Source organism: Notamacropus eugenii, chromosome 4 (assembly GCF_028372415.1).
Source record: "Notamacropus eugenii isolate mMacEug1 chromosome 4, mMacEug1.pri_v2, whole genome shotgun sequence".
NCBI lineage: Eukaryota > Metazoa > Chordata > Mammalia > Diprotodontia > Macropodidae > Notamacropus > Notamacropus eugenii.
In genome coordinates, this window is record NC_092875.1 from 295,467,899 (window position 1) to 295,539,987 (window position 72,089).

Below are 72,089 nucleotides of genomic sequence, written 5' to 3' on the forward strand. Positions count from 1 at the left end.
TCTTGCAGAAGGTGGTACTTCAGTTAAGGCTTGAAGGAAGCCAGGGAAAGCAAGAGGTAAAGAAGGAACAGGATATTGCAAAACAGTGTGACTTTGCTTATCTTAGAAGCAGGAAATCTGAAAGGCAATAGGTCTCCTTTTCCCCTCTGACTGATAGTCTGTTTTGATTTTTGGTTGCCATTCTATGCCTCTACTCTTGGCCGCTCTGTCTTTGATCCAGTTGGAGTCCTTATCCCTTACATGAATCTACACTATTTAACATTGATTATATATACCTTTCACATATATAGAAAGTCTCTATTCATCCAAGGGTTATAACAAATATTTATGAGGATGTAGAGGTAGAAAAGTAGATGTCTGACAGCTGGATACAAAAAATATATGATGCAGATCATTACAAAATTGTCAGTTTACTTTTGCAAATCAGACTTTTTACAAGGGATAGCATAAAAACCTGTCAGGGATGACTCCACTCTCCAATCTCACAAATTTCTCTTTTCTGACTTTTCTTGTGATTTTTGTTTGTTTTACTGGTTGCAACCTATCTTTGAGCTCCCTCTACTGGTGGATGCCTTTTCTGCACTTTCCTTTTCAAACAGCTAGTCTTCAGAGAGGACCTTTCTTAGTAAGAGATAAAGGTCTCAGTTTAATGAAGTGTAAAAAGAAGTATCATTCAAAGGATTCTTTTCAACTCCCACACCTTCTGCCATGAACCGTATTTATACTTGGTTTTCTAGACCAGTTTCCCCAATAACAGCATCTCTTGTCATCTCACATAGAATTATGTGAAGAGCTATATATTACAACAACTCACATTTCTGTAAAACTTTGAGGTTTAGAGAACATTTTTCTCATAATAACTCTGCAATGCAGATTCTGGAAGCTCTATTAACCCCATTTTACAGATGGGGAAATTGTTGCTCAATGAGGTCGAAAAATTGTCTGAGAAGTATGTTTTACATGATTGCACATATATGACCTGTAATCAAATTGCTTGCCATTTTAAGGAAGGAGGAGGGAGAAAACTTGGAACTCAAAAAAATAAATGTTAAAAATTTTCTTTACAAAAAAATTGTCTTTACATGCAATTGGAAAAAATAAAATACTATTTAAAAAAAGAAAATAAAATTGTCCCTGATTATGAGGTTAACAAGTACAGAGTTAGTATATGAACCCATATTACTTGACTCCAAGACCAGAGTTCTCCATTTAGGTTGGCTCTATATGGCTACAATGGAATTGGGGTGGTTGGAGTGTAGCTTTTAGCTGGTATGGAAATGTAAGAGGTACCAGAATTTCTGGGTTACTATTTTGTGGCATACCTGAGAGATAAGTTACGTGTGGCCCATCTGTTGGAATACTATTTTACAGTGTGATATAGCCACACACCAAGAGATGTGTATAATTTTGAATGACCATAGAAATGCTGCTACTTGTGGAAAGTATTTTAATAGCATTGTATTGCTTGGCAATTTTTCTAAACCAATATATTGAAACTCAAGAAACAGAAGTCACTAAATAGAAAAAAGAAAAACAAAATCTTTGTGTATTTCAGATCATATGGTAACTTTTTGAGGAGATTAACACTTATACACTTTAAAGAATCATTTCTTTAGTTGTTGATTTTAGGATGGATCTGTGATTTCATTTCATTCCCTTCATGGAGAAGATTGTTGAGAAAATTGCCTTTACTGATGCAGAACTGTACAATTTCTGGAATAGAACCTTAGAGAACTGAATGAGTCATCGAGGATAAGTGACATGCTCAGCACCATATAGTTCTTGGCAGCAGTGGGATTTGAACTCAGTTCCTCCTGACTCCAAGAACGGTTCTTTATCTACTACGTGACGTTGTCTAAAGGCAGATAACTAAAAGTAATAAAGCATAAAAGTGAGTGTTGTTTTAGTTCAAGGGAACCAGAAGGTCAAAATTCTTAAAAATCTAAAGACAATAATTCAAATTTCTGTGAAGATTCAACTCTTGGTTTTGTGAAAGTAAAGTCTCATAGACTAAAAGAATAATAGACTCTCATCTTGAAGGGACCTTATCAGGAACCCTGTCTCAAGCATGAGCCTCCTCTCCAGCATCCCTGACAAGTGGTCATCCAGACTCAGAGAACTTTCAGTGATTAGGGACACACTACCCCCATGAGAAAGCTTATTCTATTTTTCAATAATTTAATTTAATTACAAGATTTCCTTACATTGAGGTGGACACTGTAAATTCTGCCTACTGACCACAGTTTTCTTCTGTAGAATCAAGAATAAGTCTATTGTCTTTTCCATATGACAACCCTTCCTATACATGAAGACAGCTAGAGTGTTTCCTCTGTGTCTTCTCTTCTTCTGGCTAAATACTTTCAGTTCTTTCAGTCAATCCTTATATGATCATGTTTTGTCCCTCTTGATCATGCTGGTTCCCCTCCTCCAGTCATGATGCAATTGTTGATGTTCCTTTTAAGCTGTTGCATTCAGAGCTGAATTATTATAATTTTGATTATTTTTGTTACCATTCTGAACTTTGACTACACCATTCTCAACCTCTTGCATTTCTATAAATCAGACTTATTTGAGTGGACAACCATATTATGCTATGGTCTCATTTTGAACTTTTGCCCCACTAAAACTCTCAGGTCTTTTTCTAGGGAAGAATCTCCCTCATCCTGTACTCATGCAAACAATTTTTACATGGCAAGTCTAATACTTTATATTTATTCTTAATTAATGTAACCATGTTCTATTTGGCTCCTACAGATTCTGCATCATTATTGAGCACTATAGAGAGATCCAAGTTCAATCTTTGCCCTTTGATTTAATTGACAATTGTAACTTTTAACAAGTTAAGTCTTCTTATATTGACCTTTTAAGGAACCAATCATGCAATTTGATCTGAAAGACATTTTCTTGGAACTTGCAGTTTACCAACGATTCTTTTGCTATTTTTCTGGCCTTTTGACATTCAACTTTCTGGGTGTCATTCATATAGTAATATTTCACCTCTAATACCTTTGGCAAAGTCAGTGTTGTGCTGCAGAGAACTGACGACAGCAGAAGCCTGCTCAGGGAGCCAAAGGCAACATATCTTGACTGTATTCAGAGCATGTTGTATTTCGAAAGCATAAATCAGGGAGGATGAGGTGATTTCTATGTAAGAAACTGACATGAAGGGCAAGGCTCAATTTATATTTTGTGTCTGTGTCTACTGCATGTGTGTATGCATGTTTGTGCATATGTTTATGTAGGAAAATGGAACTTCAATTTCAACCAATGGAACAGAATTTCAGCTTAAGTGTATTATAAAATAACACAGTATTATCCTATTAGAAGTACAAGGGCAGTAACTTTTTTTCTTGTAGATAATTTCTTGGTCCACTAGAAGAAGTGACTAATCTGGACTTTCTTCTCTGAATATAAAATATTATTCACTCAATCAGCTCACAGTAAAAAATATTAACTTCTTATTCTCTCTTTCTAATAACAGCCCTAGCAAACAATACAAATTTTCACTATCACTATTTCTAGGCACGTAGTGTCATTACCTAAATGTCAAGATCTTTGTTGGGCTCTTCAAAGAGATGCTTGAAATGGATGCTTATCGATTGGCCAAAAGTATGAAAATTCAATATGATGAAACATTTGACCAAAGACTTGTGGAAACATGGTGCCAAGAGCCTACTTTCAAGTCATGGGGTCAAAAGGTTGCTCTTACTTTGGAGAAGATTACTTACTCCTTTTAAAAGGGGTGTCCCTACTAGAAAAAGCCTCTTAAGACCATTTTTTGGGGGCACTTAGGTAATTCCAATCCTCAACTAGGATCTAACATAAAACCTGAGGGCTGAAAGCCTGGTTGTAGTATAGAATCATAGTGTTTGAGAATTAGAAGTAAGTTTGGAGATGGTCTAATGGGGTGGGGAACCTGTGGCCTCAACAAGTTCCTTTGATAAAAGGATTTGTTCTGTGAAACTTGGACTCAGTCAAAAAGCCACACTCAGGCACCTGGAAGGTCACATGTGGCCTGGAGGTCATAGGTTCTCCATCCCTGAATCTGACACACTTCATTTTACAGATGAGAGAACTAAGGCCCAGGAGCGATAAGTGAGAAAGGGCAGAGTTAGGATCAATGGATGGAAGTTACAAAGAGACAAATTTAGGCTTAATATAAGGACAAAATTCAAAGGTAGATCTAGAAGTAGAAGAGATTGTTTCAAGAGGTAGCAGGGCCTCAAACAGAGTCTTTATGACCACTTTCTAGGTAGGCTATAGAAAGGATTGTTGGTTGAGTATCATCTGGATGAATCCTGAGGTTCCATCAGGACAGCTAGGTGGTTGTATGTAAGGAGGATTTTGTTATTCTTTTTAGAGCTGAGTTTCTCAGGATCCATGGCCTTGGCAATGTCTAGTTTCTAGATATTAGATAATGACTCCCAAAATAGCCACAAGGATTCTAGTTAGTAATTCCTAGAATCATAGTGATAGACAGTCCTACTGAGGCTGTTACATGATGAGATAAGGGGTGACATAATATAATACTCACTACTCTTGTGCAGAATGACGATATTGCTAAAGTTAATCTGTGAGCTTAATGTTGGCACGATGCCTTCTTAGCTGCCATATAAAGCAAGTAGTCACTGGTCAGTGAGTGGGGAAAACCATAGGGGAATCTGTGTGTGCGCCTTGACTGACCCCCATCAAGGCTTGAGGGGAGTTACAGGAGTAATTGTAATTACAGGACAGTAACTACAGGACAAGCTGTGCCTGTCTCGATTGAACCAATTTAGGGGTAGTTGCCACTACCTTCTTGCCAGCCCCTGCAAAAAGGATGATTAGGGAATGCTGTAGGAGTTAGTGCTCCTATTATCAGCAACTCCCTTGTGAGAAGATTAGGCTAGAATAAAGTAAAATTTAACCCCTCCATATCTGTTTTCCTGTCCTGTCTGTCTGACCAGATCAAATAGTGAACCTGTTAGAGGCTGGAGACCAAAAACTCCAGTACCTCCTGTGTGTTATCTGTTAACCAGTGGCATTAAAACAACACTTTTATTATTTGCTGGAAGCTATTTATGGACCAAAAACCTGTGGTGCATCACAACTACTCAGTGCTGATGGAGCCACATTGATTAGTGACAAGGACATGATCCTAGAGAGATGGACTGAGCACTTCCAGAGTGTTCTCAACAGACCATCATCAATCATTGCTGAGGCCATACTGTTTACCTCAGGTTGAAGTAAATCCCTCCTTAGCTGAACTTCCAACTGATGAAGAGGTTTTGAAGGCCATTAGGCTCCTTTTATGTGGCAAGGCACCTGGTGCTGATTCTATTCCAGCTGAGATTTACAGGGTAGGGGGACCATTGCTCATACAAAAGCTGACTGAAATTTTCCAGGTTATATGGCAAGAGGAGGTTATCCCCCAGGAGTTCAAGGATGCCTCCATTGTCCATCTCTATAAGAGTAAAGGGAATAGATTGTCCTGTGACAATCACAGGGGGATCTCTCTCTTAGTCATTGCTGGCAAAATTCTCGTTAGAACCCTCCTTAATAGGCTGATCTTTCCCCTGGAAGATGGTCATATACCTGAGAGCCAGTGTGGCTTCAGAAAGGGTCAAGGAACAAGGATATAGTGTTTGCTGCTTGATAACTCCAGGAGAAATGCCAGGAGTAGAACAGAGGTCTGTACACAATGTTTGTAGATCTGACCAAGGCCTTTGACACTGTTAGTCATGAGGGTTTATGGAAATTTCATCAAAATTTGATTGCCAGGAGAGGTTCATCAATATTGTATGTCAATTTTATGATGGCATATGTTCCCGGATTCTGGATAATGGACAATGCTCTCGTGCCTTCTCAGTCACCAGTGGAGTGAAACAGGGCTGTGTGCTTGCTCCCATGCTTTTTAGCATGATGTTTTCAACCATGTTGACAAATGCTTTTTTTTTGGATTATAACTGTTTTTATTTATTACAAGCTGAATTATAACTTTTTGTTTATTAATAAGTTTCAACACCATGAAGAAATTTCCATACATAAAAACATGCAAAAATTATAGAACTGTATATTAAACTATGAATTCTACCTCATACCACTTGCTTTAAATATATAATTCTGTATTTTCATTTCAAAACAGGTCTGTCTGTCATGTCAGTTGTTGAATTTCCCTTGTGTGAATTTACACAAACTATTACAATGGATCTGTAAGACTAAATTTTTCTGTTATCACATTATTATAACTCCCCCCACCTTTCATTAACCTCCCTTTCTTCCTCCCAATTAAGAACACAAAAAGAGGGGTGGGGTAAAATAGAGTGGAGAGTTGAAACAGTTAAGTCTTCAAAGTGGCCATGTCTAAAAACGTATGCTTCTTTTTCCATCTTGTGTCCATTCCTTGTCTGAAGGAGGGTAATATCCATAGAGTATTTTCAAGTTTTTCTGGAGACTTGATTGTTCAGAGTTTCAAAAGTTGTTTCTCTTTGCATTGTTGTGCTGTTTAAAATTCTTCTGATTCTGCTTTATTTCCCTTTGCATCAGGTCATGCTACCCAGGATTCCATGACATCACCTCTCTTTTCCTTTCTAGATTTCTCTGAACTCATGTGTTTGTATTCCAAACTTCCTATTCAGCTCAGGTCTTTCCATCAAAAATTCTTCAAAATCTTCTATTGTGTTAAATGTCAATTTTTTCCCATATTGGATTATGCCAAGTTTTTCAGGGTAGCTTATTCTTGGTTGTAAGCCCATCTCTTTTGCCTTTCTGAATATTGAATTCCAAGATTTCTTCTCATGTATCACACACATCTTGTGTGATCCTCACTGTAATTCCTTGGTATTTGAACTGCTTTATTCTGGATTCTTCTAATATTTTCTCTTTGACATGAGAGTTCTGAATTTTGATTATGGCATTCCTGGGAGGTTTTATTTGGGGATTTATTAGAGGAGGTGACGTATGGATTCTTTCTGTATTTATTTTGCTTCCTGGTTCTAATAAATCTGGGTAAAAAAAAGAGAAAAAAATTCTCTTTTATGACTTCTTGAAATATGGTGTCCAAACTTTTTACTATATTTACTTATTTACTTTATTTTACATTACTTTACTTTATTTACTTATTTACTTTATCAATGTTTTGATAATTTTTATATTATCTCTTCTTGACTAGTTTTACTAGTCAGTTGTTTTTGTTAGCAGATATATTACATTTTCTTCTTCAAGTTTTTTAATCTTTTCGTTTTGTTCTAATATTTCTTGCTGTCTTATGGAGTCATTGATTTCTGTTTGATCTATTCTTGTTTTCAAGGATTCCACTTCTTGTATAATGTCTACCATTTTCTCTTCTAAGTTATCTGTTCTACTTCCAATTTTTTCTTCCAGGTCTTTTATTTCATTTTTAATCTCTTCCTTCATTTCTTCTAGTAATTCATGTAGTCCTTGTGGAAAATCCATTTTCTCCTTTGAATCTATGTTTAGAATTGTTATGGAATGGCTTTCTTCTTTTGAAGGATCTCTAGATGTGATATTGGTTAATGTTTTCATCTTTAATGTATTTACCTCTTCAGGTTTAGTTTCTGAACTGAGGTTTGTGGTAGGGCTATGCTCGATAAGCCATCTATGCTAAGTTTTGGGGTGGCTTTACTAACCAGGCCGGGTCTTAACATCCTCAGTTCCCTGGGTTCTTGCACTGACTTCCACATCCTGGGATTAGGCCTCTTTGGATTTTTGAGATTTAGAGCTGAAACGTCAACATTCTAGTACTTCCAAGCTCTCCATTCCAGGGATTTTGCAAAGGAAAAAGTGCTTTTGCAGGGTACAGTCTACATGAACCCCTGGTTAGACTGGGAAATGTAGAGCCTAGTTTTGTTCCCAGGACCTTGTTTTCTAACGCCTGCATTTTCTTTCTTTTATTTGTTTGTTTATTTATTTATGCAGGTCACAGGTAAAAGAAGTCACTGACTTTTTGTTTCTCAGCTCACAGAAGACTTTGTGGATTGCTGGAGTAGATATGCAGAAGGTAGGTGGTCTGCCTTGAGTATCAAAATCCAGACAGCTGACCCTAGATGCTAACTAGTTGGAAATGTTGGAGAAGGAATTCTTGTCCAGAAATGAGATGGCTTAGAAGACCTCTTTGAACTATGAGACTCTTTAACTACTCAAAAAGAATGACCTCATATAAGTTCCTCTTCTCTCTGATGTCACAGGAAGAATTCCTATTTCCAAATTCAGTTCCCTCAAGGAGTAAGAACAGTGATTTTTCTGGGATGAGGAAATGGAGAAACTATCGCAAGACTTTTTAAAGCTGAAATTTACCTCACTGCTGGACAAATGCTTTCAATGAGGATGAACACAACATTAAGGTCAGCTATCGTACTGATAGGAAGTTCTTCAATTTGAAAAGGCTACAAGCCAAGACCAAAGTGGAGGGAGTGGTGGTGCATGATTATCTGTTTGCAGATGATTGTGCACTCAGTGCAGCTTCCGAAGCTGAGATGCAGCAAAGTATGGATCAGTTCTCTGCTGCTTCTGCTAATTTTGGCCTAATAATTAACACCAAGAAAACACAGGTGTTCCATCATCCACCACCACACCATCCATATGTGGAACCATTGGTTACACCAAATGGAGAAGTTTTGAATGCTGTGGATAAGTTCACTTCCCTTGGTAGTGTACTTTCCAGGGATGTACACATTGACAATGAGGTTGATGCACACATTGCCAGAGCTAGTTCAGTATTTGGGAGACCCCAAAGAAAATTTGAGAGAGAAGGGGCATTAGACTGACTACCAAACTGAAAGTCTACAGAGCTATTGAGCTGACCTCATTGTTATATGCTTGTGCCATGCCAAGAAACTGAACATCTTCCATTTGAACTGTCTTAGGAAGATTCTGAGGATCACCTGGCAGGATAAGGTACCAGACACTGAAGTCCTTGCTGGAGCTGAACTGCCAAGAATTCAAACTGTGCTTCAGAGAGCGCAGCTCTAATGGGCTGGCCACATTGTTCGAATGCAGAATGTATGCTTCCCAAAAAGACTATTTTATGGAGAATTCACATGGGGCAGGCAATCACATGGTGGCCAGAAGAAGGGATACAAGGACACTCTAAAGGTCTCTCTCAAGAACTTTGGATTTGACTGTGCAACATGGGAGACATTGGCACAGGACCACTCAGCATGGCATGCCCACATCAGAAAGGGTACTGTGCTCTATGAGCAAAGCAGAATTGAGACAGCAAAAAGTAAATGCAAGATGCACAAATTTGGGATATCCACCCCAAATATTTACACGGATTATCTGTGCCCAACTTTGGAGCTTGTATTATTAGTATAATTATACTGATATATATCAGTATAATTATACTTGATTAGTCACAGTCAGACCCACTGAAATTTCACTTTATCATGGTGATGTCATTTTGGTCCTCTTCGAAGATTAAGGACAACAACCAACCAACCAACCAGTAGATAGAATGCTGGGCCCAGAGTCAGGAAGACTCGTCATTAAAAAAAAAATTTAGATTTGAGTACTAAAACTTAAATACATATTAAGAAAAGAAAAAGAAACTTAACCAATTTAAATAGTAAAACAAATATAAAATAAGAAAAGAAAAAAACATCATGTTCACAGCAGAATGTGAAAGAATTCAAAGAAATATATGGCAATAAATTTCTGTTTCAAGAAAACTCATATATTAAGTACTATGCATTATGGTGAAAGCTGTCCATCTTCTCTTTGCTTCCTTGTAGATTTTCTTTTGTTCTCAGCTGTATACTTTTTACTTTGTTATTTTTCCCCCTTTCTCCTCCCAGAGGCTACAATGAAGTGTGGATATGTTTATATATAGATATTGATATGCACACACATATGTGTATATATGTATAAACATACACTTTCCCTAAGAGATTCTACTCTTAATGTTTGATTTTTTGTTTGTGCATATCTCTTGTTCCTTATCCCTCCTGACTCCTCTACTTTACTTCTGTCCACTACCTTGACTTTTCATTACTTTACCTACCCCCCAACAATCCCTTTTGTATCCTCACATTCCCATTAATTTAAACACCCTTCTATAGCCCCCTTTAACCTATTCCCTTACCCTCCTCTCTAAAAATTTCTCCCGTATTCTCTTCCCCCATTCTATCCCCTTAGTGTTTTTTATCTTTCTAAATTTAGAAGACTTTTGTGCTCTTCTAGACCTATATGTATTGTTCTCTCTTGAAGCCATTCCTGATGAAAGTAGGTTTTCAGAGATGACAGCCCTTCTCCCATCTCATTCCTCTATGTTAGTTCTTCCTCTCACACTTCATTTGTGTAAAATAATTACTCTACTTAGCTGTTCCTGAATGGTTTTACTTTTTGAAGTAATATTATGCTCAGGTCTACCCCAATCTTTTTTATGAACTACCCAGTTACTATTAACAATGTTACATATGTTTTACATTTTATATACCAAACAGTCTATGCCTATTGAGTCCCTTGTAATTAGTCTTTGATATGTAGCTTATATTTCTTTTGGCTCTTATATGTCAAATCTTCTATTAAGTTCAAGTTTTTTTTTTCTTTTAAACAAAGTCCTGAATGTCTGACAATTCATCAAATGTCCATTTTTTTTTTTATTCAGGATTATGCTTAGCTTTGCTAAGTATGAGATTTTTGGCCAGAGTCCCAGCTCTTTTGCTCTTTGATATTTAGTATTCTAGGACCTGCCTTCATTTAGTACTGCTACTGCTAGGTCTTCACATGATTCTCATTGTGGCACTGCTATATGTAAATTGTTTTTTTCTGTGGCTTGAAATATTTTATCCCTGAGCTGGAGGTTTTCGGATTTGACTACAATATTCCTGTGGATTTTCCTCGTAGGATCTCTTTCAGGTGATGGTTGGTGGGATTTTTTTTTTTTCTATTTCTACTTTCCTCTCTTGTTCTAATGCTTCAGGACAATTTTCTTTAATTATTTCTTGTATTATTGTACCAAGATTCTTTTCTTGGTCATAGCTTTCTGGTTAGTTTCATTATTCTGATGTTTTGCCTTCTTGATCTGTTCTCCAGATCAGTTGTTTTTCTTATAAGGTATTTTGTATTCTCTTCCATTTTTTCATTCTTTGTATTTGGAATTATTATATTATTTCTTGATCTTGTGTGGGACAGAAGACCACCCAAATAATGCCAGAGTCAGGGTTCGAGTACAGCAAGGGCTTTTTATTCTTTTTCTGAGAAAAGGGTACAGTCTCTGGTGCTCAAGCAGCAATAGTGGGGGAAGTGTACTCCCCCTGGCCACAAGAAGCAGATTTTCATAGCCCTAAGCAAGTCTCCTAACCCCCCCCCCCCCCTTCTTATCTGTTTCCTCATTTGCTGAGTACTTGGGACAAACAATCTCATCACCACAGCTACTTTCCAATAGCACCACCCAGGCTGATGTGAATTTTGGGAAATGGAAACTTACCTGAGGGCTACTGAGACTTAAGATGAGATGTAGAAACTTAAAAAAAAGAGGAAAGTCCTTCTAGTCTTCAACTGAGGAAACTACACTATAAGCCATCTCCTACAATTTCTTCTAACTTCACTGGCTTTCCCTTGCCCAGTTCTGATTTTCAAGGAATCCCTTTCTTCCTTGAGATTCTGGATCTCCTTTCCTTGGTAGATGTCTTTTTCATAATCTTCCTGTTTTTCTTGCATTATTTTTTTTTAAAGTTTTTCTTCCATCTCTCTCATTTGATTTTTAAAGTCTTTTAAAAATTCTTCTATGAATTCTTTTTGGGCAGGTGACCATTTGACATCACTCTTTGGGGTAGGAGAGGATTTCTTTGCTTCACTATTTCCTCTGAATATGAACTCTGGTCTTCTCAATTTCCATAGTAACACTCTATGGTTGGATTCTTTCTCCTTTGCTTGTGCACTTTTTTTTTTGGTAATAGCTTAATTTTTATAATCATTTCTAGTCCTAGAGTATGGGGGATGATGCCTCTGGCTTCAGATCCTCCTTCAATTCTCCTCTCTGACCTTGAACCCAAATGAAGACCTCTAGTTTCCTGTAAGTGCCCTCAGCTAGTGTAGCATTCCTGTCCCACTGCTTCTTCACTCACTGGGTATGCGCTGGTTCCTTCTCACCCCTGGCCTTGTCTCCATAGCACATCTGGGTCTGATGTTCTTTCCAGCAGAGTTTCCATTAATCTTCCCTGGCTCAGATGTCCAACTCCCTCACTGTCCCAAGGTAAAAGTTCCTGTGACTGGGGCTGAGGCAGCCTCTCAACCCAGCTAACACTAGGGCTTGCAGCTTGTTTAAGTGTTCCCTAACCTGGACGTCTTTACTCTTCACAGGAATGAAACCTATTCCCAGGATTTTTCTTCAGATCTTCAGTTGTCCCAGGAAGACCCTTGTTCTGCCCCTTTTCTTATTGCTGTTTTATATCTTTTATGGAGGAAAATCTTGAGAGTTTCAAATTTTCTGACCTACTCCTCCATCCTCCCAATCCTCTCAGGAAGACTCATCTTTCTACATTTCACATCTGACCTCAGGCATTTACTAGTTGTGTGACTGGGCAAGACACTTAATCCTGTCTACCTCAGTTTTTTCATTTGTAAAAGGGCAAATCACGTCAATTTTCTTTGCCAAGCAAATTCCAAATAAGGTCACTAAGAGTCAGACATGACTGAAGCAATGCAACAATTTAATATTAGATTAGTATAATTCTTCATGGAAATTTATCTGAGCATAGCAGGTTCCTCAGGCCACACTTGAGGACCTAGAAGGTCACGTGTGCCCTTGAAGTCATGGGTTTCCCATCTCTGGTGTAGAGATTATCACCATTTGGATAATTTTGAAGGTGCCTTTTTTCCTTTTTTGATAAGTAAACTTATAATCAAATAGGAATTTTGGGAAAAAAGTCATACAATACTCATTATAAAATGCTTAATTCAAAAGGTAGAAACAGGGATCTGCTGGTAAATATTTGACAACTGGGACTCTGGAAAAAAAGGTGACTCAGGATATGCTTTTAATTTTAATCTGCATTAACATTTTCTCTACCACTTTAAGTCAAGCAACAAAATAATAAATCAAGCCCTTGTAACAGTTTCTGATTTTCCAGGTATAAATGCTTCACTCTGAAAATTTATCAACTAACTCTCATGAACCCTCCTTGCATGCCCTTCCTTAGATAAATTTATAATCATATTTTGTGGGTACTCCTTTCATGGCACAGATCTACTCTTTCTCATTCCACAAGATTTTTGTATGCGTATCTATAAATTCTTTATAGAATTCACCTAATACATTAGAGGTCTTCATTATCACTCAGGCTGCCTATGTATTGTCTCTCATCCTTCATACATTATAGAGCAGCCTACTTTTTCAGTCATATATATATCATTTTTACCCCTCTTTTCAAATGCAAGTCATCACTAATGATATGTTTCAGTCTACTCATCTACTATTCATCTTTCTACCACCCTCTGGGTCATTTGCAATTTAGATTCTTTGAGAAATCATTGGTGTGATATATGCATGAATGTATGTCACAGACCAAGCAGACAGAAAGAGAAAGTAGATAATGGATTTTTAAGAACACTTACAATCCTAGGACGACTCTATCTGGAGTCAGAGGGCTTAGATTCAAATTCCACTTCTGATTGTGTAACATCTGTGTGATCTTAGACAAGCAAGACTTTACGAACCTGTCTGTAAAATGAAGAGATTGGACTAAATGACCTCTGATAAAATTTAGCCTTAATACTTTAGGTATATGAGATAAAGACATTTTTGCAACTTATCTGGTAAGTGAATAACACTTTTTTCTGTGGTGAGTTGCAGAACTAGAGAGCTCTGTAAGTGAAGAAAGTTTTGAAAAGTGAAGTAATGAAAACTGATGTTTTACAAAATTTTTTCAAAGAGTTGATGTCTGGAAAGTTAAACTTCAGAATAAGCTAGAGGTTCCAATGAAATCTAAGGACACCAAACTGCTCTATTCAAAGTACTATTAGCAAGGGAAGATTTAAAAGGAATTGTACTGATGATTGCTGGATAGGAATATAGTAGCAGAGATTTGGTTAGGGAGAAATACTCCATTCTTATTTTGTTTCTGATTTCTTTTAGACTAGAATAAAAAGAAAAAAATATTAAACAGAAGAAAAACCTAGTATAAATAAAGAGAGGGTAAGGAAGTTCTTTGCCACATTCAATTTGTTTGGAGCTTTGTCCTAATGAACTTGGAAAAACCTGGATGCAATTGCTGAACCATGATTGTTGATCTTTAAAAGAATAAATGATTTTTGGATAATAAGAGATGTGCCATGGAAATGCAAATGGAAAAATGTTCTCCTCTTTTTCCAAATGGAGAAATTTATGGATATGTCATACTATATATTGATGAGCTTGTCCCTGATTCTTGATAAAATTTTAGAATAAAATGATAGAGGGATGATTTATGAACATTTATTAAGTAAAAAAAATGATCATTAACAACTACTACTGATTCACTAAGGGCAAGTCATGCCAAGCTGATGTCCCTCCCTACTTTAACCAGGTTATATGGCTGGGAGATCAGATGAAGGGGAATACTTTTTTATACAGTGCACCAGGATTTCTATAAATCCCACAAAGCATCATGATATGATTTTGGACAATGTAGAGAGATGTGAACTAGATATTTAGATTAATTCATAATTGATCCAAAATGTATTGGTTAATGAATCTTTTTTGTTCTGGACGGAGGTCTCAGGGTTATAAAGTTGTGTCCATGAAACAGTATATTCAACATTTTTATAAACTGAGTAATGAAAATGTTTATACTTAAACAATTTTCAGGTAACATGAATATTAGGGGGCTTGGAATATGAAACAATAACATACTGAATGGCAGACTTATGGTCCAAAAAAGACTAGGATGATGAGCAGAGCCTAACAAGATTAAATTTAGTGGTAATATTTGACTTAAAAATCACCTGTACAATGATAAGATAGAGAAGACAAGATAGAAGACAGATAGCTCATATGAAAAAGACTTACAGGTCTTAGTAGACTATAACCTTAATATGAATCAATAGTACTATGAGAGAGCTTCCCAAAGCTAAGGCAACCTTAGGTTTTGTAGGAAAAGTGAGAGTGCAAAGCATGGAGGATTATATCCTTATACTGGCTGTATGCCATTTGGACTATTTCATCTGGTATAGGGATTATTTTTTAACATGTACAAACTAAAGTGAATCCAGAAGAGAATGAAAAGATTCATGAGAGAAATATTAAATTATACCAGATAAAGACTAGTTGAAGGAACTAAGATTTTTGTATAGCTTGGAGAAAAAGTAGACTTTTTTTCCTTGGGTGGATAGGGTTTGGGAGACATAAAAGTTATTTTCAAATGATGGAAAGGTTGCTGTGTGGAAAGATTGACAATTGTTCTGTTTAAACCTGGAGCCCCAAACTAGTGCCAACAGTTAGAGTTGTAATGAGGTAGATTTTGATCCTACGCAGCATGTCCCCAAAATCTTAGTATAGTTTTAAGCTTTAATCACTTCAAAAGCATAAATATTACAAATTTACAAAACATTATTTGAAATTTAATTATTTAAATTTCTTTTACATTTACTTGTTTTTGTAGACTTTGAATAATAAGTTTTTAATTTTAATTCTAAATAGGTAGGGTATGTTTTTATTATGCATTGTATGTACTGTAGTTTCTAGATATTTCGGTTTCAGACCTGTGAATCAATAGGGAAGATATTCATCCTTGCCACTTCTGTCATCTGGTCTATCTCCATTAGACTTTTTCTTGCAGACTCACATGAAATCATGTATGACTCCCAATCTCATTCTTAGGATGATTTTAAGTCTAAGATTACAAATGTAATCAAGACACTAAGTAGCATCTAACAAAAGTTTTTATAAAGTTTAAAAATCGATGAGAATAATAGGTATCACAAGATTGTAATGTTGAATTTTAATAAAAAACATCAATACTTAATTTTTAAAAAAATATTTATTCACCTTTCAATTTTTTGTAAGTTTATAGCTTAAACTTGAAATTATTAAAAATTAAAAATGCAACGAGACTTTTGGGACACCCTGTATAAATGATAATCCATGTTATTCAAATCCAACAGGAGCTGTACCACTTCTCTAATGCCTTAGTCTTCCTAGCTTTGCTACTTTATAATACTGATTAATAATATCTATTTTCAGCCTAATATAAAGCATGAACACAGCTAGAACCACCAATGTCTTTAACAAACTCATTAGGCTTTCTTGGCAAGGATGAATAGAGGGTACTTTCTTTTATGAACAGTCATTGCCAGATTTATTCTGCAATCTGTAGAAGTAAGGGTAAACAGAGATGAAAACAGAGTAATGCCAATCAAAGAATACTGCCTCGAATATCTATAACTATGTCCAAAGTTTAGGGCAACATGCAAGAGAAATTAAAGTTTCTAATGCAAGGAGGCAAATTTTAATCAGCTAACATTTATTAAGCACTTATTATGTGCTAAGTGCTGGTAATACATATACAAGTAGGAAGAAAGATCGTATCTGCCATTAAGAAGCATATATTCTAATAAAGGAAAACAACATAAACAAATGAAAGGAAAGTGGGTGCACAAAGGTATCCTTGAGAAATCTATAGTAGAAGAATGAGTCTTGGCTGGTCTTTGTGCCCTCCTTAAATAGAGGTTCTAAGAAAAGTTATCCAGTCAGAGGGAGAGGCACAAGGGGGAGAAGGTACTTTAAATGTGGGAATTCCTGGGCAGGGGCAAGGTTTCAGAATGAAGAATTGAGTCTGATGAGGCTTCAGGATGGGAAGGAGACTTGGATGACCTGAGTACTAACCTTAAATAAAGGTTCTTGTTGAGAACATTTGGATGAAGGACAGTGGAAGGGGAAACAAGTGATTTTAGTTATTGAAGTATGCTGAAGTATCATTTTCAAAGGTGCAAAGAGTGGTCTGGACCTGCATAGACTTCTCTTTTTTTTTTCTTTCTGAAGGCAATGTAATATCACATAGTTTAGGATGGTGGTAGATCCCATGAGAAAGAAGAGAACAGAAGAGAACCTACCAAGAGGGGAGAGGTGGCAGTACCTCTCCTAGTCATGTGGAGCAGCAGCATATGTGACATCATTGCTGGTTCCTCCTCCTCAACCTCTTGTCTCCGTGGAGAAAGAAAAGCTAGCAGCTCTCAAGAAGCAAGGTAAAAGACTTTTTAAAAGAATGTTTCAAATTTGTCATGGGAAATTTGGAGAAAGTGGCTGGTAGTCAGTCCTCATCCCTTTCCCCTGCCTTACTTCAGCTAGATATGATGGATACCTGTTTCTAAACATGTTCTTTTATTCTGTTAATGATTGTATTTAACTGATACAATCTTTCTCATAAACACTTGTGGTTGACCCTGTCCTGGGCATTTTCTTAAATTCCTTTTTTAAAGTGCAAAGGTATAGGTAGCTCTAGGAGCCATGCAAGATGTTGTTACCTTTCTTACTGCAAGGCCAAGATCTCAACACTCTTCCCCTCACTTCCCAAACTATCTGTCATTCGAATTTCTTCTCTCTAGCTGGAGACATAAGCACAAGTCATTCATATATTCAATAATTATACAATATTTATTTTGCCCTCTGGTTCTAGACTATCAGGGAGTTTTCCTTGATAATTTCATGAAAGATGATGTCTAGGCTCTTTTTTTGATCATGGCTTTCAGGCAGTCCAATAATTTTTAAATCGTCTCTCCTGTATCTATTTTCCAGGTGAGTTGTTTTTCCATGGAGATATTTCATATTGTCTTCTATTTCTTCTTTCCTTTGGTTTTGTTTTATAATTTCTTGATTTTTCATAGTCATTAGCTTCCATCTGCTCCATTCTAATCTTTAAAGAATTATTTTCTTCAGTGAGATTTTGGACCTCCTTTTCAATCTGGTCAATTCTGCTTTTAAAGCATTCTTCTCCCGTTGGCTTTTTAGATCTTTTTTGTCATTTGGGTTAGTCTATTTTTTACAGTGTTATTTTCTTCAGCATTTTTTTTGAGTCCCCTTTAGCAAGCAGTTGAGTCATTTTTCATGATTTTCTTGCATCACTCTCATTTCTCTTCTGAATTTTTCCTCTATTTCTCCTATTTGATTTTCAGAATCCTTTTTGAGTTCTTCCATGGCCTGAGACCAATTCATATTTTTTTTGGAGGCTTTGGATGTAGGAGCTTTGATTTTGTTGTGTTCTGTTTGCATATTTTGGTCTTCCTTGTCACCAAAGTAAGATTCTACAGTCTGATTCTTTTTCTCATTTTTATTCATTTCCCCAGCCATTTACTTAACTTTTGAGCTCTTTGTCAAGGTAGTTCTCTGCTTCCAGTGGGGATGGGGGGGGGGGGTGTACTATCAGTCACTCAATCCCACCACAATCTGTGGGCCAAGAGCTTCAGAAACAGCAGTTTCAGCTGCCACTGTCCCTGTTGCTGCAGCTGCTGCAGGCTCCCCTGCCCCCTCTGCTGCCCTGTAGCTGGGTCTGGACCACTCTAGTTTCTCACACAGGTCTGACAGGTTTTTTCCCCTGACCTTCCAAATTGTCCTTGGCATTTTGGGGTTGTGAAGTCTGGAAACCAACTCAGGTGCTAGAGATTCAGTCCCCTTCTTCCCCCAAGGCTTGCTCTGGTTTTGTCTGTGCCAGCGTGGCCTACACTGGACTGCACTCTGCTCCCACACTGGACTGTACTTCCATACTGGGCTGTGCTATGCTCCCACTCCTGTGTGATAGACACTTCCTATAGAATTTCCAGACACTCTTGGTCTGGAGATTTGCTTCACTCTTCCATTCTGTGGATTCTTCAGCTCCAGAATTTGTCTTGAGTCATTTTTTTTTTTTTACAGGTATTTGGCTGGGTTTAGGGGGAGAGCTATAGCAAGTCTATGTTTTTATTCTGCCATCTTGGCTCTGCCTCCCCACCCCCCCATCACAGTTTTAAAAAGAAATTTTTAGGTGCAAGAAAGGTGAAGAACCTTGAGCCCATGTCATTTAAAGTACAGTTGGGCCTGTTTATTCTGGAGAAGAAAAAACTCAAGCAAGACACGATAACTATCTGTATTCACTGTTTGTAGGGCTGTCACAAGGAAGAGAGATTGAGTTTATTCCATTGGGCTTAAGAGAGAAGGATAGGAGCAATAGGGAAAGTTGAAAAGATGCCAATTTAGGCCTGATATTAGGATAAAAACACCCCAGGCTTCCTGTAACTTGAGCTGTTCACAGTGGAATAAATTGTCTCACCAGAAGGTAGGCTCCCAGTCCTCAGAATTCTTCAGAGTCTGGATGGCCAGTTCTCAGCTACGTTATAGTGGGGATTGCTTTGTATGTTGGAATCAATGGCCCACTGAGATAACTTCCAACTTTCAAGTTTTGTGACTGTGTCATGCTTTTAACTCTTTGTTCATGCCATCCTCCAGTCTTAGGCTGTTCCTACACCCTCAACTCTTGTCTGTTGAAATTTCCTTCTTTTCAAACCTCTTCTTAGCTTTGAAGCCTTGAAGCCTTCTGCTATCTTCCAGCTGGTCTTAGTCTCTAAGGATCTCTCCTAATACCTTCTTTGAACCTCATCTATACTGTAATCCCATTCTAATTTATGTTCTACTTCGTTGTGGCCCTAGTTTTTCCCTATATAAAAAGTCAGAAGCTTTATCTTATTTCATCTTTGTCCCCTATGACACATAGCATCTGGTCTAGTAGGGACTAAATACATGTTTGCTGTCTTTACCTGAAGTAAACATGGAGGCTTTAAAGGATCAGTTAAACAGTTTCTGGTCATAGTGTTCGGGTGATTTCCAATGACATGAAGATTAATTAATGAGCATTTGTATTTCCTCTCTGCCTATCAGTGCTGTGTGCAAGGTCCTGGTGTAAGAGAATTCCAGGTTAATATTCATTCACCATGTGGTGCTGATATTTAATCACTGGAAAGTTCCATATTCTACTTGCCAGGTGGTAAGGACTCTGTGGCTCAAGCTCAGCAACAGCTACTTTCTTGTCAAAAGCTCCTGAGCCATCCGCAGTTCTCTTGGGTGTATCTGTATTAGAAATATAGAAAGCGTCATGCGAGGGCCAGTTTAAACTGGCTCAAAGGGCTGATTGTTAAATTTTCAATGTGAATACCATACCTCAGAAGTCGCCAGACACTACAAATCAGGGCTTGATTTATTGTTTTGTTGGTTGTCGACTTAAAGTGATGGAGAAAATGTTGATAGTGTAGATTAAACTTAAAAGTATGTCATGTATACGTTTTGTTCCCCTGAAGGGCCAGTTGTTAAACATTTCTCAGCACACTTCTGGTTAGTGGGATCCTGGCAGTCAGTGGTCAAGAATCCTAAGAGAGATAAATGACTCCATAGCTTAATTCCCTCAGATCTTGTATTTTGGCCTACTCAGCAGCCTTCTTTAAGAGCTTTCAAGAGTAAATAAATATTATTTAGCTAAGAAGCAGATGGTGTAGTACTTGTGTATTTGTGCCAAGTGCAGTACACCATCATGTACCATTTCTTGAGCCTCTATAATAAAATAGATTTATTCTGTACCAGCTGTAATTTCTGGGAGGTCTTTCTTCAAAAGTCAAAGTAGAATAGTGCTAGTACAGGTTCCATCATTCCATAGCTGTGTGACTTGAAGCTTATTGTCAAAAGGTTGGCCAAGAGGAAATACTTTTTGTTTTTTAAAGAAATGGCAACCCTTGAAGAATATCCTCTTTACGAGATATGTTGAAGGGTTATTATCCACATCAGTAAAGTGAATATTTATATAAATGAAAGCATATGGAAGAAGAAACAACCCAGAGTCTCAGTTTTCTCACATGCCAAATGCAGATAAATAATACTTCTTGTGCCTTCATCACAGGGTGGTGGAAATGCTCAAATGAGACAAAGGCCAGGAAAATATTTTGATCGCTTTAAAGTTCAATGCAAATTCAAAGGATTTCCACACATATAAAACACTTGGATAAAAAAAATTAGATCTCCCAAAGGTGTGAGTGAGAGCAACAGTTTCCAGATCTGGAAAAACAAAAAGAAAAAACAAAAGGTTACAGTCTCTGAGTGTGCCAGGCACAAATAACTTAGCTGTCATTTTAGAGGCAGCTAAGGGCTACAGTTGAGAGAACACTGGACCTGGAGTTAGGAAGATCTGAGTTCAAATGAAGCTTTAGATACTTACTAGATATATGACTATGACCATGTCACTTACCTTCTATTTACCTTAGTTTATTCAACCGTAGAATGGGGATAATAATAGCACCTACCTGTCTGTGTCATGAGGATCACATAAGATAATACTTGTAAAGTGCTTTACAAATCTTTAAGATATAGATGTGAGCTATGTTATTATCTGAGAATCCTTTGGAAGCCAAACATTCCAACATTGCTAGATAGCAATATGGTGCTGTTAGGAGGGGATTAGAGACTAGAAAGCTTTTCTGGGGAATTGGAATAATGGACTCTATCTATACAGTATGTCTCATTTGAGCATTTTCACCATATCTATACAGTCTACATCTATACATTGAAAGCTGTAGCAGACAATGCATTTGCTCTATTTTTGAAACTTTCCCAGTGGAGGATTCCCAGGAAGTTGAATCACCTTCTTTTGTTCAGGGAACTGGTCTCTGAGCCTCATATACTTTTATTTCCATAAAACGAGGAGCCAATTTTTCCTCCCAGGATACCTTGTCAGGCAAACCAAAGCAAAGAATGTTTTTCAATTTGCAGGTGGAAAAGCTGAATTATTCAGAATTCCAGAGTTAAACAATAAGTTAGTGGGAAGGGAAGGAATAGACTTCATTTCCTGAGCCTTGGTCCAATGCCTCATGTGCCAAAATGGAGTTGATCTCCTGTGCTGTGGAAAGTGTTTCAGCTCTCTAGTCCTTATTTTTTCCTCAGTCAGCAAACTTAAAACAAACCCTATAACCATAAGATAAATTTATGATTTAAAATCTAATTTCTAACTAAATTTTGTGTTCCTGAGTAGCTTTATATTCACTAAAAATGAACTCCCAGAAAACTGGTTTGTTTGTTGTTGTTGTTTTTATTTTTTGTGGGAGGAGATGTTATTTATTCCCATTATATAACAGATTATTCATATTCAGGCCATTTGAGGAGAGAAGAACTAGGATATTTATCATAGAGAATATAAGACTAAAGTGGGGTGGGAGTGACAACTATTTTCAAATATTTGTTATAATTAGGGATTAGGAAAATAGATTCAGAATTAGAAGGGAATTGCTAGAGGCATGTAGTTCATCTCTTTCATTTTACAAGATGAGCAAATTGATGCCAAGAGAAGTTGTGACTTGCCCAAGGTCACGCAGGTAGTGAATAGCAGGTATAGGACTCCAGTTGCCCTCTTTGGGTCTAGAAGGACACATAAGTGTGGAAGAAAGGCATAGTTCAGATCAACCTAAGAAAAAAAAAGCTTCCTATGAATTAAAGCTATCTTTAAAAGGTTGCTTTTTAATGTAGTGAGCTTCATGTCACTGAAGCTTAAGCTAGATGTCTACTTGACAAGAATTATACAGGAGGGTTCATGATTCAGGTAAGGGCTAGGTGACCTGTGAGGACCCTCTGTAATTCCATGCTTCTGGGACTTCTGAAATTCATTGGCTATTGCCTAAACTTCCTACACAGTTTTTGTGGCTTAACTCCTGACTTTTAAGGATCAGGCCAGGGCTGGGTGACAGAGCAAGATGTGAGGGATTAGATTTTGGTTTGTTTTGGATGGTACTGAAGGGTTGATAGCATCAAAGGAAAGAGCCATCTGGATGTTAGTACAGTCTTATCCCAGACTTGAAACCTTTGGGATATTTTCCTACTCCTGACATTGCACAGACCCTGCCTTTTGAGCTAATAAAGTCTGATGTAAGTACAGCATATGGTGCAATAGTTGGACTAGACTGTTAGGTTTTAGTTTAGTAGAATCATAGTGTTAGAACTGGAAGGACTCTTTGAGGTCATGCAATCCCATCTCCTAAATTTTACGTATGAGGAAACTGAGACCAAGGGAGGTTAAATGACTCACTGAAGTTCATCCAGAAAGTTTGTGGCAGATCTGGTATGAGAATCCAAGTTTCTTGATACTTGGACCAATGTTTCTCACAATACACCATGTTCCTCCTCTGGAATTTAATGCACATCTTGTACTAATGTTTTGTTTTAAGAGAAACAATCCTTTCACGTGAAGATGGAAAGTAGATATGTTGACGCTGTTTTCTAGCATAGGCTATAGCCACCTATTCCTTTGATATCCTGAAGCATCTGTGATTTCATCAGTAACGCACCCATGGAAATCACACTATTTTACAAGTGCCTGTAGCCAAACAATATTTATTACTTCTTGGTGGGATGCTCATAACAACAATTGATATTTATATATTTTTATGTGACTCTTTATATGACTCTACTCCAGTAATAAAGGCATTATTATCACCCCTATTTCGCAGAAGTCTCAGAGAGGTGGTTACTTGAGTGTGGTCTCATGACTTGGAAGGACCAAAAAAAAAGATTTGAACACAGGTCTTCCTGATTTCGAGTTCAGTTTTGTATTCATTATACTGATACTTCTTCTACAAATTGTAGAAAGTATTTGAAATCTATACTCACTGATAACCCATGACAAACTTGAACATGAGGATCTTCTGATACTAAGAGGCACAATCTCTACTTTATAACAATATGAATTAGGGGATAGAGGAGAGGTAGCTGAGAAACCAGTATTTTCTTACAACACATGTTAAAAATTCAATTTTAATTTTAGCTGGAACATAACTTATACATAATTATCAAAACAAACTTAAAGGTAGAACAATTTAAAGGGTATCTCTAAGAAATGTCAAATGCATTTTTTAAAAAGCATGTTAAAACACACACAGAAACACACAACTATTTCCTTCATGGCCATGATTTGATATTAGATGCCAAATTATTTTTGCTGCCAAATTTCAACCCAAGCAAATTTTAACCTGAGTCAAATCCCAAGGAAAGCAATGGAACTACTGGTAGAGCACAAGCAGCATTGGGGAGTCCTGTTTTATTGAAATGATAAATACCTTTAGCTTGAGTATAAAAGTAAAACAAACATACACACACACACCCACACACCCACACACCCACCCACCCACACCCACACACACACACACACATACACCTCCACACATACCCACACACCTCCCCAATTTGTCCTTGCAATGCCTTGGTCCTCTTTGGGCTCATACTTTTGCACTTCCAATCCTCATACTACAAATATTGGTTTGCATCAAAGTTATACCTTTGCAATTTTTTTTTTAGGACAGTAAAATGCTTGAAGAAGGAGTTCACGTTTGCACTCATTCAATCAAAATATTGTGGTGATCATGAAGGGAGAGGGGTGGTTTATTGCTTCAGTCAGCGATTTAAAATTTCTAATTGACTTTGAATGTACTTCTATGGCAGATCATTATCGAACAGAATTTTTCTTTTTTACTTTTTATTAGTAATTAACTCCTGGTATTCTAAATGATGAGGGGAACTAGGTGGTGGCACTTTGGATAGAGCACTGGACCAGGAATCAGGAAGACCTGAGTTTTCAAGTCCTAGTCTTAGACACTTACTAGCTCTGGGCAAATCACTTACCTTTGCTTTCCTCAGTTTTCTCATCTATAAAATAAGCTGGAGAAAGAAATAACAAACTACTCCAGTTACTTTGCCAAGAAAACTTCAAATGGGGTCACGAATAGTTGGACATAACTGAACAACAACAATTCTAAATTCTGAACAGCCACAATTCTAAATACTGAACAACCACAATTCTAAATACTGAATGCTGTATGCACTGGGCTTGCACCTTAGATAAATGCAAAGTAGGGAGCTAGGAGATGGAAGTTCTTGCACAAGGAAGTGAGCAGAAGCAAGTTGGGTTGGCTAATGTTTTTCCCCTTGGGATTCAGCAAAGGGAGTCATAGAGACAATGAGAGGTGTGATTTCCAGAGGGAAAAAGAACCCTGCTAAACTCCGACTCCTTAATCAAATAGGGTACTGTGCCTGGTTTCTAAATTGTGATGAATCTCATAGGAAAATAAGAACTCTCCAGAAACCATCTTTCCAAAGAATGAACATAAGGAATAAATATCAATAAGGCCAAAGCTAAAATGGGAGGGAAAGCAGATTAATGTGATGAAATGCTCAAAAGAGACATTAAGAAAACAGTTTTCGTTTACAGAAAGGTCCTGACAATAACAAAACAGAATGAGAAGTTGGAAATATAACTGTAGACCGTAGGCAAAAGGGCAGTGATTTGGTGAGAAATTTTCCATAGCCCAGAGAACTGCTTGCGCTCAGCAGTAAAACTGATCCCCTTGGCTTTACTAATTAAATAATCCAGGAAGAGGGGATGCTTTAATCACTCTGTCTGCTCAGGCTCACTCATTTAGATGGACCCCAACACAGAAATTTTAAAGCTCTCAGCTAAAGGGAAATTGGTTTGTGACAGAATATTTCCTCAAGCCAATTCATTGGACTCCTTTATATTTGTTACAAACATTCATAATTTGGTCATGTGGCTGGGTGCCCATGGAACTGGCCCATTTGGTGGGATGTTTATGGCAGATATTTGAATGACAGCAAATGGAAGCCTAAAAGCATTTTCCTGTGTTTAACAAGCAACATCAGGTCACTGTTAAAATAACGAACACCAACAGTAAATTTTAATTCCTTTAAATTTCTCCTTTCCTTCCCTGAAATTGTAGACTTACAAAAGATGTTATGTGTACATGGCAGAAAATGATTTTTTTTTGATAGATCAATGAGCAATTAGTTGGATTGCTACATAGTTATCTTGATTTAATTCTTTTTTTTTTTTAATATTTTTATTTTGTAATGTTTAACAATCACTGCCATACAATTGCGATTTTATCCCTCCCCACCTACTCCCCACTACCCCCCTCCCTCCCCACGACTGCATACAATTCTGTATAGATTCTACATATACTTTCCTATTGAGTATATTTTCACTATAGTCATGCTATGTAGTCAGACTAAGATAAATGAAAGAAATCGTATAACAAATCAGAACATGATACACAAACACATACACATACACGAACATGATCTGCTACAATATGTGAGTGACTTCCATATTTCTCTCTCTGAGTGTGGCAGGCATTTTGCCTTGAGATCCTCCATAGGGATTTTTTTTTTTTTTTTGGTAAGAAGTTCTTGTGTTATTACAAAAATCTAAGTCTACCAGAAAAAACTCTCACACACTGTGGTTGTTGCTGTGCATAAAGTTCTCCTGGTTCTGCTCCTTTCACTCAGCATCAGGTCATATAAGTCCTTCCAGGCCTCTCTGAAGTCTTCTTGTTCATCATTTCTTATGGCACAATAGTACTCCATTACATTCATATACCATAATTTATTCAGCCATTCCCCAATTGATGGACATCCCCTTGACTTCCAGTTTTTGGCAACTACATAGAGTGCTGCTATAAATATTTTTGTACATGTGGGACCCTTTCCCATTTTTATGATCTCTTGGGGATATAGTCGTAGTAGTGATATTGCTGGGTCAAAGGGTATGCACATTTTTGTAGCCCTTTGGGCATAGTTCCAAATTGCTCTCCAGAATGGTTGGATGCGCTCGCAGCTCCACCAACAATGAATTAGTGTTCCAACTTTCCCACATCCTCTCCAGCATTTATCATTTTCTTGTTCTGTCATGTTTGCCAATCTTATAGGTGTGATGTGGTACCTCAGAGTTGTTTTGATTTGCATCTCTCTAACCAATAGTGATTTAGAGCATTTTTTCATATGATTATAGATATCTTTAATTTCTTCCTCTGAAAATTGCCTGTTCATATCCTTTGACCATTTATCAATTGGGGAATGACTTGTATGATTATACATTTGGATCAGTTCTCTATAAATTCTAGAAATGAGGCCTTTATCCCCGAGCTTAGCTGTAAAAATTCTTTCCCAATTTACTACATCCCTCCGGATTTTGGTTGCATTGGGTTTGGTTGTGCAAAAACTTCTCAGTTTAATGTAATCAAAGTTATCCATTTTGCATTTCATAATGCATTCTATCTCTCCTTTAGTAAAGAATTCTTCCCTTCTCCATAGATCTGATAAATACACTATTCCTTGCTTCTCCAGTTTATTCATGGTATCAATCTTTATACCTAAACCATGTACCCATTTGGACTTTATTCTTGCGTACGGTGTCAGGTATGGGTCTATGCCTAATTTCCACCACACTGTTATCCAGTTTTCCCAGCAATTTTTGTCAAACAATGAGTTCTTATCCCAGAAGCTGGGGTCCTTGGGTTTATCAAACAGAAGGTTGCTATATTCCTTGCCTACTGCATCTTGAGTGCCAAGTCTATTCCACTTGTCTACCTCTCTGTTTCTTAGCCAATACCAAGTGGTTTTGATAATTGCTGCTTTATAGTACAGTTTGAGGTCTGGTAGCGCTAGGCCACCTTCCCAAGCATTTCTTTTCATTAGTCCCTTTGATATTCTGGACCTTTTGTTTTTCCAAATGAATTTTGATATTATTTTGTCCAGCTCTAGAAAGTAATTGTCTGATAGTTTAATTGGTATGGCACTAAATAAGTATATTAATTTGGGTAGAATTGTCATTTTTATTATATTATCACGGCCTATCCATGAGCAACTAATGTTTTTCCACTTACTTAAATCTGACTTTATTTGTGCAAAAAGTGTCTTGTAATTGTGTTCATATAATCCCTGGGTTTGTTTTGGCAGGTAGACTCCTAAGTATTTTATACTGTCTACCCTAACTTTAAATGGGATTTCTCTTTCTATCTCTTGCTGTTGGACTTTGTTGCTAATATATAGGAATGCAGAAGATTTGTGTGGGTTTATTTTGTACCCTGCAACTTTGCCAAAGTTGTTTATTAATTCTAGTAATTTTTTACTTGAATCTCTTGGATTCTCTAGGTAAATCATCATATCATCTGCAAAGAGTGATAACTTAGTTTCTTCTTTGGCTATTTTAATTCCTTGGATATCTTTATCTTGTCTAATTGCTACAGCTAACATTTCTAGTACCATATTAAATAATAGTGGTGATAATGGACAACCTTGTTTCACCCCTGATCTTATTGGGAATGCATCTAGCTTATCCCCATTGCATATAATGCTTGCTGAAGGTTTTAGATAGATACTGCTTATTATTTTATGGAAAGTTCCCTTTATTCCTACATTCTCCAATGTTTTTAGTAGGAATGGATGTTGTATTTTGTCAAAAGCTTTTTCTGCATCTATTGAGATAATCATGTGGTTTTTGTTAGCTTTGTTGTTGATGTGATCGATAATGCTAATAGTTTTCCTAATATTGAACCAGCCCTGTAGTCCTGGTATGAATCCTACCTGATCATAATGTATTAATCTCGTGATAAGATGCTGTATTCGTTTTGCTAGAATCTTATTTAAAATTTTTGCATCTATATTCATTAGGGAGATTTAATTCTTTATAGAATAAAAAGATTGTATATTCAGATCTAGAGCAGACTACAAGGTCATCTTGTCTAACCCCATCAATTGACAGATGAAGAAACTGAGGATCCAGGGTGTTAAATGACTTGGCTGATATCACAGTATGTTAGAAGCAGGATCCAAACTGATGTCCTCTGATCCTAAATTCAGTGATTTTTTTCGTGGCACCAAATTGTCTCCCAACTTCATATGATTACAAGTTCAAAGGATGTCATATTAAAACACCTCCAAAATAGATTTATCTCTGCTATCTTTCTTTTTTTTAAAATCATTCAATTCAATTTCAATTTATCATTCATTCATGCATTCAATCAATCAATATTTATAAAGTGCTTATTATGTGCCAGTAACTGTTATTATGAATTGATTGGACCATAGGTAATTTCACAAAAATATCAGTGTTAAATCCAAATGAAATTCTGCAGATTTTAGGAGAGTATGAGTTTTCAATAAATTTTAGATGATAGAAATGATAAGAAGCATGGTCTACTGTACTGAATAATAATTATAATTATATAATCAAATAATAAGTTCTTATGATTTTAGGTTATAAATCCCTGGAAGGGGTGATGAATACTTTATATTTGCATCATCGCACCTAATATGCTACCTTACAAACAGAAGTCTTAGATTTAAAGCTGGAAGGGACCTCAGAGTCATCTAGTCTAATTCCATCATTTGACAGACCAAGAAACTAAAGCATAGAGATTAAGTGACTTACCCAAGGTTATACAGCTAATAAGTGGCAGTGGTGGGCTTCTAACCCACATTCTCTTACTTCAAATCTAGCATTCCTTCTACTGTACCACAAGATTGGAATTATTATTATGACTACTTTTACTAATAGTAATAATAATATTAGTCAAAAGAAAATGTCGAAAAACCTAAGTTTTGCCAGGTCCTGGTGATGCTCATTATTTGTTGAGCAGAACTTGATATCATTGTACTTAGCACAGTGTTATGCACAGAGCAGGCATTAAGCCCATGATAAGGAATGAGATATTTAAATTTAATTTCTGGGGTCACAATTCCATGATTACAAAATCAAATTACAGTTGAGGATAAAAGATTTTTTCTCAACTAACAATTACTTGTGTCTATATCAACTTGTAGCATGTAAGATCAATTAATAGAAAACATTTGGGTGACTTTGGAGCAGATCCTAATCTTTCTGGATCTCCACAGCTATCCTCTCTCCAACTCCCATTGTTTCTGTATTAATATGCACATAAGTATGTATAGAGTTTGATAGTCATAATGTCCTGAAATACCCTAGAGAAGGAGCATTCCTATTGGACCTTACTTTTCCCCTTAGGAAAAGGGCCAATGGGAATGCTCCATCAGGGTGTTCTAGTACACTCAACCTATGCTCTATGCATGCTTATGAATATATATGCAAGAAAAAGCACATGTTTGGTATTCAAAATACTTCCTGTGGAACAGATGGTATTTTGGGTGCTTTAACAGATCTTGGAAGTACCTGAAAGGAAGCCAGAAGCTCTTGAGGAGTGTTGGAAATGATCCATCTGCAACTGGACCATAACAAACTGATCAACGAATGCCAAAACCCAGCAAAAATCCCCCACCATTCCCTACTGTGACCTAGAGAGGGGTTCCAATTTCTAGAATGAAGCGAGATGAATGAAACATTTAACATTTTATTCATCTTGGAGATACAGTGTTAGAGAGAGATCTTATTTCAAACCAAGAAGAAAATAAAAGCTAAGGATTCATTTTTATTTCATAAAAGCAATAGTTTAAAAAAATTGATCTAGATGTAGTGCCATCTTATCTTTGGAAACACATTTTGTTCTCTCTTTCTCTCTGTCTCTCACTGGTTTCTCTATCTTACCTAGAAGTTCAATGGTCATTCACAAGTCTAATTTCATTGCTGATAGGCATTGGAAGTTTTGATCTACTCCATTTCCAACCTGAGCAGGTTATCCCCTCAACCAGCTTGAAGAACTACTCTTGGAGAAACACCATATTGGTTGGTTTAGTGTAGACACCCATTTGGGAGCTCAGAATTACTAAGCTTTAGTGATCCACTGACCTCAGCCTCCCCAGTATCAGGGGAGTCACAGGATTATGCCGCCATGTCTGGGCTTGGAAGAACTTGTAAGCAGTCATGAGCTCCAAACTTAGAAACAAAGAGGAAAAACTTGATTTCAACTCTGAGCCCATTTTTTCTATTAGAAGTTATCTAAAATTTTATGAATATTGCTATAATGATCAGGTGCTCCTGAAAATATCTTTGAATTCATTTTTAAGGATCTCTTAGGAATGGTAGTAAAATGAACTTATTTTCTGGAAAACAAAGATCATAATTTCCCATGTAAGGGAAGCATAGAAACAAAGAATATCATAGTTAGAAGAGACCTCAGTAACCATGTAACCCAACCAATACCTGAAAAGTAATCTTTATGTGCCATTATTCTAACTGTACACATGGAGCTAATTCAGAAATGACTCTGTAAGCAACTAGTTGATTCCATGCTGTTATCATTCATTTTTTTTTTTGCGTATGGTTTTGACTTTTTTTCTTAAAAAAATATTGGATAGATATAGTTTTGAATGGTCCATAAGCCTCTTCTGCTTTATTCTCTTAAACTATGTGTTTTCAACCTTTTTTGGTCATTCTCCCCTATCATATTTTTTTTGCATTGCAATTATAAATAAACAAAAGATACATGATTTCATTTTGGTGATGAACTTCTAGGAAAGTATTTCTTTTCACGGGCACAGATAACTGCAGTATAAGCCTGTTTTAAGAAATCATTGAAGACTACTTGAAAGGTAAACCAAAAGAAAAATCCCTGTTCAGGAAACTTCTTATCAGAAACCTTAGGGGAGTTTAAAATAGGGAAATATTTGCTTGCTAAAGGTATTCACTACTGTAAACAAGGTCAAGCGCAGAGTCCAATTTGAGGAGGGTTTCCTTTGGGTGGTGAGATCTTCCAGATTCTCTTGTCTATAGATGGTGCAGTTATCTCTGGAAAATGAATGATTCCTCTATAATGATTCAAAGGAATCTAACATGGCTGTCTACCCAGGAAAGACTAAATGGATGAAGAATGTTAATTTCTAGCATTTTAACATACATTTATGTGAACAACCTAAAAAACTTTTCCATCAATTTGTTTATCTGGAACAGAGAGATGAATAAATTGAGCCCAGAGTTTAACATGTGGAAGAGAGCAGTCAGGATTACCTTCAGAAAATTTTAAACTTCTTTAATGAAAGGTCTTTTTAATACCAAAATTTTGGTGGTATTTCTGTTTGGCAGTAATGTGATAATTAAAAAGTTCAAGAGACATAGTCTCTGGATAATTTCATCATTTTATTAATAAGGTCAGCAGGTTACTAACAAAAAGGAAGGTCATTTGGCAGTCTCTCTTAGACCAAAGACTCCTAGTAGTCACAGTTCACATGTCTTTTGAAGAGGAGATATTCCTGAGGTGTGCCTAATCATCTCTAATTGGTTAATCAAATGGAAGGTGGGCTATCTTGGGGTACATGACTTAAGTCGCTCAAATCTTGGTCAAAGAGATCAATTTCCATGTCACCTGTCTTGATCATAGGGAGAATTAACATTTTCCCTGGACCTATCTGACCAAATACAATGAGCAGAAATATATCCATTAGCCTAAACTTAGAATTTCTTTTACTATCTGATTAAATCTTGGCCTGGATAACTCTCTAAGGCATATTTCCCACAATGGTTGCTTTCTGAATTAGGAAGTAGAAAAGGGGGAAAACCTTGTTTCTAACATAATGATTAATTATTAGATATAAGAAATATTCATTTCTTATAGTAAGATAATATTCGCCCAAGAATTAAAAATCAGTATTACAGACAGGATAATGTGATTAGGTGGCAATGTATAACCAATGAAGAACTCTAAGAAAAATAAGAGTAAAAATGTCAGCCAAAAATTGTATGATAGTAAAAGAATAGATGCTGGTCTTATGCTCATTCAGTTAATAAGCATTTATTAAGAGTTCCAGGCACTGTGCTAAGTGCTGAGATACAAACAAAATGGAAAAATAGCTGCTGCCCTCAAGAAGTTCACCATCTAATCAGGGAATATGATACATTGAAAGAAGCTGGAAAGGCAGGAGGCAGGGAAGAGAGAGGGCACTCAACATGAGGGCATGATATAGTCCTGTTCAGGGTTAGGGGTATTTGGAAACCCTGAAATGGTGACACACTGGGTCCTGCCTGAGTGAATTCGACCCTGAATTCTTTCAACCAAAGCAAAACAAAGTTTATTAAAAATCCATCATATTGGGTTAACTTTTAAGGAATCTCAATATTTGTATTGCTTAATGCCTCCTGGCCAGATTGAATCTGAACACCTTCATGGAGGTAAGATGGATCTTATGTACAGAAAGAGAGTGGGAGGGATCTAAGGGTGGCCAAGTAGTCTGGGGTGACTAGAGGAGGAGTTTAAGGAGGGTCTTGAGGAGGAGTCTAAGGAGTATCTTGATGGGACTGGGGTGACTAGAGGTCAGACTACAGGGACTTAGAGAATGGGATTTTGGTAGGATCACGGGTGGGAGGTAGCTAGAGGCAATCCAGAGGTAACAGGTAACAGACAGTGGAGGGCTCAGTTAGGTTAAGGGTAATAGATTTGGACATGAAAAGCCAGATCAAGTGGGGAGATTCAAGAAGAGTTCAAGGTGGGGTTCTCCAGGGCCTATGGACAAATGAGACTCAAATTCTTTTGGGGTAAGGGGTGAAGGTCTCACCTTGGGCCTATACCCCATCAGTCCTGTAGCCGGGTGAGAAATTGTGAAGTGGATACCCTAGGCTCCCTAAAGATGAGGAATACATGACCCTTTTTCCTGAATGAATTTGTATGTCTACTTCTGGGGGGCGGGGATGGTGAGCTTCTGATAGAGTGGTCAATGAGAAGCACCTTATCTCAAGTACTACTTAAAGTCACTTTCAGAGAATAGGAGATTTAAGTAGTCCACTCCATGCCTCCACCCAGGTTTGAACAATGGAATAGATAGTGTCCCAAACTCCTGGTCATATCTCTCTGTCCAGGGCAGTTTTTACTCTATAAGAATCCTTAGTCTCTCCTGGCTAGGAGGGGCATCCACTTTAAGAAGAGGGTGTCCCCCTTAGGTTAGGGCCTCCCTTGATGGACATCTCCCTTAAGAACCCATCTCCCTTGGGGGGGCAGTCACCTCCCCCTTAACCAGGTGTTTCCCTTAAACTGAGTCTTCCTTCAGGGGCAAATGAGCCTGCTTGGTGTGTTGTGTTGTTATATGTTATCTATAATAATGTATTATAAATAAATGCTTATGCTTGATTTGGAGAGGGGATGAGTGAATTTCTTTGGAACAACCTTACATCCCAACATTTTGGGATGCCCTTGAACTTTATCATTCCTCAAATGGAGGATCTGGGAAGGACTTTCTAATATTCATGTTTTACTTTCTCCAGTCAGAAGGAGGAAGGGACCCTAGGGGCATGTAGTGCTGAAGACCTATGAGTTTTAGAGTTGTGATTTTGCAGGGAGATGAATTTCTAGGGACAGTGAGGAAAACCAGGACAACAGCAAGGTGGGAAATGATGGGAATGAGGGATGGTGAAAATGAGGGCATAACAAGTGGCCAGTGATAACATCCACTGATATCCTCCTGACGTCAGGAGAAATTGAAGAAGATCTCCAGCATGTTTGGTGTACTCCCTGTGGTTAATTTATTGGATAATATAGATAAGAGTTCACTGGATACACAGACACAGATGACTTGTCATTTGTAACACCAGAAGAAATATCCAAATTGTTGAGATAACAGATCCATTTGAATGTTGTAGGGAGGTAGAGGACTTCCATACTAGGGCATCTAAAGTTGTAATAAGTGTTTATTAATTGAGCGACCATATGACTTAAAGCATTTTGAAGAATTGTCATGTATATAGAAGAGGAAGTAAACATGTTCTGCTTTGTTACAGAGAAGAGAACTAGGAGCAATGGACCTCGAGCAATGGATAGAAGTTGCAAAGAACCTTATTTAGATTTGCCATGAGGAAAAACTTCCTACCTAGTAGAGACATCTCAAGGTCTACTTGACTCCTTTGGGAGGTTGTGGACTTTCTGTCACTGAGTGTCTTCGGGCAAAGACTGAATAACTACCTGATGGATGTGTTGTATCATCATATGATGATATGTTGTATTGGGGATTCTTGTTCAGTCATGGCTTGGATTAGATTGTCTCTAATTCCATAGGGTTACTAAAATCCTATGGCGATCCATTAGCCAGCTCCTGGAAGTCATCATCTCCAAGGACCAAAGACCTGGGTGCAAGAACATCATCCAGAGACTGGCAAGTAAGCTTTGACTTTGTTGGGAGCATTTGGATCCAGTACATGCCAAGGAACTTGTAAAGGATATTTAATCCTGGAAGATAATGCAGGCATTATGATGAGTTTTGTTCCAGTTGATGAAGTCAAATGACAATTTCTGGACCTGTTATTTAGGAGAAAATGATAATGAACCTGTTGGAAAGAAATATTGTAAAAACTTTCTTTGAAAATTGTGTTTCTATTAAAGAGTAGGTAAGAAATAGCTAAGGCTCCCTACTAAAACTTAGATCTACTTCGGGACAGTAATGATCCTAACTCACGTACTGGCAAGTATACTTGCACTGTGGTTAATGTATTGTAGGATAATGCTGTCCACTCATAAAGTAGCATACATATATATTCAGTATATATGCTCATGAACAAATTCATATGCTCAGCTGAGTCTGAAATATTTGGATAAGAGGAAATATTAAACCAAAAGCTCTTGCTGACTAAATGTAATCGATCCTAAGCACAATAATGTTAGGTTGCTTCAAATTAAGATGTTTCTTTTGGATGTGAATTTTTTTTTTTAGGCTCTAGAATGGTGAAGGGATAAAGATTAATTAAAAAAAAGAAAACTCAATCTTATGAGACTAAGACTACCCAGAGAGTAGATGAACACATCAGGCCTGAGAATGGCAAGTTTCTGTCCAAGAAGCTAATGTTTTGGGCCTGTAATAGCACTTATTGTGTCATTACTGGAAAAAGGCGTGGAACTTCCCAATAAGCTCATGTCACTTCATACTCCATAAACACCTCACAATCCCTCAAATCCCTGGCTAACTTACATCCATAGACTCTATCACATCTCCAGCTAAAGTCCCTTAAATTAGTTACAGAAACAATGGCTGGCTTGATTTTCCCGCAAAACCAAGTGGATTGCTCTCTGACTCTTTGCAGTCTTAAAAGGGACACACTTTGTTCCAGTGGAAAGAATTCACAGGGGATTGAATTACATGGAACATTGAAACTTTTGGAAATCTAGAAGGAACATTTGCATTGTCCCAACTGAAAAAAAAATTAATGTTGACTATCCCAAGGACATGATGATATTCACTGAAAGATAGCTGAAAGTGGATAACCCAGATAAGAATGTGAGACCAGATAAGAAAACTTTTGGTTTTGTTGGTACTAATGACTATTGATGCATACGTTGTTTAGACTACATCCTTCACAAGAATATTTTAAAAGAAAAGGCATCAACCCATGTCCCTGGCTTGTGGCACAGAGTGTGTAGGTGTGTGTATGTGAGTTTTCAGGATCGTAATTAAGTAACAAGACCAACTTTCATTTCCATGGCTGAGTATGTGTGTATGACTTTAGGAAAGGTAAGTATTGAAACTGGGAGTCTGAGATTTCTTGAGAACTGGTGCAGTACAGTGGGAAGAACACTGGTTTGGGAGTTAGAGGTCTTGGGTTCAAATCAATCAATTAACCTTTCTAGTTCCTAGTTTCCTCATTTGTAACATGAGGGGGTCTTATTATTTGCCTCTCAAGTCCTTTCCTATTCTAAATTCATGATCCTATAAGATTTCTTGCCTTGGTTGTCTAAAATTTCTCAAGGAAAATTGAATTTCAAATTACCTTACCTTAGATGTGTGTGTGTGTACACACATACACATGCATGTGGGCTAATATGTATTTTTTTCTGGGTAAGGAGATGGAACATCCTCCCCGCACCAATTCTAGTTGTCATCCGATTTTAATCATTACTATAGACCACTAATTTATACTTTCAGTTTTTTCGGACTTCAATATGTTTCTGGTTATCTCAATTCATGTCAACAAATTTTTTAAGAGTACTAAAACCTAGTCAGAGAAAAGTACCTTTGCATGGTAATTTTGGTAATGAGAATTTAGAACTAGAAGGAAACTTAGAAATCATTAAGTTAAAACTTTTTATTTTACAGATGAGGAAAATGAAATACTTTTCAGAAGATTAAGAAGAATAAGCCTAATCGTATTCTAGTAAGTTTTTTCATCTTTATTGATTCATTCAAGCAGTTATTTAGCAAATATTTATTATGACTACCAGATTCCAGGCATTGTGCTGGTATCCAAAAGTGAAAAGGTATTTAACCTCAAAGAATGCATATTTCAGTATCTCCGGGCTCTTAGATGGGAAGAGAAAAGGCCCTGAAGCCTTTGTCATCCTACCTAGAATCTTATAGCTTTTTTTTCTTGATCACTTCTGAGAAAAAGGCAAGGTGGGCCTGGAATTAGGAAGACTCATCTCTGTGAGTTCAAATTTGACCTTAGTCACTAAGTCACTTAACACTGTTTGCCTCAGTTTCCTCATCTGTTAAATGGACTAGAGAAGGAAATGGCAAACCACTCCAGTATCTTTGCCAAGAAAACCCCAGTTGGGGTCAGGAAGCGTCAGACATGACTGAAATGACTGATCTACAAAAAAGAGAAAAAGCACAGAGAGATTTAAATAGCTTGCCCACAGTCATAAAGATGGGAGAGCCACCATTCAAATTTAGGCTTTATAGTTCCATTGTTGGGCAGTCTTTTCCTAATCCAAGATTTTCCTGTTTCACACCCAGTGATTTTGGCACTATACCACTCACATTCAAAAATGGGGAGAACCAAACCTTAATCGCACATATAAGCACCTTAAAATAACTGCATGGGGACAAATATTTCTGCTTGAAGACAGAAAATATCTCTTTTATTATTTCTCCTTTCGTTTAACATGTTAGCTCCTACTCATTGGTCATCATCTAATCAGATGAAGGGTCTGAGGAAGGAGATGTGAGTGCTAACAAATATGTAAACTCCTTCAGTTCCTTAGATTGAAATATGATATTCAGATTTCCTCTTTGCTGGATCATTTAACCACTATTTATGTACCTAGAACTGAGCTAAACACAGGGCACACAAAGATAACAACAGAATTCCCTGTCTCCAAGGAGCTTTCATTCCACTGGGATGAAGTTTGTACACCACTAAATAAACTGAGAATATCCATAAAAATAAAAAGTAGTTGGGGGAGGGAGGTACACAGACAACTAGAAGATTTCACTGAGTACTCAATGAAAGATAATATCAAGAAACTATAAATGAAAGGAAGATTTTTCTCTTCCTAAACAAATCCTTTGTAAATGATTCCTTCCTGGATTGTCTTATGAAGAAAATAGGTCATTTTGGGTCTCCTTGGATTTATTTTCAGAGTATTAAGTCACAAGTGTGCCGCTAGTTTCTGCTTCAGGGGGGCAGACTGTCTCATTAGAGGCTACCAGCTGCAAAAAGTTAGGCTTTTTTCTGCCCTTTGCCTTCCTACTGCAGATGTATTTTGTGTAGAGCATTTAGAATTCAGGTTTGTTCACTGAACTCATGCTTTGTGATTTCAGAACAAACACAGAAGCATAAAATTCTTTTCAGAGAATAATAACATTGACAGTAACCACCATCACTCTTGTTTGTATTGTTACCTGGTCTGGATTCGTGTTATAATTGGTAAAGGAAACTCCTCATGAGGAATGAGGAAACTCTTGATACCTATGCAGACAGGCCGCTAGCCTGCAATTGATAGACTTGGAGAATGGCTTGAGGTCTTGAGAAACTGATTTGGGTCACATGGCCAATATATGTCAGAGGCAGGGACCTAGGTCTTCCTGAAACAAGGCATGAGATTAGCTCTCTCTTCCCCAGTCAGACTCTCTCACCATCATTTTTGTAGAGTTATTTAAAGCAACAACGAATTAGCTAGCCAATAAAGCACAAAGAGCAAAAGAATCTATTTTCAAGGATAAGAAACAGATCAAAAGGTTCAACACTAGTCTTTTGATTTTTATGTTTAATTGATGTTTATTTTTAAGCATTGCTGTCATTTCCCATGCTGTCATCATCCCTCTCCCCACCAACAGAACCTTTCCCCATTGTGAAGTACAGTGAAGCCATGTAAACTGATATGTTGGTGGTGTCTGAAAATGGATATGCCTAAATCTTCACCTGTTGTCCACCACTGTTGTCTCCACTGAGAACAAGTAAATAGATTTTGCTATCAAGCAATTTTACTATCAATTTACTATCAATCAAAGTTACATCAAGATGGGTCATTGCAGCGATCTGAGTTTTGCTGTCTTTCGAGAAGTAAGGAATGAAGAAAGGAAGGAAAGAACAAGGAAGAGGGAACAAAACATTTATTAAATATTTAGTTATATGCTCAGCACTGTACTAAGCCCTAGGGATTAAAACATAAGCAAAAAGAAAGGCAATCCCTGTCCTAAAGGAGCTTACTTTCTAATAAGGGAAGACAACATATAAAAGGGACATATAATTGGGAGGGGACAGAGATGATGTTGTAACCTGGGTGGTTGGATGGCAAAGAGGCGCCAGGTACTGAGGGAAGTTTCAGAATGAGGCAATAGTAGCAAAGGTATTGTTTTGAAGTTTAGAAGTCAAGAATAGGGCTGGGAGGGGAATGTTGCTTTCCTTCAATTTTAACCTTCTAAATAATTTGCTGAAGGAAATAACTGAGTTTTTTTCCAAAGATTTTATTTCATCATAATTATGGAACCATTCTCCATGTGCAAAACTCAGCTCTTGGTCTCATTAGAATTCACTTTAAGTTCAGCTGATTAAAAAAGAAAAAAGGAATAAAGCTACATATATACCTTTGTGTCCTATATGTCCCTAGTTTTGTCAGCCTGGTCTTCACAACCAGCATTGATAATCTTATTTAATAAATGAGATAATCTTGTTTCCATAACGGTATATACCTTAAATTTAGATATGTTAATTTTTGTTGTTGTTGTTCAGTTGTTTCAGTCATGTCCAATACTTTGTGACTCCATTTCTTGGCAAAGATACTGAGGGGTTGCTATTTCCTTCTCCAGCTCATTTTACAGATGAGGAACTGAGGCAAACAGAGTTAAATGGCTTGCTGCCCAGGGTTACATAGGTAGTAAATGTTAATTATTAAATGATGGTAATTTGAGTTAGCAATCTTCTGATCAAGAACTAACTTTAGCTCAGGAACCATTCTAAGCCATTCTGAGTTCTGTCAGTCTAGTGCCAATATATCTTGGCATGGCATTTAATTATGCTGAGCTCTGTCACTAGTTGTATGATCTTGGGCAAGTCATTTAACCTTTATATGTCTCTGTTTCCTTATTTATAAAATGAAGGATTTGGATTTGATGAACTCAGAAGTTCCTTCCTGCTCTGAATCTATCACCATCTTTTGGGCTAGGGTAAAATTCAAAGATGATGTAAGGTATCTATCTATCTATCTATCTATCTATCTATCTATCTATCTATCTATCTATCTATCTATCTATCTATCTATCTATCTGTCTATCTGTCTATCTGTCTATCTGTCTATCTGTCTATCTGTCTATCTATCTGTCTATCTATCTGTCTATCTGTCTATCTGTCTATCTGTCTATCTGTCTATCTGTCTATCTATCTATCATAGTTGAAAGGCAGTGTAATATAGTAGAAAGTGTCCTGGACGTTGAGGGCAGCTGGGTGGCACAGTGGATAGAGTGGTGGGCCAGGAGTTAGGAAGGCCTGAGTACAAATCTGGCCTCAGACGCTTACTATTTGTGTGACCTCAGGCAAGTCACTTCATCTTGTTTTCATCAGTTTCCTTATCTGTAAAATGAGTTGGAGAAGGAAATGGCAACCCCTCAGTATCTTTGCCAAGAAAACCCCAAATGGGGTCATGAGAAATTGGACAGACTGAAATGACTGAACAACAACAAAAGTGCTGGAATTTCAGCCAGGAGAGGTTATGAGTCTGAAATTCTCTAGCTGTGTGAGTGGGAACATGTCATTTAATCTCCAAAAGCCTCAGTTTCCTCATTCCTTAAAACTGGAGGAATAATACCTGTAGTGCTTCCTTAATAGGGGTGTTGTGGAGATCAAATGAAATTAGGTAACATAAAGTGCTATATAAATGTCACGTCATCTATTCTAATACACAGTTCTTAGAAAGCGGAAGAGAGGACATGGTTTCTCAGAACAAAACTGGCTATAGGGAGTTTTCTTTAACCTTGCTAGCACTTAAAGATGACTGCTAAAACCTTTGAGAATACAAGTCAAGATATTCTCCTTGAGTGTGTGTGAAAATCTTATATAACTTGTTTTGTAGAAAATAATATTTATGTAAATGGTATGTCTAATGTCACGGGGTACCAAGTTGTGGATTTCTATCATTGGGAGAAAGTACACTTGTGCAAATTTCTTTCATATAAATTATACTTGTCTTGGAAAAATGAAATAGAGGCTTACATACATTTCTTCTTTGTTTGGGTAGTGGAAACAGATGATTTGGACTCCCAAGTGCACTTTTTTGGCCTGAGTTATTCAATTTGCTTCCCTACATTGACCAATGTCACCAGCTAATTTCAAGATCTCCCTTTTGTTCTATGTTGTGCAAACAGATCTGTTTTCAAACCTATCTTATTAAGGGGAGAGATTTTTTGCCTAGGTGAAATAATTATTATTTTTAAAATTTACCTTAGAAACTCAATGGGCTATTTTGACTGATGGCACCCCAAAGTTAAGACAATTAGTAGGCAAAACATAGTGGATGAAACCTTGAAGTCCTGCTATGGAAAAATTTAAAAACTTGTTTGAAACTTCTAATGTCAACCTTAGTTTTAGTTTTTAACTTTTCCAAGGTAAGTTTTGAAGGAAGCCAAAGGAAGCCCCTGTTTCCTAGACTTTGCTTTTTCCTTGGATGTTGCATTTGACTTCAGTCAGAATTACATATATATTAGGACTCACATTCTTTCCAAGGCTGGGATTAAGGCTATGCAGTGTAACTGGTTATCCCCACCACTGGAGAGTTAGCCCTGGTATGATCATGTGTTTTCTTTGCCCTGACAAACAAAATACATTCTCAAGTTCCATTTTATTTGCACCTTTCAGCTAGGAGACCAAATTGCTTGTTTAACTTTGGCTTTTGGAGTTCTCTATGTTTCGGTTTTGCCAAATGTCAAAATAGAGCCATGTCTCTGTTTCATGGATAAACTTGACTAAACCATATTAGATACAATTGGCAAACAGCTCAGGTCTCAGAAACAAGACACAGCTTTGGCCTCTGTTTGAAAAAATATATGGAGTGACCTTGCATCATTGGAGTGGCAAATGCTGCCAAGCCAACAGCCAGGGTGAGGGTGGGCCCTGCTGTTTAGCAAACCTGCATTAGTATTAGACTTTCTCCCCTCTACTGTTTCTGAAAGGCTGCCTTAGTCTGGAAAACATTATAGGAAAGACAATTCTTAGAAAAAGAGCAAAAGCAGGATAATTTCAAGTCAGCACTGTGTTTGAGACCTGATCTTTGCAAGTTCATTATAAAACTTCAAAGCCAGAATTGAATAAATGGAAAAATGTGGTCCTTATTGTTTGTAAAACAAAAAACAAAATCTTTGTTAGCATAGAGACTCTTTAGCTACACATGCATAATCATATGGAATAATACTTACCTTATTAGCATTATTGACAAAACCTCGAAAGAGAGGGAGACTTGGGTAACGCACTGTAACTAGGGAACTCAGCTCCAAATGAGTTATGGCAACAGACGATTTCCAGCAGGCTTCAATTAATGGACTGAAATCATTTGCACTGAGATGAAAAACTGCTTGATTTGTCCTGAGCAAACTTGTCCTTTTTGGTTTGTCAACTAGTCTTTCTCTATAATGTATGCTCTAAGAGAGTAGAAACTAATTTTTGACATTCCAAAGTTGAAAATGTGTGTTGGGTGGTCAGATAATAATTGTCTCCATTTTCTTTACATTCTGGGATTATACTACTTATTTGTCATCCTGGAAAGACAAAAGGGAGTCACCAAATTTGAGATTTGGAATAGCCCTTAGAAGTCAAGTCCAATCTTCTCGATGCTAGATTTCCTTATACACATCCATAGCAGAAGGGTGCTTCTTCTCACACCTTCTGCTACACACCTTCTGTTTATCTGCTTCCAGTGAGCGATGGGTCATGACCTCACAAGACAGCTCATTCTTTGCTGTTTACAGCTGTTTGCAGAGTTCTTTCCTATACCAAGCAAAATTGCATCTCAGCAATGGCATGGTCCCATCCACTCTGACCAATGCTGGTTGGTATGAGCGATATCAAGCTATTTGCTCATTTTGAATTTGTGTACCATTAAAAAAATTCAAATCATAACCCAGACCCCAACCATTACTAATTTTTAATAAAATTCATTATGTCCTTTCATCTAGAAGAGGAATTAGAGATCAGTTTGTCCACATATATCCTAGTGAAATATTCTAGAAAGTAAGGACCAGATAAGTCTAATGATTTCATTGGCTGAATGGGTGGATGAGAACAATTTGTTCTAATGGCCATGAAGATGGCTGAACTGTGGAGAACTTAGAGCTTGGTCAGGCATCGAACACAAGTCATCCATTGAATTTCTAGCCATCACTAGGCATCTTGACTTTTGTCTTGCCAGCAGACTTCAATGACTCCGGAAGACAGAGAGTGAGTTTGATGACTTTGTGCAACTCTACCTTACTTAAATCAATTCACACAGGAGTCAAGACATCACTCATGATGTCATTGGTCCTCTTTCAAATGAAAGACAAAACAATTATCTATCCCATTAGAATGTAAGCTCCTTTGAATAAGTTTGCTTTTATTAATTGTATTTACATCCCCAATACTTAACAAAGTGCCTGGTAAATACTGGATACTTAATTAAATGATGAATTGATTGACTAGGTCAAAGAGTATAGCAGAATCATTCTATGATGAAGAGACAAATAATAAGGACCAGTAGTGATTTAAAAGAAAATTAATGCTAAGTGAAGGACAACTCAAATCTAATATCTATAACAAAAAACTTTAATGTATTAAACCTTCCAATCAAATGAAAGAAATAGCAACCTGGATAAGAAATTCAAACATAATTTTTTGCTTCCTACAAGAAAAGCATTTAAAAATACATAAAGAATGAAAATAAAGGTTTGGATCAATATATTCTAGGTGTTTCAGACAATTCTCAAGAATAGGAGTCACAAATTTGATTTCAGATAAGACAATAAAATAAATATTCACAATATGAGGAAAAGACCCCACAGACTGATCAGCAAATTCACTGAATATTCACACTAGTGTGATTCTTCTTCTCTGTCTTTTCTTCATGATTAGTCAGAATTTTATTTTTTTAGGATTTTCTATTGCTTGTGAGTTACATTCTTTTTTAGACTCTCAGACTGAAGATTCATGCCTATTTTTTCTTCGGAACCTTTTGAAATCCTAACTGAATTTGAGGTCAGCTACCAGACTGTATTCAATTTTCTTTTTTCTTATTCTAATGAATCCCAAGATAACTCAGTCACTTTTTCACAAGGTTCATTTCACCTTTGTCTTATCTTTCCTGACAAAATGCTATCTCAAATTATCCCACTACCCACCTTCTTTGCTATTCACATGCTACTGAATAGAGGTACAGAAAGAAAGCCATATAATTGAGCTGATTGGCTATACTGCAGATTTATGTTATCTAAACTCACTTTGGCTCTTACTTCAACAGACCATCCTTTTATAGTTTCCTGACTGACTCTCTAAACCACTCAACACAGAAACTTTGCTATATAATTCAATAATATTATGAAATTTATTAAGTGAATACTATTTGCCAGGCACTGCACTAAGTGCTTGGAATACAGATAAGAAAAAGAGCTTGCACCCATCCCCAAGGAGCTTGCAACGAATAGGAGAAGACACACAAAAGAATGTTGGAAAGTGGGATGTGGGTGAAATATAGGGTACCTGCTACATGAGTATCTTATTTCATGGAGTTTAAACCTGGTAGATCTGAAGATGTAAAATGAAGTGAGTTGAAAGTTTCCTCTATAGAGGAAAGCTTTGGGAGGAGTTTAGCATACCATCCTTCATCCCTCCATTCAGAGGAAGAAGAGGCTGGGGTAGGTGGAACCTTCTCTTCTAAAATCTTCCAGACTTCCCTCTCTTTACCTTCTTATTTGAGATCATTCACTATGAGCTCCCTCTTTTCCCTTGTCATCTCATATTTCTCTGACATAATACCTCTTTTCTTATTTCATTCAGTCTCTGATAAGAAAGTAACTTTTTTCCTTGCCAAGGCCAATCCTTTTATGTGCTGCCTTGATCCTACTCCTCTTATCTTCTTCAACAGATTGACCCCATGATCACCCCAACTTTCTTTCTTATCTTCAGCATCTCCGTATCTTCTGTTTCTATCCCTACTTCTTACAAATGGACCCATGTCTCTCCATTCTTATAAAAACCCTTCACTATCTCCTCTCTTTTCTCCTAATTTAATTCCCTTCTAAGTGAAATTTCTTGAAAAAGCTATCTATACATAATGCTTCCACTCTTCGTCCTCCGACTCTTTGCAATCCTGTTTCCAACCTCATCATTTACCTGAACCTTTTTCCCCCAAAATTTTCAGTGATCTCTTAAATGCCAAATCTGATGACATCTTCATAGACCTCATCCTTATTGACCTCTCTGCTACATTTGACATTGTTATTTACTTTTTCTCTTTATTTCCTCTCTCTTATTTCTTCTTTTCTTAGTTTTCTTTGCTCAACCTTCATACATGTTATGCCCACTAACTGTAGGTGTATCTCTCAAAGCTTTGTCCTGAATGTCCTTTACTTTTCTTTCTATACTCATTCATTTGGGGGTCTCATCAGCTTCTGTGTCTTCAGTTTTCCTTTCCATAATAATGAATTGCAGATACATCTATTAAACCTAATTCTTTCCCTTGAGTTCTGGTCTACTTGACATTTTGAGCTTAATGTTCCATAGTCATCTCAGAGTTAACGTGTACAAAACAGAGATTGTTATCTTTTACACAAATCTGCCTCTTTGTCAAATTATTACTTATGAGGAAACTGCTAGAAAACCAGTCATTTAGATTTACAACCTTGGTGTCTTCCTCACTCTCATTCATCCCAGTCAGTTGTCAGTTGTCAGTTGTCCACAACAGCTCCTACATATGTTACTTATGTATGTTTCTTAACTCTCACAAGACCACCCTAGTTTTGTTTCTTTTCACCTCCCATCTGGACTATTGTAATAATCTTTTAATTGTTCTCTCTTTCAAGGTTCTCCCCATTCCAATCCACCTTCCAGACTGCTGCCAAAATATTTTCCTAGTCTTCAAATCTCACCATGACACCCCATCTCCTCTCAGTATACTCCATTGGCATCCCATTATCCCTAGGATTAAATATAAACTCTCCTATTTGACATTTTAAGCTTCTTGTAGCTTGACCCCTTTCTACCTTTCCAGTCTTCTTCCATATTGTTTTCCCTCATGTGCTTTATGATCCAGTCATACTGTTCTGTGTGCCAATCCATATACATTATGCTTTATTATTCATCCATGCCTTTTCACTGGCTAACATCTATGCCTGGAATGTTCTTTTTCTTTCTTAACATCCTTGATTTCTTTCAAGAATCATTGCAGACATAATTTCTGTAGGAGGCCTTTCCCAGTCTCTCTAGTTGCTAGTGTCTTCCAATCTACCATCTACTTTGTATGTATCTCCTACCTGAGAATCTTTAATTTGTAATTTATTTCTCCTGATTCACTTCTTTTTCTTCCCATTAGAATTATTGCTTTTTTTATGTCTTAATTATTGTTTTGTGTTGCATCTGAACTTACAGTTTTTTCTGAGCCTTTTTTTTTTTTTTTTTTTGTCCTCAGATGTTAATTTAAAACCCTCTCAATTAGGTCAGCGAGTCTTCTGCCAAATGCATTCTTCCCAGACTTTGTGAGATGTACTCACTCCATCCTTCACCAGGGATCAGTTGTTCTAGTATCTCAGGCTACTATCCAGGAAATCATAGCCTTTGCTTTGACTATCTGTTTAGCCAGATGTTCACTTCTCATGTCCTCCTCCCTTTTCCAATGTCCTAATCTTTAACTGGAAGAAGAAATGAAAACATCATCTGTGTCCCTATATTCAAATTTCTATCCAGAAAATCAGCATCTTTAGAGATGGATTCCAGACTGCTACTTGGCTATCAATTATTTAAATATTAATTAGTAGAAATGGGTAGTGGTCAATGTAGTTGACAATTATTTACTTATTCTCTCTCATATCTTGAGATAGTGTATGACTATCGCTTTGTAAAAATTGAAGTACTATATCACTATGCCTTGTTGTGCTGATTGGTGGTTGCCTTAGTTGGCTCTTACATCTAGGCTCAGGATTCAGCCCCCTCCAACTGACATGCCATCCAGTCCAAAAACTAAGCTATGGAAAAATTATTCAATTCATGTCTAAAACTGCTACCTTGGAATTCATTAAATAGGTTGGTGGTTGCCTCAGTTAACAACTACATCTGGTCCTGCTTCACTTTACTCCTCAGAATTCTCTTCTCACCAATAACCATGCCAGACCACATCTAGCTTTCTCTTTATGGACCAAAATCACATCAACTCTGATGTTTCTCCTGGAAAGAGTATATCAATACCTTGTGGTTCCATCCACTATCCCTGTAATTTCCTAAAGCAAATATCCTACCCTAGCTTCCACTCTCATACATATACACACATACATACACACACAGAATTATATAGTTTATATGTGTATGTGTGTACATGTGCATGTATATGCATACCATCTATATATGTATATACATACATACATACTACACATATACATATATAAAATATGTTTATATATTATATAATTATATATAATTTATATTATATATTTACATAAATATGTGTGTGTGTTTATGTGTATAGTTTCCCTCTATCAGATTATCAGTCCTTTGAGAGCAGGAACTGGTTTTGCTTTTATTTTTGTAACCGCAGCACTTAATATGGTGGTTGGCATATCATAAGTGCTTAATAAATGCTTTTTTCGTTCATTCATTTTTTGATGCAACTCAGATAGAAATATTCCTGAGACAAGTTACTATCTTGCTGTAACTTTTTTTTCACTTAGTATTCTGCAGACATAGATGGATAAAATGACTGCTTTTTGTAAATTAATTAAATCTTATTATGAACAACTTTAGTAGCAGATAGGATTATAGGAATGTTGCTGGCAGATAAGTGGTATAATGTACGGAGAGCTAGACTTGAGCCAGGAATACCTGATTTTCAATCCTATTTCAGACACTTACTTGCTATTCAAAAGGGTATGTCAACCTACCACTTTGCAGCTCCACTCAACATCTCAGTAACTCTCCATACTAAAATATCTTTCCTTAGCATTCACCTTTATATACTATCTCATAAGAATAAAAGTAGGGACTATCTTTTTGTATGTGTATTTCCAGTGTTTAACAGATTAAAATGTGACACATGCTAAGTATGTTATAGATGCTTTTTCATTTATTCATTCCTTTATTAAAAAAGTACAGAAAATATCACCTTATAAACACTTGGCCTCTTCAAAGTGGAGCGATTTGGCAAATAAGGAAAATGCCATTTTAAAATATGTACTTGTTTAGAACAATCAATTAAAAAATCTTTATACAATTTTTAAAAAAAATTTTATTGACTAGAAAATAATCAGCAAATATGAGCCATTCCATACACAAAAGCCACAAAAATGGGGATTATACAAGAAATCACAAATTCACCGGAGACTACTTTTATTCCTTTTACTAAACATTAAATTTCACTATTCTTTTTATACCATATTGTTATTTTATACTTTTTACTATACATTAAATTTAACTTAAGGTGGTGACTACATTTTCCTGTTTGTCTTATTTGCCTTCTGAACCTTCTCATCAGCTTCATTGAATATTTTAAAATGCTTTATTATGTTGTTCTTTTCCTCCTTTCTTTTGCATCATGTTCACTCACTTCATACTTTGTCTCCCAGAATCCTACCACTAATAAAAGGCTGCCCTCACCTTGCAACAAAAGTATAGTTAAGCAAAACAGAGTTGTGCTGTAATGTCTGCTCTGAAAGTGGATGTTGGAGTCTGTATCTACATTATGTTATCTCTCTGTCTAGAAGAGGAAGGCAGGCCTCATCATTAGTTTTCTGTCATTGTGCTTGGTGATTTCCTTGATTCAAGATCTTAAGTCTCTCAGATTTCTTTTCTTTTACAATGTTGTGGCAATTATATAAATAGACCTCCTGGTTATGCTTATTTCTCTTGGCATCAGTTCATGCCAGTTTTCCCACATTTCTCTATATCTGGCCCATTTGCTATTTTTTGCAGTACAATAATATTCCATCACATACATATTTCATAATTTGTTTAGCCATTCCTCAGCTGATGGCTACATGCCTTATTTCCCCTTCTTTGATACTATAAAAAAGTACCACTATGAACAATTTTTACACATAGATCCTTTCCCTCTTTAATTTATTTAAGGTATTTTTGAGTTAAATTGTACACACAATTTAGTGACTTTTGGGTAGGATTCCAAATTCCTTCCTTCCTTCCTTCCTTCCTTCCTTCCTTCCTTCCTTCCTTCCTTCCTTCCTTCCTTCCTTCCTTCCATTTTATTTTCAGTTCCAAGTTCTCTCCCTCCTTCCACTCTCTCCCCTACCCATGGAGAAGGCAAAAAATACAATATACATTATATGTGATGTCATGCAAAGTGTACTTCTTCATTTTCCATGTTAAAAAAAGAGAAAAAAAAAGAGAAAGGAAATAAAAATATGCTTCTATCTGGATCTGAGACCATCATTCTCTATCAGGATGTGGATAGCATTTGACATCATGAGCCCTTGGGAGTTGTGTTGGATCTCTGTGTTGATCAAACTTATTGTCTTTCACAGTTGATTGTTACAAAATGATGTTACCATATAGATTGTTGTCCCAGTTCTGCTTACTTCCCTTTGAGTTACTTCATATAAATCTTTACAGTTTTTTCTGAAGTCATCTCCTTTATTGTTATTCATAGCAATGTCCCATATTGCTATGAATATATTCATAGCAGTATTTATTCCTTTAAATTTAAAGGCCATAACTTTTTCAGCTATTTTTCAATTGATGGCTATCCCCTCGGTTTCAGATTCTTTACCACCACACAAACAGCTAATGTAAATATTTTTGTATGTAGGACTCTTTTTATTTTTCTTCTATCTTCTTGGCCTATAGACCTAAGTCTAGATATTGCTGGCACAAATGATATAAACAGTTTTACAGTTCTTTGGACATAGTTCCAAATTGTTCTACAATAGAGCTGGAACAGTTCACAACTCTACCATTAGTGATCTGGTGTACCTCTTTACGCATATCTTCCAGCATTTGTTATTTTCCTATTCTGTCATCTTAGCCAATCTGATGGGTATGAGGTGGTACCACAGAATTGTTTTAATTTACAGTTCTCTAATTATTAGTGATTTGGAGCATTTTATCATATAGCTATTTGTAACTTTGATTTCTTTCTCTGAAAACTACCTGTTCATATAAATTGACCTATAGAGTTGGGGGAATGGATTCTATTTTTTATAAACTTGGGTCACTTCTCTACATATTTGAGAAATGATATCATTGTCAGGGAAACTTGCTGAAAAATTTTCCCCTCCCCTCAGTTTTCTGTTTTTCTTCTAATTTTGTCTCAATTAGTTTTATTTGTACAAAACCTTTTTAGTTTTATGTAATCAAAATTTTCCATTTTACCTCCTGCGAAATCTCTATTTCTTGGCTGGTCATGAACTCTTTTACTATATATGAATCTGACAGGTAATCTTTCTGTGTTATCCTAAATCATATGCCCAGTCTGAGTTCATCTTATTATATAGTACAAGATGTCAGTCCATGCCTGGTTTCTGTCAGACTTCTTTCTAGTTTTCCTAGTAGCTTATGTCAAAGAGGGAGTATTTGCCCCGTTACGTGGGATCTTTGCATTTATTAAATGGTAGACCACAGTGCTCTTTTGTTTCTGTATATTGCATACTTACTCTGTTCCATTGACCAATTTCTCTCTTATCCTGCACTAAATTGTTTTGATTATGCCTGCTTTTAATATAGTTTGAGATGTGGTACTGCTAGGCCACATTTCTTCACTGTTTTTAAAATTTTTCTTGATGGTTATGACCTTTTGTTTCTCCAGATGAACTTTGTTATTAGAATGATATGGCACTGAATAAATAAATTAATTTAAATAGTATTTCCATTTTTACAATGTTGGCATAGTCTTTACACAAACAATTAATATTTTTTCAATTATTTAGATTTGTCTTTATGTGTGTGTATAATGTTTTGTAGTTCTGTTCATGTAATTCCTGTCTTGGCAAATAAACTTCCAAGTAATTTGTATGGTTTGCAATTATTTATGGCTGTCCAGTTTCTTGTTCTGAGATAGAGTTACCTAAATATTTTATTTTCTATTAATCTGGGCTATTTATACTTTTATAAATATTCTTCCATTTCATTTAGATTGTCAGTTTCACTGGCATATAGTTGAGCAAAATGCTCTTAGTAAGTGCTTTAATTTCATTTTCATTGGTTGTGCATTCATTTTTGAAGCTGGTATTTTCTCCCTTTTTTTAAAAAAAGTCAAATTCTACAATGGTTTATCTATTTTACTGATTTTTTTGGTCACAAAACCACCTCCTAGCTTTATTAGTTCAGTAGTTTTTTTTAACTTTCAATTTACTATTCTCTCTTTTGATACTTGGGATTTCTAATTCAGTATTTAATTGGAGATTTTAAATTTGTTTTTTTCCACTGTTTTTTAGTTACACGCTCAATATGTTGATCTGCTTTTTCTCTCTTTTACTGATATAAGCATTTAAATAAAAACTCGCTCTTCAACCAAAACTGTGGGAAAAACATAGAAAGAAGACTGGAAGCTTATATCAACATCTTTCAACATATACCACAGTAAGCTCCAAGTGGATATATGACCTATATATAAAAAGGTTATATCATGAACAATTTAGAAGAAAAGTAGAAGGGAAAGAGAGAAATTTGTGTAATCAAAAGTGCACATCTTAATTCCTATGATGCTGTTTGTTGTTTAGTCAAGAAGTTTTTCCACTGAAACTATCTTTCTCTTTGATTGAATGGTGAGTCTTGATCCCAGTAGTTCTGTCCTTGAGTTTACTATACTTTTGAAATTTGTTCACTTGTTTCTGGATCTTATACATCTTATACAACCTGTCCAATCATCAGTTTTAGCCTGTACCAAAATATTTTGATGTTTACTGCTTTGTATTGTATTATATTGTAGTCTGAGATCTACTATTGCCACCTTTGATCTTTTAAAAAATTTTTCTAAAGCATAATAAATTTTATTCCAGCCAACATTTAAAATCTTTATAAATTTTTATGTTTCAAGGGTTCTTTTAGTAACCAATATATGTTTACATTATGTTTTCTAAAACATTTACAATGTTTTTCTTATACTTTTCTTATCCTTTTTTCCCTCTCTTTCCCTCCAAATTCCTTCTTAACAAAAGGGAAGGTAATGGAGAAAGACATGGAATCTGATGATTAGTAATCTGTAATTTTAATGATCTGTTCCACACTTCTGTCCCTCTTTTCTTCACCAAAATTCAGATGTTTTTTAATTCTTTCTTCTCTGTTCTTTAATTTTCTCATCAAAATCTACCCACTGAAACTGAAGTTGGATTTGCTTGTAACTATTCTTTGCTTGAATTTTCTCCTTCTTTCATCCACCCTTCTCCTTTCCCTTCCTCCCACTCCCTTTTCTCTTTCCTATGTTTAGGTAAGAGTGAAATTCTGATGTACCTATTTCCTTGAACCCTTCCTCCTTGATTACATACTTACACAACTCATTTATACTAAATAGAAAGTTCTTATCAATTCTTCTTCATTTTTCTCTAGTGGAGTGCAGTTTCCATTCAGTTTTTTTCTTTCTTAAAACCAACAACTTAGAGAAACCACACCCATATTCTGTTTTTGTCTTTTTTCCTCTAACTTCCTCAGTCTCATAGGATCGTAGAGCTGAAACTAGAGGGAATTTTGGAGGCATCTGATCTGACAAACTTACAAATGAGAAAAGTAAGGATCAGAAATGTAAATGACTCACCCAAGGTCATATAGGTATTAAGAAGCAGAGGTGGCATTTGAACTCAGGTTCTCCCAAGTCCAGAGTCAGGTTTCATTACACTGTGTCATGGTACCTTTCTGACCTTGGAAGATTTGAGAATTCGGAAAGGAATGCTTCTCTCTTCTCCTATTAGAATGTAAAGTATTTATATCATCATTTCTTGTTGTCTAGTCGTTTAGTCATGTCCAATTTTTTTGTGACCACCATGGACTATAGCACTTCTATCCTCTACTATTTCTCAAAGTCTGTCCAAGTTCAAGTGTGTTGTTACCGTGACACTATCTCTTTCATCCTCTGCCCTTTCTTTTACCTTTCATCTTTTCCAGCAGCAGCATATTTTCCAGTGAGTCCTGTCTTCTCATTATGTGGCCAAAGTATTTAAGTTTCAGCTTCAGTATTTGACCTTCCACTGAATAGCCTGAATTAATTTCTTTAAGTATTGACTGATTCTCTTGCTGTCCAAAAGGCTCTCAAAAGTCTTTCCCAGCACCACAATTTAAAAGCATCAATTTTGCTCAGTCATTTAAGTTACTTTTCTAAAATGACTTCTTTAGGCATTTCAAAATTTCTTTTCATCCAAAGTGCTTAAAATTATTAAGGGTTCAATTTTTCCATCTGTAAGAATGTGCACAGTTTTTCAGAAAGTGGTTTTTTGGTTCCTGAACTCTTTTTTATTTCTTGTGTAGTGTTTTGTTTTTTTTTTTTTGACCTAGAAGTTCTGGGTTTTGTTTATGAGTTTCTTGGCAGTTTTCATTTTGGGTTTTCTTTTCATAGAAGTAGATACCAGGTAGACAGTAGAAGTGAGAAGGACAGGGAAAGGCCTCTTAAAAGAAGACATTTAATTAGAGTCTTGAAGGAAACCAGGTATTCTGAGATGAGGAAGTGGGAAGGGAGAACATTCTGGGTATGGGGAATTGTAATGTTCTCCTAGGCTTTGTCTAGAGTCTGCTTCTCTTTTCTCTCTCCTCACTCTTTTACTTGGCAATCTTATCACTTCCCATGGATTTAATTATTATCTCTATTCAGATAATTCCTAGTTCTATGTAGTCTCTTTCCTGAGTTCTAGTCCTGGATCATCAAATGCCTAACTGGACATTTCTAACTCTGAAACAAATTCATATTCATTGTATCCATGACATTGTCTATGCATCTCATCCTCTGCCATCCCCTTTTCATTTAGCTTCAATCTTTCCCAACATCAGGATCTTTTCCAATGAGTCCTATCTTCTCATTATATGGCCAAAGTATTAAAGCTTCAGTTTCAGTATTTGACCTTGCAGTGAATAGGCTGAGTTATTTTCTTTTTCGTATTGACTAATTTGACCTCCTTGCTATCCAAGAGACTCTCAAAAGTTTTCTCTAGCACCTCAATTCAAAAGCATCAATTCTGTGGTGCTCAGTTTTCCTTATAGTCCAGCTCTCATGACCTTACATTGTTACTGGAAAAAAAAGAGAATAGCTTTGACCATTTGGACCTTTATTTGCAAGGTGATGTCTCTGCTTTTTAGTATGCTTTCTAGATTTTTCATAGCTTTCCTTTCAAGGAGCAAGCATCTTTTAATTTCATGGCTGCAGTTGCTGTCTACAGAAATCTTTGAGCCCAAGAATATAAAATTTGATACTGCTTCCATTTTTTTCTCACTCTGTTTGCCAGGAAGTGATGGGACCAAGTTGCCAAGAACTTAGCTGTTTGATGTCAAACTGCAAGGCAGTTTTAACATTCTCCTCTTTCACTTTTATCAATAGGATTCTTAATATCTCTTCACTTTCTACCATCAAGATGGTATTATCTGTATATCTGAGATTGCTGAGATTTCTCTCAGCAACCTTAATTCCAGTTTTTGATTTATCCAGCCTGCCATTGTGCATTACGTACACTGTGTAAAAGTTAAATAACGTGACAACATGCAGTCTTTTCATACTTCTTTTCCAGTTGTGAACCAACTAGCTGTTCCATGTTCAGTTCTAACTCTTGTTTCCTAGTCTGCACACAGGTTGCTCAGGAGACAAGCAAGATGACCTGGTACTCCTTTCTCTTTGAGGACTTGCTGCATTTCATTTTGACCCACACAAACGCTTTAGTGTAACCAATGAAGTAGAAGTAAATGTTTTTCTTTGACATCTTTGTTTTTTCCATAATCCAGTGAATGTTGACAGTTTGATGTTTAGTTCCACCGCCTCTTAGAAAAGCAGCCTACTCTTCTGGTAATTCTTGGTTCATATGTTGCTGAAGCCTAGCTTTCTGAATCTTAAGCATAACTTACTGGCATGTGAAACGATCACAATTGTTTTGTAATTTGAACATTCCTTGGCATTGCCCTTCTTTAGGATTGGGACATAAACTGATTTTTTTCCAACCCAATGACCACTGTTGTGTTTTCCAATTTGCAGGCAGATTGAGTGAAGCAGTTTAACACCATCATCTTTTAAGGTTTTAAATGGCTCAGTTGGAATTCTATCACCTCCACTAGCCTTATTGTTAGCAATGCTTCCTAAGGCCCACTTGACTTCATTATCTAGGATGTCTGGCTCTAGTTGGCCACCACTACATAGTGGTCATCAATGATGTCAACATCTCTCTTGTATAGTTCTTTTGTGTATTGTTGCCATTTCTTTTTAATTTTGTCTGTTTCTGTTAAATCTTACCATTTCTGTCTTTTATCATGCTCATTTTTGCCTGAAATGTTCCTTTAATATCTCTGATTTTCTTGAAAAGATATCTTATCTTTCTCATTCTCTAGTTTTCTTCTATTTCTGCGTTGTTTATTTAAGAAAACCATATTTTTCCTTTCCTTGCTATTCTCTGGAATTCTGCATTCTGTTGGATATATCTTTCTCATTCTTTCCCTTTTCCTTTCCTTCTTTCCTCAGGTATTTATTTGTTACGGCTTTTCAGACAGGTATTTTGCTTTCTTACTTTTCTTTTTCTTTGGAATGTTTTTTTTTTTTTTTTGTTGCTGCCTCCCGTGAACCTCTTTCCATAATTCTTTAGACACTCTATTTACCAGGTCTAATCCCTTAAATCCATTCATTACCTCCACTTTATATTCATAAGAGATGTTATTTAGGTCATCCCAACATGAGCTGATGATTTTTCCTACTTTCTTCAGTTTAAGTCTGAATTTTGCTTTAAGAAGTTCATGATCTGAGCCCCAGGCAGACCCAGGCCATGTTTTAGCTGACTGTATTGACTCTTCTTCACCTTTAGCTGCAAAATATATCATCAATCTTATTTCTATATTGACCATCTGGTGATGTTGCCTTTTTGGGTTGTTGAAAAAGAATGTTTGTGACCACTGAGTTATCCTGACAAAACTGTTAATCTCTATCCTGCTTCATTTTGTACTTCAAGGCCAAACTTGCTTGTTATTCCAATTATCTTTTGATTTTCCTACATTAACGTTCCAATCCCTGATGATGCATGTGACATTTTTGGTTGTTATTTTTAGATGTTCTAGGTCTTCATAGAACTGATCAGCTTTGGCCTCTTCAGCATCAGTGATTGGAGCATAGACTTGTGTTATGGAGAGCATTTGGCAATACTTTAAGATTATACCCCAGTACTATTTTTCTTACTCTTTAATTGACTTATGAGGGTTATTCCATTTCTTTTAAGGGATTCTTGCCCATCATATTATATGTAGTGATCATTTGAATTCCGTTTACCCATTCCCATTCATTTAAGTTAACTGACACCAGAGATGTCAATGTTTAATCTTTCCACCTCCTGTTGACCACATCTAGTTTACCTGGGTTCCTAAACCTTACGTTCCAAGTTCCTATGCAGTGTTGATTTTTATAGCATTGGACATTTTTTTTTTGTCATCAGATGCATCCACAGCTGAGCTTCCTTTTAGCTCTTACCCCACCACTTCATTAACCCTGGAGTTACTTGTTATTATCCTGCACTCTTCCCATGTTGGATACCTTCCAAGCTGAGGGGCTCATCTTCCAGTTTTATCATTTTAGACTGTCCATGGGATTTTCTTTGCAAAGATATTGGAATGATTTGCCATTTTTTTCTCCAATAACTCTTTGTCAGAACTTTCTACTATGGCTTGCCTGTCTAGGAGAATCCTGTATGGCATATCTCATAGTTTGCTTGAGTTATGTAAGCCCCTTTGCCATGACAAGACAGTGAATGGGGGCAGGTGCAGGCGTGGGGGAGATTGGTGGTGGGGGGAAAGATGACACATAATAAATGCTTGGTGATTAGTGGAATTAGGACAATCTTTATGATCAAAATCCAGCTGCCCAGGGACATGATCGGAAGTGAAATGAAATCATTGTGGAGCTGTTTAGGAGGGGAGCAAAAGATAGTTTAACATATGGGATTTCCTCTTTGTTGAGCTGTGACTTACTATATCTATTATTTGCTGTTGCTTTCTCTGTTATGCTGCCATCTCCTGGTTCCCTGTTCACTTGTTACGCTTATGTACTGGTTCCTGGCTGAACTGCAGGTATAAGGGGGCTTTTTCTCCACAGGGAGGTGGTGACAGCTCTCCTGGGAAAAGGCCACATAAAATGAGGGCTATTTTACCTCATTTGTGGGCCAGACTTTCAGCTCTAATCACGCCCCTGGCAAGCTGGCTGAAGTAATAGTATCTGACAATTACATGTAGTTACAAAGTATGCAAAGTATATGTCTTATCTCCTTTGTGCTTTACTCCATCCCTACAAAGTGAGTATAATCGATAGACTTGTCTCCATTTTATACATGCGAAAACGGAGGTTCACAGAGGTGAGGAGCTGGTTTATACCCACTCACAGAGCTGGTCAGTATTAAAAGTGGAATCTGAACCCAAATTTTGCTGACTCAAGATCCAGCATGCTCTCTGCTGAACCAGAGTGGGTTCATCCAGATTAAAGGAACCTTCACTTATTAAGTCTTCAGGGGATGTGTTGGAACTGACTTTGGCTACCTTCGATCACTTCCTTTCTTCCTTCCTGTCTCATCTCATTCACTCTTTATGTCTCTTTCTTTCTCTGTTTCTGTCTCTTTGTCTCCCTTCTCTCCCTTTCCTCTCTCCTCTTCTCTGTCTCCTTTCTCTCTTTCTTTCTCTTCTCCTCATTTCTTCTCTCTCTGTCTCGATTTTTCTGTGTCTGTCTCTCTTCGATATTCTTTTGTGCTATTGTGGATGAACCAGTTCCATGTCAGTAAAACCTTCTGTACCAAGAATCCTCCCTGCCACGTATACTTCTTTTGTGTTTGCTTCCTGTATCTCTCATTATAAACTTGCTCATAAAACTGACCTTAAGAGAAAAAAAAAATTCATTTAAAAAACAATTGCCCATAACTGCAAAGACAGTGCTAAATACATAGTAAATGTTCAAAATATGTTGACTCACTGACTGAAAACAAATGAAGGGCAAAAGGAGAGAGCATTGAGAATGTTTTTTCTTCCCACATGTGCTCTGTTTTTAAATTTGAGGACCTAGGTACCAAGATAATTGGCTGGATGGGAAGAACTATCTCTTTATTAGTTTCACAAAATGTCAGAGACATTATCATTCCACTGCATGGTTCTGTAAGATCCTGGTTGTTAGCAAAGAATGTTTTTGCTCTACATATTTTTTGGTACAGAGAAACACAATTTGCCTTGGTTTTCACATGGACTTTATGTGACATAGTTATGTCACTAGATTGGGATTTCTGGATTGTATCTGTGGCTCTAGGTATAAGTAAATCATATAGACTTCTGTTTGTACACACATAGACATACAATGTACTTATTCCTTACAATTTGATCGTTAGATTTTTGTGGTAATAAAGATAGCACAGACTATGCTTAGCTTAGTTTTACTACCCACCTGTGGGTGGATTGGAATGTTGTAAACCTGTTGTGTAGAAAAAAGCCATTTACACTTTTAGGCAATGTAGAATATTGGTGTTCAGTCATGTGTGACTATGTGACCTCTGGATGAAGTCCATGGGGTTTTGTTGGCAAAGATACTAGAGTGGTTTGCCATTTCCTTCTCCAGTGGATTAAGTCAAACAGAGGTTAAGTGACTTGCCCAGAGTCACACAGCTAGTAAGTGTATGAGGCTGGATTTGAATTCAAATATTCTTGGCTACAGTCCCAGTGCTCTTTCTATTGCACCAACTAGCTGCCAGGGTCGAATAAGTTCCTTAGGGCTCAGAGCAAACCCATTTTCCTAAAGGGATACATGGCCAAGGTTTCAATGCAGGGGGTGAAAGGCTGGGGAAGGCAGCACATGTGGCCTCCCACTGCTCACATTATACCAAGTGTTCTGCCCACCTCCATTCCACTTTTTCAGGGCAGTTTTGTTAGCTCAAATAAAAGTAAAGCTAGGGAAAAAGCTGCTCTGCTAGGAGTCCAAAAGAGTAGCGATTCCTGTCACCAACAATGCATTAGTCTGCTTTTAGCAGACAATCCAGACTGGAGGCAAAGAGAATGTGTTTTCTCTGTTTTTGTACTTAGGGGACCTCGTTGCTTGAGTTGGTCATTCAAAGGGGCAAGTTGTATTCAATTGGAAATTTTGCATATACATACCCCAAAAGATTCCATGCAATAGACTGCCTATGTATGTGGCTGTAATTGACAAGGACCCTGTATTGTTGGATAGAATTGTGCCCAAATGCAGAGCCACAGAAGAGACTTCTTATAACCTTGCTGCTAGCTGGTGCAAGGCTGGCTTTGTATTAATGAGTCAGCTGATTAGTTTAAAATTCTCCTTTCTAGGTCTCTTATATTTGAGATGGAAAAAAAAAAAAAACCTTAGAAAGCAATAAGCTTGTGCCATAAAGCCCAATTTAGACATGTGATTTCAATGCTGAGATCTGGGTATTTTTGCAAGTGCAATAAGATTCCTGAAAATATTATAAAACTCTTCATAATTCCATAGGGTAGCTTACAAACTGATGTAGCAAAATGCCAAATGAACACAGTAGATGCTTTTCATCCATAATAATCAGAGGGACGCTATGCTTATTTTCTCTGTCCGCTGTATGATTCATTCAGTTAATAAAATTTGAAGCGGAACACTTATCAGACCTCTTTATGAGAATAAATTGATATCTGTAATAAATGAGGAAGAAAAGTCCACACTTGAGAAGTGACAAAAAAGAAACGAGTTTTCCATGAGATGCTACAGAGATAGACTAATATATTTACTTCATTACAAATACTTTCTTCAATTTCTTCTTTTGAGTCCTCATTTTCTTGTGTGCTAGGCCTAGAGTTAGGAAGACTCATCTTTTGGAGTTCAGTTGTGGCCTCAGATGCTGACTAGCTGTGTGACCCTGGGCAAGTCACTTAATCCTGTTTGCCTAAGTTTCCTCATCTGTAAAAAGAGCTAGAGAAGGAGATGGTAAAGCACCCTTTAGTGTCTTTCCCAAGAGAACCCCAAATGGGATTATAAAGAGTCAGACATGACTGAAGTGACTGAACAACAACTGCTCTGTGAATTAGGTACTAGAGGTATTCTTATTCCCACTTTTTTGGGGGGGTGAGGGCAGTTAGGTGGCACAGTAGGTTGCCTAAATTGGACCTAAAATTAGGAATACCTGAGTTTAAATCTAGTCTCAGGCACTTATTAGTTGTGTGACCCTGGGCAAATCAGTTAAACCTCTGTTTAATACCTTATCTCAGTTTCATCATGTGTAAAATGGTGATAATAATACCTACCTCTCAGCGTTGTGGAAATTAAATGAAATAATAATTGTAAAGCTCTTAGTACAGTGCCTGGCACATAGTAAATGCTATACATACATACGTACATACGTACATACGTACATACATACATATATATATATATATATATATATATATATACACACACACATATGTATGTTGGGGCATTTAGGTGGTGCAGTGGATAGAGCAGCAGTGCAGGAGTCAGGAGGACCTGAGTTCAAATCTCACCTCAGACACTTGACACTCACTAGCTGTGTGACCTTGGGCAAGTCACTTAACCCCAACTGCCTCATCCTGGGTCATCTCCAGTCATCCTGATGAATATCTGGTCACTGGATTTAGATGGCTCTAGAGGAGAAGTGAGGCTGGTGACCTGCACAGCCCTCCCTCACTGAAAACAAAGTCAAGTGCAAGTCATGTCATCATTTCTCTGATGGCATGATCTTCTTCGGCAATGAAGGACGAACATACACATAATATATGTTAACTGTCATTATTATTACTTTATAGATGAGATAACTGAAACGATGAGAGGCTGAGTCATTTGCCCAGAATCAAACAGGTAGTGATGATCAGAGGTAGAATTCAAACACAGGCCATCTCAACTTTAAGTCTTGCAGTCTACCTATCAATAAGTATCAACTATGCTATTGTTAAAATGACTGATGTTTGATATGAATTGAAAAAAAATACACTGAAATTCACAAAATTATATACGACTTGCATTAAATACTACTACATTCAAAACATGGTGCATTCAAAGCCAAAAACCAAATACAATTTCCATCCACCCTTAAGGAACTTGCATTATATTGATGAATAAAACAAGTAAAATGAGAAATAAAGGCTAGATAACTTAAGGATGGTAAAAACACGTAGCAGCTAAGTCAACTGAAGCTGCAAGAAAGCAGCAAAGACTTTGGGAAGTGGAGATGAGAAGGGAGTTCATTGTTTGCACATGGTTATTTGCATATTGTTTACCTCATTGACCTTAAAAACTGAGTTCCCTGAGTGAAGGGACTGTGCTCTTGCCTTGCTTTGTATCCTACCTAAGCGGAATACTTCTTCACATTGTAGGTGTTAGATGTTTCTTGACTTTCTAGGCATGGGGATGAAATGTATTTATTTTTAAAGTTTTCAACATTCAGTTCCATAAGATTTTGAATTCTCCCTTTTCTTCTCCTCCCTTCTTCCTCAAATGGCATGCAATCTGATGTAGGCTCTTATATTATTAATTTTCTAAACCCTGTACAGCTATAGAGATCTTATCTGTTTGGAATTTTAGGGGTTCCTAAGGTGTGGGAAGCATGATGCCTGTTCTCATTACTGTTATGTAATACGTGTCTGTTCTAAACGGTAGACTTCCTTTCTTCTGATGAAGATTTCAACTCCTTCCATGTCTTAGCATATGTAGTAGAAGATGTTCATAAATATTTGCAATATAATGAAGAATGATGTGATGAACTTCAGTCTGTGTAACTAGGTTGGTCCTTGGATTGGTCCTCTGATTTGTCATTGGAGTTTATACTTGAAGATTTTTACCCTTGATAAGTATCTGACAGATTCTACACATTACTGGCATAGCCTTTGAAAAATCTGTGTTATATCTATGCAAGGGTGTGCTGGTAAATGTTAAGCAATTTGTTCCTTGAAAAATGCCCGCATGACACAACATTAAGTCTAACTACATTTCTCCACTCCTTTCTTAAATCTAAATGATCAAAAAAGCACAATGAATCAAGCTCTGATTTTTAGAGTTCTAAGGTTTAAATGCTCACATTGACAATTTAACAATCAATTGGCTTTTGGGAGCCAGTTTAAGCTGGCTGCATCTATGTAATGATGAGGTTCTGGAGCAGATTTTTCAGGGAGAGCTGGCATAATCCTGTAGATTGGATTTGGAATCAAAAGATCTTGCCTCTGATGCTTATTACATGCACGACCTTGGACACCTCTTTGGGCCTCAGTTTCAACTATAAAATGAGAGGATGGGAAGAGATGGCTTCTGAGATTTCTTCCAGTCCCAGAGCTTTGATCCCATGACTTTTTATCTACTTCTTCCTCTTCCTTCCCTCATAGGTCTTAAGGCTCTGAGAATCAGAAAACCTCACAGTTGAAGGTACCTCAGAAATCATGTAGTCGAACTCATACCGCTACCTGAATGGGAATTCCATTTTTACAATACCCATCAAATAGTCATTCAGTTTCTCCCTAAAGACGTCCAGAGATGATCATTATCTGTAAGGCCAGTGGACCACTCTGCTTTTTGAACGTTTAGGAATTTTTACCTTTTACGTTAAGCCTAAAAATTATCTCTCTGTATCTTTCACCTATGGCCCCCTAATTCTACCCTCTGGGGTTGAATAAAACACATCTAATCCATTTCCTATGTGATGCCCTTTCACTTATTCAAAACAACCCTCATGTTTCTCTGAATGCTTTTCTTTGGTTTCCTAAGTACTCTTTGCCCCTACCGCATTAACTTGCCTTCAACACGTTACTTTTTTCTACCACCAAGTACCATATATAATGTGGTGTTGTGAGCAAGACAAAATGAGCCTTCACTTGTGCTTTGTATCACATCTCAGAATCTGGATATTCTTTTCCACCTCAGGGTCTTTGGCCTTCCAGTGGTGTCTCTCAATTCAAAATAACATCCTATTTATTACTGTTGCAAGCTGTTCATAACTTTAAAGCAGTGTATAAATATTATTCTTATTCCTCCTCTTTGTAATCACCTCCTCCTTCTCCTTCTTCTTCTTCTCCTTCCCCTTCCTTCCTTCCTTCCTTCCTTCCTTCCTTCCTTCCTTCCTTCCTTCCTTCCTTTCTTCCTTCTTTTGATCCTTCCATCCTCTTTCTCTTCCTCCTCCTCCACCAACACAATCACTGCTGCTTCTAGCCTTATAGCCTGTTCCTTCCCAAAAGGAAGTCCATACTGTAGTCAATTAGGACAACACATTGTTCCCTACATTACTTTAATTTGGGAGGAATGGAGAAGTGTGGGAATATGAATTATGTTTAGTACCCTGCCTCCTGCAATAGGAAATATAGTAAAAATTCTGACCTGGTGAGTGTCTGGTCAGTGATGAGCCTTATGGACCCAGTATAATCTTAGGATAATCCTGAACATGACCTATGACATTTAGCTCATATTGATTGTTGGTGGAGTACCATTGATTTCCCTTTTGTGGAAGAATTTGAATTGAAGCTGCAGGTTGTTTGCCATATAACGTTTACAAAGCAAGTATATCAACCTGGAACTCTGACCAAACTAACAGGCTCTGTCCCAATCCAGTGTATTAACCAGGGGTTACATCCAGAACTTCAAGTTGCTTTCCAAGTAGAAAATTGCCAATCATGCAATAACAACTGAAACTACAGTTTTCCCTGTGGGAGGATCATGGGCATTCCATCTTGGTATTGTATAGCTGTCCAGACACCTGTTTTGTATCTGAGCACTTTCAAATCACCTTGGCCTTTTTTGAGCCTTGTCTAGTTACACTCTTGTTACCTTTTACAGTAGCAGGTTAAAAGGTAATCTAGGGGGATATGAAATAGATCAATCCAGCATGAGGTAAATCCATCCAAAATGCCAATATCCAGACTTGCAAGAAATCCTAACCCTTAGTGCTTGACTCTAGTGGAAATGAAGAATGAATAAAAGAAAATAAATGCATGTATGAATTAAAAGAACTTATCAAACATTTATTAGATGCCAAGCACCATCCTAAGCACTGGGGATGCAAATACAAAAGTGAGACAGTACCTTCCTACATGGAGCATATATTTTAATGGGAGAGATAACACATATGAGGAAGTGATATCCAAGGAAGGGAGTCATGGTATGGAAAATCACAAAGATGGTAAGAATTACAGTTGGACAGTCATTAGGACATTCTTTCCAGAAGCAAGGATAATTTTGATTTTACTGTAGTCCTCAGAGAAAGAGGTTGAAAGTATTGAGTATGAAAAAGGTGCACAAGCAAAGCCAGGGAGGAAAATGACTGAGGTGAAGTTAAGGATCCTTGGTCTGAGGAAGTACAGAGTCCAGTAGCTTGGTTTGTCCCATGCATGGTCTCTGACAGTCTGGTTTAGATGGTTGAGCAGCAGAAGCAAGAGGAGCAGGATATAGAGGACAAACTAAAAACTGTCCATCAGAATGGACAGAAATTCCAATGTGAATAGAGTTTTGATGACTCAGGATGAAACTTGTCCCTCTTTGGAACTGTGTACAAATCTTTGTAGTGATGAAGTTGTCATTATAATTATTTAATATTTATAGCTTGCCAGGACAGTATAGGCCAAGAACTGTCCAATCTATTACCATGGAAATATGTCATTGGTGTCATTTTCATTATGATAATCCCTTCCTATCAATGGACTAGATTGATTCTGTGATCTCCCTCTTTTTCTCTGGAGAAATTGAATTCTCACCCATCTCTGGGAAGAAGGATAAGAGGACACAAATTAGCCATTCACTTATTTATCAGTTGCCTACTATTGTGAGTGTGACGCAGGTTGCACAAGACACAAGTCTCAAGGAGCTTGTGGTCTATTAGTGGAGCTGATATGAATGTAAATATGCAAAAACATAGTATTTTATGGATGCTCCTTGTATTGTACAAATTGCAAAGTGGTAGGAGTAAAGATGAGGATATATATTCCAAGGAGTATAGAGCCAAATAGCTTCTCTCCTTGCTAGGGAAGTAGGGAGAGGGACCACTGCCACCTGGGGTGATCAGGGGAAGAGCTGGTCATGGAAGAGATGACATTTGAACTGGATCTTGAAGGATTTTGTTAGGTAAAGATAAAAAATGGAAGTCATCCTAGTGAAAAGGTAGGCATGGGGAAAAGCATGAAGGTAAGAGCAGTGCATATTCAAGGTCTGGTGGATGTTCCATATTTATGAGACTGTAGAGTTCATTTTGAGAAATATTGGGAGATAAGGGCAAGAGGTAGGTTTGGAACAGATTGTGAAAAAAAAAAAGCCTGGTTTGTCTTTTACCTTCAGGATCAATATAAAAATTTTCTGTTTGGCATTTAACTATTTAACTATTAGGTATTAACAAAATAGATAAGGGGCAAACAATCTTTAATCAATCAATAAACATTTATTAAGCACCTACTATGTATCAGATACTGTAGTAAGTACTGTAGGTACAAAAAGAGGCAAAAGACAATCCTTGACTTGAGGAGCTCAAGATCTAATGCATTCAGCATGACTTTCCCCAGGAACATACAAAGAACCAGGGATTTCCCTGGGTGACAGAAATCCCTGAATGAGAACCTCCTTGACATTTATGACTTAGTATGGTTAAGTCACTGTTCTACTAACACATATCTAATCTGTGTCAAAGGCAGAACTTGAACCCAGGTTTTACTGATTATAGACTTGAAAGAATATTAAATGTCAACTAGTCCATCACAGCCTCTCCCCTTCCTCTGTTTCTAATCTTCTTATATTTTATTCCCTTCTTTGTACTCAGTGTTCTAACAACATTGGTTTTCTTGCTGTTCCTTGAACAGGACACTCAGTCTCCCAGTTCTGTGACTTGTTACTGGCTCTCTTCTGTGCCTGGAATACTCTCCCTTCTCACATGTACTTGCCAACTTTCTTGGTTTTCTTCAAGACTCCGCTCAAATCTTACCTGCAAAAAGTCTTACCTGCAAAAAATCTTAGCTGCAAAAAGTCTTTCTCAGTCTCCTAAGTCCCAACCGCGTGTTAGTGCCTTTCTTTTGAGACTACCTTCCATGAACTCTGCATGTATCTTATACGTGCCTATGTTCATATCTGTTATTTGCATATTGTCTCCTATGAGAAGGTGAGCTCTTTAAGAACAAGGGATGCATTTGTACCCTTTAAAAATATCTCTAGTGTTTAACACAATGCCTAGCACATAGTAAAGGCATAATAAATACTTGTTGACTGACTGCCTTATTGCCAGTCTAAGAAGTTCAGCTTTATTTTGTGGGGTAGGACATAATTAAAGCTTTAGGAAGATTAATCTGGAAATGATGTATAATCTGGGGATGGATCAGATGGGTAAAATTCTGGAGGCAAGGAGACCAATTAGAAGATTATTACAGAAGTCTACTCATGGAAGTGATAAGAACTCATACTAAGGGATGGCAGGGAGAATGGAGAAAAGATTGATATGAAATGAGATACACACATTCATTTATACATCTACATATATTTATATATATACATAAATATTGATCTATTGTATATGCTACCCTCTGCATACCCTTAATAGTAAGTTTTGATCCAAAGTTGCACACCAAAAACACTTTCATTCTAAGAAAAAAGCATACTGAAAGCATACTTTCATAAGGCTGAAGATAAGGACTCAGTGATTTGATAAATGGAAGCCAGATTATGCAAATGTAGTTATTCATAAGCTCTATTCCTATTGGATTGTAGGCAGTTGCAACATAAGGATCAATGTTTTTAATACCTCTAGAACTCTAATGATACACAGGTCAGTTTCCAGTGAAAAGACTATTTTTCTTCACTGTGAGAAGGAAAATACAAATGTTCCTAGGAGGACACCAGTGGTGGTAAAACTAGTTGACAGAATGGTTATATCTGGCTCCTCAAGGCTGATTCCTCAAAGGCTACTACTGATGGATCAAGCTCACTGGTTCCATTTCCCGTTGGGCCAGCATTTGACATCATCACCTTTGGCAGTGAGATATGCAGCTGGAATATGGAAGCATGGGCCAATAGCAAAGATCAGCAAAGGCCTAATGTGGCTTATCTCATCAGAGCAACTGAGGAGAGTTAATTACCTCATCCTCAGCTTGGAAGTTTGACAGTGCTTTAGTAGATAAATATTGGTTCTGGATCTTAGTTTGTAGAAAGCCATGTCAACAAAAGAAGTACTAGGACCACCTGGGCATTTTGGCTGTCAGAATATAGATACAGCAAGTGTAGAAAGAGGCCTGGAATGTGCATGCAGAAGGAAACATTGGGACAAGTGAGGAAGACTAGGCTGGTCTTTGAATCAGAAGAGTTGTCACATATCCAAAGGCATTATTTAATATTAGTGATGTAGTTTGGCCCATTAACTCAGAACTAAACATATCCCTCATATGGCTCTGACTTTCTAGCCTTGGCAACGTAAGTATAACTGAACTCACACTCTCTAGAAGTTTAAAAATAAAGCTAGTGTGCATGGTCAGAGTTACTCCAGTACAATTCTACTCAGTTGCCATTAGAGGATTAAGTGAGGCTATAATAATTTAATATTATGGCGCATCTATGATCTCATCTAGGTTGATGCTCGCTCCAAGGGTAAAGATTACAATCTATCCATACTTTCTCATTCTCCTAAAAGAAATAAACATGGACTTACTTCTCAGTAACTTTAGTGGAAAGGTGAACATAGGAGAACTGAAAGAAAAATAAGTTGGAAAATATACTGTGGGAGTTAGAATTGAGGAAGCTTAAGGTCTGTACACTCTATAGAAGCCTAATCGCTTTGTATTAGGTATACTTTCTTTGAGAAAACAATCAACAGACATGGTGAGAACTGAATAACGTTACAAATGATAAACTTGTTTAAATTTTAATAGTCAGGAAAGGATTGATTGCTGATGTGGGAATATCAGATAAGATATTGATTTAATTTAGGGGGTCTTAAAGTTCTTTATGAAGTTTTCCTATCTCTTCTCCCTTTTTCATACATCTTGGTACATAAGCTGAAACTACTTTTCATGACTTTTTTTGGGGGGGAGGGAGTAGGCAGGAAATGCTTATCATGAGTGCTTCCATATAAGATGAATACATGTTTTGAGATATGATATTTCATATTACCTTTGGATCCTAATAAGCAACTGCTTAATTTAATCCACCATGGTGAATTTGTCAGCATCTTTCCATTCATCTGTAATTTCCTTTTATCTTTTGGTTTTATTTATAATGAAGATTTCAAAGTTGATAAATTAGAATGATATGTCAGTACTAATATGATTCAGTTTTCGCTGTTGGCAGGACCTGGATAAGAATCTTATTTTCAGAGTAGCTACATTTAAATGTGTTTGTTTCTTAGTATTCTCTGCCTTATTTTCTTGGCCCTCTACCACAAGTCTTACTAAAGAAACAACAACAAACCACCAGTACTGCTATAGAAGTGGTAGAGGGCCATATAGATAAGAATAAGGGTATAGCTGATCCTTTTCATTTTTTTATAGGTCATACAATGACCAAAAATTCATTATCTATTGGTGAACCTACTGGTAAGGAGCTATTCTAAGAGAAAATATTGAAAGTAATAAGAAAAAAAAATTAAATACTGTGAAAACACAATCAGAGTTCCTAAGACCTAGCAGCTTCTATACTAAAAGACCATACATCTAGGTCTTGGAACATCATATTTTGAAGAGCAAAGGAACTGGGGTTGCATCCAAGAAAAAACTTATTCAGAAAGTTGAATATAATCCTGAGTGGTTTAAAAAAGGGTATTTGATGAACTGAAAGACTTTCAGGTATTTGTAGCAAAAAGACCAGAACTCAATGAAGAATTTGATATAAAAGATCCAGAAAAAATATAAGGAAATCATTAAAGGCTAATTATAAGGTATTAAGACCAAATTATTTACTTGTAAAAAATGAAAATGTTATTAATGCTAATAATAATTAGTAGTAGTATTCTTAAATGTTTCATCATGACTAAGGTAGTTTGAAAGAAAAATTGTTGCTGAGTTGTATATGATGGGGTGATTCTAAAAAAACTGAGTAGGAAAAGGTAAAAAGGAGGAATCATCTCATAAAAATGAGACATGAAGGGAAGAACTCACACAGAGGAAATGTGTGGTTAGAAGGCTGGCAGTATTGGAACCTTATTCTTATCTGAGTTGAAGAAGAAACAAAGTGTATTCTGAAGAAGTTTAGAAGTCTTCTGAACTACTAGAGAGGTGGAAAAAATGAGGGATAAGGTGAAGAAGAGACTTTTAAAAGGGTGTATAAAATCAGATTAGGTGGGTGAGGGGAAATATAAAGGAGGAAATTTTAGAGGGGTGGGCAAAATAAGGAATAAGAGGATAAGGGGAAAAAGATAAGGCAATGGATAGGGTAAAAAGAGAGGCTTAGAAGGAAAATGTTGAGTAAAATATGATGGAGGGAAATGCACAAATCATAATTTTAACTTTGAATGTGAATGGGATGGAGTCACTCATTAAACATAAATGGATGGCAGAATGGGTTAAAAATAAGAATCCAACAATGTGTTGTTTACATGAAACACATTTAAGAATGAGAGATACACCCAGAGTTAAAGTAGAGGGTTGGAGTAGAGTTTATTATACATCAGCTGATACAAAAAAGGCAGGGGCAGCAATTGTGACAACGTTATGGCTAAAATGGATTTAATTAAAAGAGATAAACACAGTAACTACATTTTGATAAAGTTACCATAGACAATGAAGCAATATCGACACTGAACTTGGGTGTACCAAATACTGTAACATCTAAATTATTTTTTAAAAAAAGCTAAATGTGGAACTACATCGTAGTACTATAACAGTAGGGGACTTTAATCTTTCCTTCTCAAAACTAGATAAATCTAACCCTCAAATAAGAAAGAAGTTAATAAAGAACATATGGAGAAAAACTCTTATCTGCATCTAGAGAAAGAACTGATAAATAGAAGCATATATAGAAAGGAAAATAATAAATCTACATGATAATTTCATTATATATTTGAAAGGAATAACAAGTTGTGCACAGTAGATTTGTACTTTCACGAACAATTATCTTTTTATTGTACTATGTTATAGAAATGCTTGTTTTTTCCCATAAATTAAAAATAAAATGAAATAAATTAAATGGATGTAGTTTGTTGCCAGAATTGTCCTTGAAACTGTTCTAGTTTTCCTGGAAGATAGACCCTGCCATACCTCATGGTTCATTGTCACAGTCTTTAAGACTCCAGGGTCATCCCAAAACACAATGAGGCCTCAAAGTAAACTTTATGAAGGATGTAAAGTTACAAAAGATAATATAACTGCCCACGGTAATTTCTAGATATACCAGAATAAAAGCATATTACAAGAAACACCCCAAACTGGACTTTACTTGTGGGTCTGTGAAATCCCTGACTTGTCAAAGGTAGGGAGATTGCCTCACTTTCATATGAAGTAATAAAAACAGTAAGAATAACCAGTTTTGTCTGACGTTGGGTAAGAATTTATAATTTTAAATGTTCTTTCAGAAGAATCATCTTAATTGATCCCCAGCAATACTTTGGTAAGGTATTTTTCAGCTGCATTTTGCAGATAAAAAAAAATCAAACAAACAAACCCACCCTTAGTGATGCTGCATCTTGCCTAAGGTCACACAGCTATTAAATGACTGAGCTAGTTCTAGAACTTGTATCTTTTGATTCAAAGGCCAGTTCTCTTTCTACTACACCAATAACAATTGTCTCAGTTCCTCTTCCTCCCCTTGTGTATTTCAAATTGTCTTAAAATTTCATATCATGATCATCTGATTCCATCTCTATTAGCTATAATACTTTACATTATTTTTCCCCTTTTGCTCTTATTGTTTTGAAACAGACAGTATTATATGAAGGCCAGTCAGGCTTGAGTTGAAATCATGGCCTTTATATTATTTATTTTTGTTTATTGGCATAAAATCATGGAATTTCAAAGTTGGAAGGGACTTCAGTGGTCTAATCCATAGCTAAAAAAAGAATTCTATAACATGTCTGACAAGTAGTCATTTAGTCTTGGCTAGAAGACTTCCAGTGAGGGAGAACCCACTACATTTTTTGCTCTCTCTAATTGTTAGAGCATCCCTTTTTTAGCTCAAGTATGCTTGAGCCAGATTAACCCTACCTGAAAGAGCTGATTGTTATGTTTTCAGGGTCAGTATTTATACCTTGTAAATTGGCACACCAGCATTTGATTTGTTGTTTTTGTCAATTGTCTGGACTTGATGGATAACGTTAATAAACAGATTAAATTTATAAGTTATGCATACACATATAAACACAAATATAGACACACAGACATATGTATACACATACACAAGTACACACACATATACACATATGTATCTATTTGTCTATTCTATATTCCAGTATATATGTTCTAGTATATATCTATATTCCAGTGGATCTGTATCTTCTAGAATTTTAGTCTGTGGTATACTATGTATCCTTTATCAAACCCTTTGAAAGAGTTAGTTTTCAAATCTAGACAGCTAATCAGACTAAATTGGCTTTCCTCTTCTGTACTAGAAACTTCAATAGGTAGTAGTCACTTCATCCTTACCCCACAGGTACATCATTTGTTTGTGTCCCTGTCATTAAACATCTACCAGCAGCACACTGCTGTATCAAACTCGATTTATCTCTAACTTCTACTTCTGTTGCTGCTCCTGCCTTCTGAGCTCAAACAGAACAGTTACATAGAATATTAGCACCCTTCAAATACCTGAAAATTGCTGATCCCTTCTTCTGGTTAAACATCCTCAGTTTTTTCAAGCAATCTTTATGGAGCATGAGCTTCAGATCTTTCACTTTCCTGGTTGCCTTTCTCTAGATGCTGTGAAACTTATCAATTTCCTTCCCAAATTATGGTGCTTAGGATGAACACAATACTCTA

General features: G+C 36.7%; 1 long non-coding RNA gene across 2 annotated transcripts; it reads left to right on the forward strand.

Moving 5' to 3' along the window:
• Window positions 1-7,737: 7,737 nt before the first annotated feature.
• Window positions 7,738-46,406, forward strand: LOC140501362 (uncharacterized). 2 transcript variants are annotated; one of them, XR_011966156.1, is made up of 4 exons: window positions 7,738-7,999; window positions 16,961-17,163; window positions 34,446-34,820; window positions 36,749-46,406. It is a non-coding gene; the product is annotated as an uncharacterized lncRNA (long non-coding RNA). The 2 variants fall into 2 exon arrangements; XR_011966155.1 differs by lacking the exon at window positions 36,749-46,406 and having other exon boundaries at window positions 7,743-7,999; window positions 34,446-36,742.
• Window positions 46,407-72,089: the final 25,683 nt, after the last annotated feature.